At 49.0% G+C, this 51576-nt stretch overlaps 1 protein-coding gene and 6 non-coding genes across 7 annotated transcripts; all 7 read left to right on the top strand.

The window, feature by feature from the left end:
• Positions 1-3606: 3606 nt before the first annotated feature.
• On the top strand, positions 3607-4548 carry LOC135992630 (olfactory receptor 12D1-like). Its single transcript, XM_065641931.1, has one exon. It carries the CDS (start codon positions 3607-3609, stop codon positions 4546-4548), a length of 942 nt encoding a protein of 313 aa, XP_065498003.1.
• A 6123-nt stretch (positions 4549-10671) lies between these two features.
• Positions 10672-10743, top strand: TRNAG-UCC (transfer RNA glycine (anticodon UCC)). Its single transcript has one exon. It is a non-coding gene; the product is annotated as a tRNA-Gly (tRNA).
• Positions 10744-23422: 12679 nt separating this feature from the next.
• TRNAG-UCC (transfer RNA glycine (anticodon UCC)) lies at positions 23423-23494 on the top strand. Its single transcript has one exon. It is a non-coding gene; the product is annotated as a tRNA-Gly (tRNA).
• Positions 23495-36672: 13178 nt separating this feature from the next.
• TRNAS-AGA (transfer RNA serine (anticodon AGA)) lies at positions 36673-36754 on the top strand. The gene has a single exon. It is a non-coding gene; the product is annotated as a tRNA-Ser (tRNA).
• Positions 36755-38742: 1988 nt separating this feature from the next.
• TRNAM-CAU (transfer RNA methionine (anticodon CAU)) lies at positions 38743-38814 on the top strand. Its single transcript has one exon. It is a non-coding gene; the product is annotated as a tRNA-Met (tRNA).
• Positions 38815-39788: 974 nt separating this feature from the next.
• Positions 39789-39860, top strand: TRNAQ-CUG (transfer RNA glutamine (anticodon CUG)). The gene has a single exon. It is a non-coding gene; the product is annotated as a tRNA-Gln (tRNA).
• Positions 39861-50972: 11112 nt separating this feature from the next.
• On the top strand, positions 50973-51054 carry TRNAS-AGA (transfer RNA serine (anticodon AGA)). Its single transcript has one exon. It is a non-coding gene; the product is annotated as a tRNA-Ser (tRNA).
• The last annotated feature ends 522 nt before the right edge of the window (positions 51055-51576 follow it).

Genomic DNA, 51576 nt, shown 5'->3' with positions numbered 1-51576 from the left:
TATCTATATCTATATCTATATACACATATATATCTATATGTATCTCTCTCTCTATAAAATCTTAACAGTCTAATGTAAGAATCATTATTATTCCAGATCTAATTATTACAGAAAAGGAAATTATCTATGCAGAAAAGGTTTCCATAATATGATACCATACCACACCACACCACACCACACCACACCACACCATACCATACCATACCATATCATACCATATAATACAATACAATACAATACAATACAATATAATATAATACAATATAATAATAATATACCCACACTTCTTAGTGTTTGATCCTTTTTCTGGGGCTATGGTCACCTTCACACTGTCCTGCTGGGTCCTCACGTCAGTGGTGTAACTCTGCTGTTGTGGGTGAGGGTGTTACAGCACGTGGTCAGCATCTGGAATCCTTCTCCAGGAGGAGTGATATTGATACTATTAGTTCCTTCCTCCCTGTAGGATGCACCTGGAGCAATTTCTGCATGTTTGGAAACATGCTTTTAAGTGTTGCTCTTTCTTCACTCATCTGCAGCTCCATGTTACATCTAGATCTTGTATGTGTTCTGCTTTATTTGTCCAGCTAGGTCTGAGTTTCTTTATCTGACCATTGGTGAGAAATTTATTGCTGTCTGGTCTTACACGTCAAACCTGTACCTGATGTCTTATCATCCCATGCCTGTGTTTTCCTCTACCCTTTAATGAGTCTATGTACTCTCTGGATCTCACACCCATACTCATGACTTGATGAGCATGGTCACTTCATAAACAGGGACACAGACAAGCAGAGATGTCATGCTTTCTTCACCTGGGTCTACAACACCAAAGACAGGCTCTGGGGGACCCAGAGAACCGTGCATTGGGCAAGAAATGGGCTGACAGGTCGGGCTCAAAGGGTTCTAGTAAACAGGAGTTTGTCGGGCTGGTGAGCAGCTACTAGAGGGTTCTGCGGGGATTCATCTTAGGGCCTGATGTCTTCATAAACAACTTAAATGCAGGACTTAATGGAACGTTAAGTAAGTTCACCAATGACACAAAATTGGGAGAAGATGATTATTTGGTTTTTTTGGAGGCAGGGCTGAGGCTGGGTTGGTTGGCTTGGTTAGTTTTGGGAAGGTTTTGTTATTATCTGGTCCCTGTGGGCTGCTTTATTTCCACTCTTCTGCTTTTCAGGTGCTCATCTACACATTATGTTGCTGTGCAATTCACCATTGAATCAGAAATCTCAGGAGACTGATCAAAGCAATCAGAAATTTAATTCCCACATGATGTTGCTGATATTTTGCACGTTCTGGACATGAGAAAAAGACTTTCTCCTTTTTTCCTCCTCTAACTAGGTCATCAGAGATTTCTGGTAGCATTTGCAAAGTTTCCTCCTTGCAGCCTACCCAGATAACTACAAGCCCCTGAGAACTCATACGAGTCATTGTCATCACAGCTGCAGTAGTGATCTCTCAGCTACAAGAATGCCAAGGAGTTACCACAGAAATAAGGAGAGTAGAAATACTCTTAACTCCACAAAATACATTATTTTATCCTCAGCTTTGCTTTCTGGCTCTCAATCAGAGGGCCCTACTGCAATGAGAAAAGTGCTGATTGACAGTGAGGTGAGGTTTGTGCAGAATTATCTTTTTCTATATTATGCAATTTATATAGCTGGAAAAATAGGAAAACTTCAGCATGAAAAATCTTGTCTTTGCATTTGTGTTTCAGTTAGAGTAAAAATAAAATAAGAATAACAAGAAAATTGTAAATAAAAAAGAAGACGTTTGGGAGAACTATTTTCTTTTGACTGGATGTGTTCATCAGTTAATCAGAGAAAATATTAGTCAGCATCTGCGAAACAGAAGTGTTAGAAAGAGAAGACAGAAATGTTTAGAAAGAAGAGAGGAAAGGGATTAGACCAGCTGTGGTTGACTGAGAAAAACAGGCAGGACCAGAGGAGGTTGTGGAGCACACCATAATGAAGTGTTGTTTTCTGTAGATGCATTTCAATGAGGAGGGCTTTGGTGTCTAAAGGTGACAAATCACATGTAAGAAACTGAAGCATTGGTATTGCACAGAGAATGGCATCTCTAACTCTTCCAGTGCAGGTGACAGACTAAAATGTTGAAAAGGCTGTGATATTATCAAATCTAAAGTTTCCAACAGAGCTTGTTCAAAGATCAGACTAAAACTATTTTCAGAGAAATATGGTCAGTGGCCGCGTATGTGTATAAATTACTTTTAGGTTACGTGCTCATGTTCTTTTATTGTGAAATCAGTTTAGAAGTTCTCAGTTTGTTTCCTGTTTTCGTGCTGAAAAACTAAGCTAAGGAAGTATGAGAAAAAGAGTGATTGGGTTGGAGACCTCTCATAATGGCTTTCAAAAATCACCTATTTTGAATAGATGTATATAGCACGACAGAACGGACAAGAAAGACGGTGAGGTATATCTATATATGTGTTCTAACCTCTTTACAAGACATATTTTGCAAGTAATTATTTTTTCATTAGTTGGATTCATCAATCTTAATCATCACTGCATTGAATGTACAGAGAAAACTACTCATCTTGTAAGATTTGCAGTCTCTATTGTAAGCTAGAAATAGCTGTGCCTGCCTGCTCTAGTAAAATAATGTCGGGAGTTTGTTCTTTGTTCTGTATGGTTGGGAATTACCGAGAGCCACAAACAAACTTACCTGAAAGAGAGAAAAAGTGAAAGCAAGTGTGTACTCATTTGCATTTCAGAAGACTAACGATGCTGACGGAACTGACCGTGTGGTCTCAGTATGGCAGTATGACCGGCTTTCAGTGGTATGAGCCCATTTCTCTGGAACTTGCACCAGGTAACTCGTCTCCTGCAAGTCAAGTCTTGCTCCATCACAGTGTTGCGGGAGATGAGATGTTGCCTTTTGTCCCATTCGTCTGCTACTGAGCAACCAAGAGACATTCTTTAGCAAAACCAGTTTGTGATCACAAGCTCAGGCAGCCTCTTCCTTTATTCTCATCAGCAGCCAGAAGAAATGCTGATGATTGTATGGTACCTTGGAGCACCTTCTGCTGGCTGTTGATACAAAATTGGCAATTGTGCAATTTTTCAGATCTCAGAAGTCTCTGGGAGAGATGGTAAGCATTACAAATGTGAAAATTGAGATTGGCTTAATGAAATGTAGGCACAATAGTGGAAAGAAAGCATCAGAAGTGATTCACATGATGAGTTAGAAGCTTTATTGATGAGATCACGAGTTGTAGCAGGAAGTTACAGATGAGGACAATTGAAATATGAATGTGGCTGAAGGTGAGGATGCAGTCCTGTTTTACATCTTACATATTCTGCTGTTATGTATAGGTGGAAGGCTTTATTTTAGTATTTTCTCCTCTGTAATATTTTACTCTTCTCTTGGTTCTAGATAGAAAGTAGAACTACATGAAAGTTACTTTTGTCCATGTTAATTTTTGAAGTTTGTATGCACCTTTTGTGTTTGGTTACATGTGTTTCGTTTTCCTCTTTTCTGCATTTGTCTGTATTAAAATTGCAGACAAACAAATCAGTTTTTTAATGCTCTTGCTGCTCACAACTGTGGAACCTTGACATTTTGCTTTTGCTTCATAGTGTTCTAGCAATGCTGAACAAGACTGAGCTCAGCGAGTTCATCCTCTTGGGTCTCACTGATATCCAGGGGCTGCAGTACTTTTTCTTCGTCTTCCTCCTGTTGCTCTACTTAACCAGTCTTCTGGGAAATGGTGCCATTGTGACTATGGTGGTAGCTGAGGCCCGGCTTCACACACCAATGTACTTCTTCCTGGGGAACCTGTCCTGCCTGGACATTGTCTACTCCACAGTCACTGGTCCCAAGATGTTGAGTGGCCTTCTCTTTGGGCATCAGCCCATCTCTTTAGGTGCGTGCTTGGCCCAGCTCCACTTCTTCCACTTCCTGGGCAGTACTGAGGCTATGCTCCTGGCCACCATGGCCTACGATCGTTATGTGGCCATCTGCAATCCTTTGCGCTACACCCTTGTCATGAGCCCCCGGACTTGTCTGCTGCTGGCCGCAGCCAGCTGGTCCATTGGTTTTGTGCATGCCATGGTACACTCAGTCATGACCTCTCAACTGAGTTTCTGTGGCCACAACCACATTCATCACTTCTTCTGTGACATCAAGCCACTGTTGAATTTGGCTTGCAGTAGTACCAGCCTCAACATGACCCTCCTCAATGTCATTACCACATCTGTTGCTCTAGGCTCCTTTGCCCTCATCGTCCTCTCCTACCTCTACATCATCTGCTTCATCTTCCATAAAGTCCAGTCCCAGGAAGGAAGATGGAAGCCCTTCTCCACCTGTGCCTCCCACCTCACTGTTGTGGCACTGTTTTACATACCCGTGCTCTTCAATTATACACCACCCTCCTCAGGAAGCTCCCTTAAAAGGGATGTGCAAGTGTCTCTCCTGTACAGTGCTGTCACCCCAGCTCTGAACCCCTTGATCTACACTCTTAGAAACCGCGAGATGAGATCTGCCCTGAAAAAAATGCTAGGGAAAAAACTCATTCCTGGAGGAAGGTGACTAAAACAAGGACAAGGCTCAGAATGTGGTTACTCCACCTCTCCTATTTCTAAGGAGAGAGCTCAGAAGGACACTGTATTGCACGAGACATGAAAACGACTGATTATCTCATGTAGTTTAACACATTAAGAAGTTAATCGTGTAGATCTAAATGAAAGGGGAGATATTCAAGGGCTTGATGCTTCTTCCATCATATTTAGATGCCATATATATGGTAGCCCATGTGGTCTCCGGCTTCCAATACAGACGCATTTGTGTCTCTTGCCGGACTGGAGGCAGAACTGACAGCCCCATGCAGGTGTCCTGGATGATCTAAGATAAGGCATGATTACTTGTTGGCTCTGTTTAGGCGGCTGAATGACCCCCTGGTCATTCAGAGCTCCCGTAGAGCTGAAGAGAGTTGGCATGTGTTATGTTTTGGGTGGGCATAACTTGAGCATGATATTGTCAACATTTGACTTGAGTCAGCCTTCTGGAGGGATCTGTTTCTTTCCATTAAGTAGAAGGGGAACCTCACTAATGAACCTAGATGTAAATTTAAACATAAAAATGGATGGGACCTTCACCTCCATGAGCTTTAGCAGCGTGGCTTATCTTGCCTGGATTTACATATTTACACGTTTTTATGTGCCTGGCTACTTTTCCAGATCCAGATTTTATGGTGAATCATGAAACAACTGGTATTTACATGGACTACTACAGACATGTTAAATGTCCTTGAGTATCCTATCCCGACTTTGCCTGTGGATCCAGAACTGAACACATTTGTTGCGGGTCCTTTGTCATACTTCATGCCTGTGAATTAAGGACAATTCTAATAGTACTAGATACCTACTTATACTTGGACACCAAATCCCAACCTTAATGTGCAGTGCAGTGGTTTATAAGTGCTTCTTTTTGAGGCGCTGTGGTTCTTTACACAGCCATTCACCACCTTCAGTCTTAGCCTGGACTGCAGTTCCATATGGAGTTTGATGTAAAGAACTGCTGCGTCTGCCTTTTGGATTAATGAGAACAGAATAAAGGGGTACTCTGACCTGTCTGCAGAATGGCCTACATGCAGAGAACAGAGTCGAACTCCTGACTACAGATGCAATTTCTACAGGTAATACTATGCACTGGCATTCTAGAGATTTTAGGAAGATTTTATCCTTTCCAGCATGAAAATTCAGATCCACGCAACAGCATTAAGCATGGGATAGTGAGGCATTTAAAACAATAGTAGCTGTAAGAGCACAAATGTGACTTGGCTGCCTATGAAAAGGCATCTCTAGGCATCATATGAGAGACTTGTGTGTTCTCCACTCGATGTTCTAGAAAGATGCAGGAATCCTGTTTCATATGTTGCGGTCCTGTGGAACATGCAAGGCAGCAATGGAAGACGTGAACAGACCCCTGAATGTTGGCAACAGACCCTGAAGAGACCCACGATTATATCTAGCTAAGCATCTAATTTCCATTAGGATACAAATACCACAATGTAAGAGCTTGCTGCCACTTCAAAGGCAGCACATAGGAGATGGAAACAAAGCAGGGATTTAGAAATTACGTAGCAGGGATTTAGAAGCACTTTCCAGGAATGTAGTCATTGAGTTAGGAAAGCCAAAGCTCAGGTAGAGTTCAGAGCAACGAAGGACATCGAGGGCAACAAGAGCTTCTACTGCTTCCTTATTAGCCCTGGAGGTGAAAGTGAAAAATGTTGGTGCCCAAGTCATCTTTTCCTCCATTCTACCAGTTGAATGAAAGAGAGAATCCAGAAATAGACCCACAATGCACATTAAATTCTGGCTTCGAGGCTGGTGCCATCGGGAGGGTTTTGGCTTTTATGTCAATGGGACATTCTTTTATGACTAGAATCTACTAGGGAGGGACGGAATCCACCTGTCTAGAAGAGGCAAGGGAATCTTTGACAGTAGGCTGGCCAAGTTGGTGAAGCAGGCTTTAAACTGAAGGGCTTGGGGGGCGGGGTCCAAAGTGTCGATGCTCACACCATCGCATCCAACTGGGGAATAAGCCAGGCCAACCAGAGCAGTGACAAATATTCCTTAGCTGCCTCCCAAGATGAGAACCAGGCGGCCAACCACCTCAAGGGTATATATGGCTATTGTGGATCCTTCTGCACCCCTCATGGGAAAACTGCATGCTCGGGTACTTGTCTGAAGTGTCTGTGCACCAACGTGCATAGCATGGGGAATAAACAGGAAGAATTAGAGATCTGTGTGCCATTGCAGGGTGTCCTGGTTTTGTTAAAAACAAGTTTCTCTTTTAGTGAATTTCCCTGTCAGCTAAAGTCTTCTTACTAACTGCAGTTTTCCTGAAAGTTAGATACATGTTTTAGTAGACGTAGCAATGGAATGCAAGTTCATTGATAATGATGCATCTCGTGAGATGTGCAAGCAGGAGGTGAACTGAAAATTGACCAACTAAAGTATTCCATCCCATTCACGTGATACTTCATATAAAAGTGGGGGATCACGAGGATCTCGTCTCTTTTCCTTATGGCTGACATTGGGAGAGGACCTCGTGAGATGTCCCTGCGAACTGAGGCCCAGTGACAGACTGAATCCAGTTCCGGTTGGCTGCAGAGTCCAGTCCAGGACTTTGGGTGCCAGCCCCACATCTGCCGGAGCCATTGCTGGGACTTTCAAGATTGGTTTTGTATATTTTGTATTATTTTCTCTATTTTTATTGGTAGCATTAGTAAAACATTTTTAATTTTTCCAACTCTCTTCTCTCTGTCCTTCTTTCCCTCCCAATTGCCTCTCCTTAGTAGGAAGGGGAGAGGGAGAGGCTGAAGGCGAAAGCGGGGGGAGAGGATGTTAACAATACATCCGCCACGGTTTAATTGTCACCCCGCAATCAAACCACGACACATGGCCATGATCTCATTGCTATTACGGAGACATAGTGGGACAGCTCATACGACTGGAATGTTGTCATGGAAGGCTCTGTACTTTTTAGGAAAGACAGGCCAGAAGGTGAGGTGGAGGAGTTGCGGTTTATGTGAGAGAGCAACTACAATGTATTGAACTGTGCCTAGGGGGGGATGACGAATGAGTTGAGTCCTTATGGGTAAAAATTAAGAGAAAAGCTAACAAGCAGGAAAGTTAGGAGTGATTAGTGGAGCATCAGGACCCTGTAAAGTCCAAGATTTCTAGAGAAATGTATTTGACACTTAAATCTCAATAAAAAAATTTGCCGTTGAATTTTGAAACTTGTTTCACCACCACATTAACATTAACAGTAATGGTTTGCTCTTTGCAGTTCACTGTTTTGCTCAAATACAAATGTAGTATAAACTTATTTATCAAAATGTAATTTAAATATCAAAAAAAAAAAAAAGAAAAAGGATTTAGCATCTCTGTGTAAAAATAATCACCAATCCAACCTGTCTCCTCGTTTATGTCTGGTATGAACATGTGCAATGCATCTCTCCAAAAAAAAATCATAGACATTGGGTGCAAGAACTTACAAGACTGAGACCTGAGGGAGTTCACAAGCAAGGCTGAAGGGCACCAACATTTGAGCTTTGTCACATGAAAATAAGACAATCAGTTACTTATTTGTCTCATCTTATGAGACACCTCCAGATTTTTGTGGGGTTTTTTTACCCTTGAAGCCATATGCGGAGCGGAAATCAGAAATGTCTTTAAGTAGTTTAAGTACTTTTATGTTCCACAGACTTTGGTGAATGTCTGATTGTTTAGAGCAGGCTGTGACTGCTTATTTTACAGAGGAGCATAATTCTACACATAGACCTTGTCAGCAAGACTTCAGACTGCTCCCTGAAGTATCTGGTCTCTGGAGAGATGATTGCAGGACTGCATTGCTTTTTTTTTTTTTTTTTCTTTTCCCTCCCTTGCCATGTTAAACACTCCTGTCATGTTTTAACATAATTCTAAGAGTTCTGTGGCCTGGTAGTTTCAGCACTAGAAAACAAAGTAAATGTAATCATATTATCAGAGTTGCAGATAAGTAACAAAGGCTTCTTATGTGTTTGTCGTGCCATTTTGAGGGAAGCAGTATAGGCCAGAACGATGGTATCCATCCAGCAATAATATTAATAATCTCTCTTACAAGCCCTGCATAGATTTTGTGCATGGGGCAGGAGCAGGGTGGCTGCTGTGAATCCAGCCCAGTAGAAGGTCCAACAATTGCTATTGCTTTTTTTCTTGTATCTAATAAAGGAGATAAGGAGGGGGAACAAAGACAGGAGCAAGCCGGATCCTACAGAAGGAGACTTGGGTGCCTGAATTCACGGCCTGTAGAATCAAGAACTAATATGGTGAAAGTGGTTCTGCATGCACTTTAGCTGGCCAAAGCTGCAGGTGTCATTGAGCTGTTGATGCCATCGTGACCTAAAGGGTTACCTGGACTGTGGCTGTGTACAGATTGTGACTCTGCTTGTAGGCTTCCATAATACACAAGGACATGGGGGCCTCATCCTCAAAATTTCTCTGCTTTATTATAGATTACCAAAAACACTACAAAAATCACCACTAGCAAGTATACCCATGATTAATAAAGCAAATACATACACCTCAAGCTAGTACAAATTATTATCAGCAATCAATAGTATAGCAGCAATCAGTAATAATGCAACAATAACAGCAACAATCAATAACAACAAAAATAATAGCAGCAGTAAATGTATAGACAATATTGTATAATAATATTAGAAACTTATTGCTAATAAAGCAAAATTCTCAATAATATAACAGCATAAATGCTTTCAACAGATCACTTATAGGGTACCAAGAGTATTAAACCAATCCCAGAGGAGGGCCAAACTATCCCAGGGGGTAGGACAAAACAGTCTTAGAAGGGGATTCAACCATCTCAGAGGTAGGAGGACAAACCACATTGACCCCAGAATTTAATTGTGCCCAGAGCAGGACCAAATAGTGTAACAGAGTCTCACTTCAAATGTGACCCACATCAGGGAGTTTAGAGTGAGCCAGATGTCCCTGGCAAAGGCCCAAAATCTTGTAGAACATTAATGCAGAGCTCAATCTGTTGGAAAAGTGTATGCAGAGTAGAGGCAGGAGGAAGGGCAGGAGGTCTGAGCAGCAGCGCTGGTGCTGGCAGGGCCAGGCAGCGTCAGGCAGGGCTGGGAGGTCCCTGCAGAGCTGCTGTGGGGGAGCAGAGTGGCGCAGCGGGAGCGTGCTGGGCCCATAACCCAGAGATCGATGAATCAAAACCATCCTCTGCTGCTTGCTTTTGGCTTCGCCTCGCTCCAGCCCCAACAGACACTGCTTCTCCCTTGCAGCAGGCACAGCACAGCACAGAGCTCCCCCAGCAGGCAGGGGATGTCCTGGGGACACTGCTGTTTCTCCCTTCCCACCAGGCAGCTCAGTCCCCAGCTTCCAAGATGCAAGAGGGGACCTTCAGGGCTCTGCAGCTGGGGAGGAGGACAAGCCTGCTTTCCCCTAGTCTGGGAAGCACCAATGCAATTGCCTCCAGAACCTGCGGCTTTCTCTGTCCCAGTCTGTTTGCTGCTGTGCCCACCTGTAGGTCCATCCAGGAGCAGGGCTGAGCAGCTCTTCCCAATGGGCACTGTGTTGGTTCTGTGTGGTTGGGGGTTGGTTGTGGAGGGGAGAGGGGCTGCTGCGGGGTGGCCCCTGAGAGAAGACATAAGATGCTGCACACAGCTGGTTCCATTTCCACAGCTAACCTATCAGGACATTGCTGAGCCATCATCAAAGTTTGTGGCCTCTACAAAAACATAATCCAGAAAGGGTAGAAAATGTTACACAGAGAGAGAAGGAACAAAAAAAAAAGTGTCAGAAAGAGCAGAGGGAAAATGCATACCCCTGGTGCCCTTTGGGTGAGTAGAGGAGTCTGGAGTGAAGGAGTGAAGTCGAGCCTGCGTAGAGGGGAGGAAAGGTGCTGGTTGATGTTTGTGTTTTTGTTAATTTCCCCCAAGTCGAGTCTGGTTTTCCCACAGCGGTTTTTGCTGAGCTGTGTCCCCGCGTTTACCATCAGTTGGAAGCTTTCCCGTCCCATATCTGTTACTGGTATCACATGTGTGTGGTGAGATTCTTCCCCTCTGACCTGCTCGGGATGTTAGGAGCAGGAGGAGGACAGTGGTGAAATGCAGCAGCAGTAGACACAATTGCAGCTGCGTTGGTGGTATAGTGGTGAGCATAGCTGCCTTCCAAGCAGTTGACCCGGGTTCGATTCCAGGCCAACGCAAAGAGGTTTTTCTTTCGCTGGGATCCAGAGTGCTTGGCAGCTGCTCCTTGTCAAAGCCACAGAGCCCGGCTCCTCCTGCTGCCCACAGCAGCTCTGGCTCCACACCTCCCTGTCCCCCAATCCAGGCAGCAACGGGCAAAGGAAAGTCTCAGCCCTGCTGCTGCTGCATCCCAGCAGAACAGCCCTGTGTCCTGGAAGCTCCCCTCTGCAACCCGGGCAGGGGGTGATCAGAGCAGCACAGAAGCAGGTGCTGTCGTGTCTCTGTAATGCAGGGTCACAGGTAACAGCCTCTACTCTGGTCCTTTGTTCCCTGCCATCACACAGCTGCTTTTCCTGGGAAGACTCTCCCTCCCTGCTGCTCCTCACTTTCTGTCTGAGAGATCCCAGATGAGGGCTAGTGAGAAATGCTGGTACAGCATCAGGGTCCATATGACTTGGACAACACCCACTGAGACCAGCGTATTCTTCCTGCTGAGATGGCTCCAGGCTGGGCTCAGGAGCTAGGAGATGGGGATTTTTGGACTGACCCAGGGCTGGACCTGCTGCTGCTGGTTGCACCCGGCGAGAAAAGCACGATGTTATGTCAGAGTAAAGATGAGGATCGGGAATGACAAGGTGTGGACCAAGGCATACGTTGTATTTCATGAAACCAGGTTTGCAATTTGAGGGCACAGTGGGAGGATGCCTGTTCTTTACATAATGTCTCAAAGTCACACTAGAGTGAATTTGTCCTCCATCCTTCTTTATCTTTTCCGTCTCTCCAGTGCTGTCAGGTCAGGTGTGGGGTTGCATTCCCTTCAGAGGGACTGCTGCTATGTACAAGGCCTGTGTTCAGAGCACAGTGTTATTTCATCTACAGCACATTTTCTGACAAGAGATCCTGGTATGCATGGTAACTTGGTTTGAAATACTCTGTTTAACAATCAAGACTGCATATCTTGGAGACCTTATGTCCCCAGCCCACGTGCAGAGCCACTGACCTAGCTTGTCCAGACTTTGCATTGAAGAGACGTTCTGAAGTTTACTAGAATTGGCTGTAACAATGTTCTTGTTAGTTAAAAACTGAGACATCCTCATTTCTCTTGCAACTTATAGCCAAGGGAAACACAAGGAGCCTCTCACAACTAGACTCCTCACCTCAAGGATGTGAAGCTCCTCAAGTCTATGCTTCCAGGGTTGCTCAAAGAAAAAAAAAAATGTATAGAGGATTTGGCACAGTGTTTGCAGACTCCCACTATGCCATCCCCTCCAACTCAGGACATTCTATAGTTCTGTGATGAGCAGTGCTACAAGAAGAGGCAGTTACAGAGAGCAGGATCATGATGGCCAGCACTTTCCCCCTTTCCAGTCCATACCCATCCCCTGGAGTTTATTCCCACAACACCAATGAGAGAGAGAATCACAATGGCTCTTCTTCATATGAAGTTTGCAAAAAAAGCAGAGAGGACCTGTCACAAGGCCTGTATTGACATTCACATGTGGTCACTTGGAACACTCGTCTTTGAAAACCTCCACAGGAAAACAGAGTTTGTGTGCGTGACATTTCCTTTATTTCCACCTCTGTCCATTGCTTCTTGCCGTCTTACTGCGTATGTTTGATAAGAGCTCATTCTTATTACTCTGCCTCTCCATCCTCCCACGCCAAGTGTTTGGAGAAAAACATAAGGTCCCCCCTCAGCCTTCCCTTCCCCAGGCTACCCAACCCCAGCTCTCCCAGCCTGTCCTTGTATGGCAAATGAGCAGAGCCCTTAATCACCTCAGTGTCCTTGTGGCAGGGCTGGCAGATCCTCTAGCTGTGTAGAAATGGGACTCAGACACATGATGACATCTGTGGAGTCCCTGTAAGGGCACCTGGCATGCAGACATCAGGGTCTCCTCCTGCAGAGGAAGGACACCTTGCAGAAAGATTTCCACTTGCTGCTGGGAGCAGGTAGGACCAAAAGAGAGAGCAGAAGCAACTGCATTCAGTCAGGGGAAGACGTGCACCTGCCCCAATACTCATGCACCTGGAGAAGCAATGACTGCTGAGGGGGATTGCTGGAGCAGCACTGAGGAGAGAAATGCATCATCTGGAAGACTAAACAGAGACACTGGATAATCCTTTGTTCTTGGCTACCTGCTTGTGTGTAGGAGGACTGAGGTGCCACTTCCATCCAAAACACCAATGACTAGCAAAGTGCATCAGCAAAAGGAAAGGAGGGATAAACCTGACTTCCAAATGTCAGGAGTTGGGCTGAGATTCAGGCTTAGAAAGGCAACTTCTCCCCGCCTGATTCTGAAGATGCCCTCCACAACTCAGCTAAGCACACATGTCCATTTTTTCAGGTCACCTCAGGAAGCGTTGTCATCTCAGCCCAGTTCATCAAGGGGCTTCTGTCTTCTGCCAGGAGGTACTCAAGCCAGGCAGTGAGAAGTCGCTGCTTCCTGAGCACACCTGCATGATGCTCTGGGTACACTGGCAGAAGACATGAGATCAGCTCCTGGATGCTTTCAGTGGCTGGAGTCAAGACTGACCCTGCGAGAGATCACACGGCTTGATAAGGAGGTTAAAGACTCACATTCCATTTCTGCAGTGCTTCTCAATTTTTCTCTTGCCTGCTTGCTTATTTGAGTGCTCTGGTATCAGTCCAGGGATCTCTTTTCACAACTAGTGGTAAGAACAAGAGAGAAGCCAATGCTCTTCCTTGCAGAGCAGATGACTACATGAGGGAGGAAGAGAACAAACCACCATGATTCTCCACGAATACTGCTCAAATTCTTTAATGAGAAGGAGCAAAAGCAGTGGCACAGAAGAGAGATCAAGAAACATGTCTGCAGGATTCAGGGAGACACAGAGAACAGCCCATTTCCCAAGGACAAGCTCCACACCAAGCGCTTGCCTTTCCCCATTCTGCTCTACCTGCTGGCAATTCCAGCCCAGCAAGAGCAGTCCCTAACTCCAGCACCCTCCCCCCAGCAGCAGCAGGTTCAGCAAAACAGAAGAGAATGAGCCCTTTCTCGAGGAGCTCAGAGCAGAGCAGAGCCAGAGGAGGCACGGCGAGGCCTGATGTGCAGCCAGGAGCCGTGGGCACAGGTCCCTCCTGCCAGGCGGCATGAGGACACCCAGCCCATCTGCAAGCCCTGGCCACACTCCTGCTGTGCAGTCCCCGTCATTCTTCCTGCTCCAGAAGGGATGATGCACTAGGTTCAGCAGTTCAGACGGCAGCGAGGGGGAGGCAGGCACAGCCCTGACCCCCCCAGACCAAGGGAGCCCCCAGAAGAGATGGGAACACCCCCGGTGCTGAGGGTGCTCCCAACAGCAGCTGACAGAGAGGATCCCACGACTGTGTTCTGAGGGAAAGAGGTGAGGATGGGGCCCGGCAGGGTCACCACCACCGGGGAGGCCTCGATGGCCACCGTCGAGTCACCACAGTGGGCGACACAGGGCTCACTGCAGCTGCTTGCAAGGGGGGTTGGGCCACTAGAACCACAAGGTGGTGGGATACAGGGTCTGAAGCAAGACATCTCTCAGTGAGGGAGGCAAAGCTGAAACACAGTGCAGAGACGGAATCCCAACTTCAGTCTGTCGTTCTTGTCTTCTGTTCTCTCTGCGAAAACACTTTACTGCCCTCCGTCTGCATTTGGTGGTCCATGTCTAGAAAGTGACATTGCTGACATGTACTACAGGCGTGACATCTCAGCTTAGGGCTAGATTTGAACGCCTAGGACCAAAGAAGTGCCTAACTGCTTGCTGATTCCACAAGGACCTCCTCAAGCATTACCCAGTGCATAAGCACAGATGAAAGTTGATGCAACTATTACAGCACAAATAGGCTGCGTGGAACAACTGTCTCAGAAATCAGCTCTTGAAAACACACAGTGTGCATAGAGCTGCCATGGCCCTCACCGTGCTCTCTGAGTTGCATGGTGCAGAAGGGATGAACGGCTTTTGGGACAGGACCCATCTCAGTGGATTTAAAGCCCCTGTGGAGAGCCTAATCAAACCCCATCTCCGGAACAACCAGTGCTGCACTGAAGGAGTCACTGGGTGCACTTGGCCATTTGGCTAGAGACCATCTGTCTAAAGCAGAAATTCTGCTGAGCAGACCTCCCTGCAGCTGAGCCCCATTCATCCCCTTGTGCTCAAAACAAACCCCCTCTTTCATGCCCTCCCCAGCCAACCCCATCAAAAGGGAAAGAAGTGACAGCCCTTGAACAGTTCTATTGCAGGGCCAAGCTGAGGCAGCCCAAGGATCCACCTGAGTAGCCTCCATGACAGCAGTTCAGCCCACAGGGAGAGATGGAGCACACAGAGGCTTACCTCGTTCCTCGAGGAAAGGGAGGCAAGAGAGGAGGATGCAGAGCCTGGAGCAGCACAGGCTTTTATGCTGTGTCCTAGAGCCCTGTGTGGCTGCAAGCATTCCTTACTCATGAAGCATCTCAACTTATAGTAGCTGTCACTTGATGAGTCCTCGCTGGTGGTTAATTATTTGCTCCTTTCATCCCAAATGTTGTGTTCCTGTTTCATACTGCTGGACACCAAAGTAATTAATCTGTGTCCCAGCTTCATAAGGCAATTTACGTCCGAGGTCTAAAGCTAGTACTCAGGTAGATGTTATGTGGTTTTTTGTGATATGGATTGTCACATTGCCTTCTTGATAGTGAGCACAACCACCAGTCATGGTGAAGTTCAGCTTTAAAGGACACCTCAGTTTAATTCTCCAGTGTTTTCTGTGCCGACACACCATCTAACCCTGAGAGACATTTCTCCCCACAGGTCATTGTAGACGCAATGGACACTGTGGCTAAGTTGAAGCAGAACGTCAAGACTATGCAATCTCATACAGGAGAAGAGATGCACCTCTACAGGGATGTGGCAAAGCTGAATAGCAAGGAAAGACTGTTGTGGGCTGGCGGGAAGTCCCTTGTGGGCTGGAGTGACAGCCACGAGGACCTTGTTCACACTCATCAGGCTCTACCACATCCAGGTTTTGTGATCAAAGAGATGCCCTTGTCCTTTCCTGAAAGAGACCCACAACCAAAGGGACCTGTTTTGCTCCGCAAGGAAACCCCAGAGCCCAGAGGCTTGCATGGCCTGCTTATGAGGAGAGGTACAGGGCAGGGAGCCAAATGCTCATGGCCATTTTTCTTGGGTCAGGAATGGCATGGCCCATTCTGTGCATTTCAGACTACAAAGGGACATTGGATCAGCCTCCCAGAGCACCTGGGAAAAACCCTGAACTCCCGGCAAACATGAGTCACCCTGCTGTGAATTTCAGTGGACATGTTGTCCTGGCCTCAGGTGCACCAGCGATACCAGAAACCAGATACCTCTGGAAACCACCGGTGCTTCTACGTGATCTTGAACTGTTGCTGTCTTCCAAGGCATGGCCTTTTGCTGGCTGCTCAAGGACTCATGTGACAGTGTTAGGTTAACAGCTGGACTTGATTATCCTGAGACTCTCTTCCAATCAAAATGATTCTTTGATTCAGCATACCTGAGAATTACAACAATTGGAATGGATGTCTGGAGGTCCTCTGCTCCAACCTACTGCTCTGAGCAGACCAAATTCCCTGATAACAGCTTCTGACCTCCTGCTTTCTTGCAGTTACATCCATCTCCTGCTCCCCACCTTCTCATCTTTACTAGGCTCCACAACCCTAGTGCCGTCAGCCTTACCGTATGCATCATGTGCTCCAGTCCTCACGTTCTGCCTGGTCCTCTGCCACTACCTCTCTCCAGGAGATCCCAGGGTTATGGGGTGAGGTCTGGAGGTGGATGGGAAGTAGATACCAGGATTAGGAGTAAAGGCTCCTTCCAGGATTTACAGTGAAACTTCTGCTTGTACAGACTTTCCCTCTTCTTCCTGTCAGACCTTCTGCCCAGAAGGGGCTTCTAGTCAATGGCATGAAAGTCAAATGTGGACGAGGCGGCATTCACACATCCAGCCCCCGTGGTCTTCATGGAGCACATTCAGGTCTCTCGGCTCATTCCGATCAAACCTCGATATGGGTGGGTTTTAAAAGTGGGATGAAACAACCGGACTGAGAATGAGAAAGAGAAGTGGGCATCCCTGAGATGTCATTGTACTGACCGCATGAAGAAATCTATTCATCTCATCTCCCCAGACCTTACTCGGTAACTGCTATACAGTGCTCACGGCCATCTCCTGGTGGCCCACGAGAGGCACAGTGCAGCCCTGGATGTGCTGTCGTAGAGACAGTGATCTTTCCAACAGTGGCAGAGTTCAGAAGTCAACAGGACAAGGCCCAGAGCTTCCTGAGCTAAGTGGGAAGCTTTGTCTGCTCAGAGCAGAGGATCGCCCCAGAGGACCTCCAGCAGTCCCTTCTAACCATCATTATTCGAAAGAGCATGGTGTCTCAAGAGCCCTTGAACAGCAATCGAATGGCAATGCCTTGGAATTTGGCAGCAGCACAAGACTGTTTTCCTATTTCTAAGGAGAGAGCTCAGAAGGACACTGTATTGCACGAGACATGAAAACGACTGATTATCTCATGTAGTTTAACACATTAAGAAGTTAATCGTGTCGATCTAAATGAAAGGGGAGATATTCAAGGGCTTGATGCTTCTTCCATCATATTTAGATGCCATATATATGGTAGCCCATGTGGTCTCCGGCTTCCAATACAGACGCATTTGTGTCTCTTGCCGGACTGGAGGCAGAACTGACAGCCCCATGCAGGTGTCCTGGATGATCTAAGATAAGGCATGATTACTTGTTGGCTCTGTTTAGGCAGCTGAATGACCCCCTGGTCATTCAGAGCTCCCGTAGAGCTGAAGAGAGTTGGCATGTGTTATGTTTTGGGTGGGCATAACTTGAGCATGATATTGTCAACATTTGACTTGAGTCAGCCTTCTGGAGGGATCTGTTTCTTTCCATTAAGTAGAAGGGGAACCTCACTAATGAACCTAGATGTAAATTTAAACATAAAAATGGATGGGACCTTCACCTCCATGAGCTTTAGCAGCGTGGCTTATCTTGCCTGGATTTACGTATTTACACGTTTTTATGTGCCTGGCTACTTTTCCAGATCCAGATTTTATGGTGAATCATGAAACAACTGGTATTTACATGGACTACTACAGACATGTTAAATGTCCTTGAGTATCCTATCCCAACTTTGCCTGTGGATCCAGAACTGAACACATTTGTTGCGGGTCCTTTGTCATACTTCATGCCTGTGAATTAAGGACAATTCTAATAGTACTAGATACCTACTTATACTTGGACACCAAATCCCAACCTTAATGTGCAGTGCAGTGGTTTATAAGTGCTTCTTTTTGAGGCGCTGTGTTTCTTTACACAGCCATTCACCACCTTCAGTCTTAGCCTGGACTGCAGTTCCATATGGAGTTTGATGCAAAGAACTGCTGCGTCTGCCTTTTGGATTAATGAGAACAGAATAAAGGGGTACTCTGACCTGTCTGCAGAATGGCCTACATGCAGAGAACAGAGTCGAACTCCTGGCTACAGATGCAATTTCTACAGGTAATACTATGCACTGGCATTCTAGAGATTTTAGGAAGATTTTATCCTTTCCAGCATGAAAATTCAGATCCACGCAACAGCATTAAGCATGGGATAGTGAGGCATTTAAAACAATAGTAGCTGTAAGAGCACAAATGTGACTTGGCTGCCTATGAAAAGGCATCTCTAGGCATCATATGAGAGACTTGTGTGTTCTCCACTTGATGTTCTAGAAAGATGCAGGAATCCTGTTTCATATGTTGCGGTCCTGTGGAACATGCAAGGCAGCAATGGAAGACGTGAACAGACCCCTGAATGTTGGCAACAGACCCTGAAGAGACCCACGATTATATCTAGCTAAGCATCTAATTTCCATTAGGATACAAATACCACAATGTAAGAGCTTGCTGCCACTTCAAAGGCAGCACATAGGAGATGGAAACAAAGCAGGGATTTAGAAATTACGTAGCAGGGATTTAGAAGCACTTTCCAGGAATGTAGTCATTGAGTTAGGAAAGCCAAAGCTCAGGTAGAGTTCAGAGCAACGAAGGACATCGAGGGCAACAAGAGCTTCTACTGCTTCCTTATTAGCCCTGGAGGTGAAAGTGAAAAATGTTGGTGCCCAAGTCATCTTTTCCTCCATTCTACCAGTTGAATGAAAGAGAGAATCCAGAAATAGACCCACAATGCACATTAAATTCTGGCTTCGAGGCTGGTGCCATCGGGAGGGTTTTGGCTTTTATGTCAATGGGACATTCTTTTATGACTAGAATCTACTAGGGAGGGACGGAATCCACCTGTCTAGAAGAGGCAAGGGAATCTTTGACAGTAGGCTGGCCAAGTTGGTGAAGCAGGCTTTAAACTGAAGGGCTTGGGGGGCGGGGTCCAAAGTGTCGATGCTCACACCATCGCATCCAACTGGGGAATAAGCCAGGCCAACCAGAGCAGTGACAAATATTCCTTAGCTGCCTCCCAAGATGAGAACCAGGCGGCCAACCACCTCAAGGGTATATATGGCTATTGTGGATCCTTCTGCACCCCTCATGGGAAAACCGCATGCTCGGGTACTTGTCTGAAGTGTCTGTGCACCAACGTGCATAGCATGGGGAATAAACAGGAAGAATTAGAGATCTGTGTGCCGTTGCAGGGTGTCCTGGTTTTGTTAAAAACAAGTTTCTCTTTTAGTGAATTTCCCCGTCAGCTAAAGTCTTCTTACTAACTGCAGTTTTCCTGAAAGTTAGATACATGTTTTAGTAGACGTAGCAATGGAATGCAAGTTCATTGATAATGATGCATCTCGTGAGATGTGCAAGCAGGAGGTGAACTGAAAATTGACCAACTAAAGTATTCCATCCCATTCACGTGATACTTCATATAAAAGTGGGGGATCACGAGGATCTCGTCTCTTTTCCTTATGGCTGACATTGGGAGAGGACCTCGTGAGATGTCCCTGCGAACTGAGGCCCAGTGACAGACTGAATCCAGTTCCGGTTGGCTGCAGAGTCCAGTCCAGGACTTTGGGTGCCAGCCCCACATCTGCCGGAGCCATTGCTGGGACTTTCAAGATTGGTTTTGTATATTTTGTATTATTTTCTCTATTTTTATTGGTAGCATTAGTAAAACATTTTTAATTTTTCCAACTCTCTTCTCTCTGTCCTTCTTTCCCTCCCAATTGCCTCTCCTTAGTAGGAAGGGGAGAGGGAGAGGCTGAAGGCGAAAGCGGGGGGAGAGGATGTTAACAATACATCCGCCACGGTTTAATTGTCACCCCGCAATCAAACCACGACACATGGCCATGATCTCATTGCTATTACGGAGACATAGTGGGACAGCTCATACGACTGGAATGTTGTCATGGAAGGCTCTGTACTTTTTAGGAAAGACAGGCCAGAAGGTGAGGTGGAGGAGTTGCGGTTTATGTGAGAGAGCAACTACAATGTATTGAACTGTGCCTAGGGGGGGATGACGAATGAGTTGAGTCCTTATGGGTAAAAATTAAGAGAAAAGCTAACAAGCAGGAAAGTTAGGAGTGATTAGTGGAGCATCAGGACCCTGTAAAGTCCAAAATTTCTAGAGAAATGTATTTGACACTTAAATCTCAATAAAAAAATTTACCGTTGAATTTTGAAACTTGTTTCACCACCACATTAACATTAACAGTAATGGTTTGCTCTTTGCAGTTCACTGTTTTGCTCAAATACAAATGTAGTATAAACTTATTTATCAAAATGTAATTGAAATATCAAAAAAAAAAAAAAAAGAAAAAGGATTTAGCATCTCTGTGTAAAAATAATCACCAATCCAACCTGTCTCCTCGTTTATGTCTGGTATGAACATGTGCAATGCATCTCTCCAAAAAAAAATCATAGACATTGGGTGCAAGAACTTACAAGACTGAGACCTGAGGGAGTTCACAAGCAAGGCTGAAGGGCACCAACATTTGAGCTTTGTCACATGAAAATAAGACAATCAGTTACTTATTTGTCTCATCTTATGAGACACCTCCAGATTTTTGTGGGGTTTTTTTACCCTTGAAGCCATATGCGGAGCGGAAATCAGAAATGTCTTTAAGTAGTTTAAGTACTTTTATGTTCCACAGACTTTGGTGAATGTCTGATTGTTTAGAGCAGGCTGTGACTGCTTATTTTACAGAGGAGCATAATTCTACACATAGACCTTGTCAGCAAGACTTCAGACTGCTCCCTGAAGTATCTGGTCTCTGGAGAGATGATTGCAGGACTGCATTGCTTTTTTTTTTTTTTTTTCTTTTCCCTCCCTTGCCATGTTAAACACTCCTGTCATGTTTTAACATAATTCTAAGAGTTCTGTGGCCTGGTAGTTTCAGCACTAGAAAACAAAGTAAATGTAATCATATTATCAGAGTTGCAGATAAGTAACAAAGGCTTCCTATGTGTTTGTTGTGCCATTTTGAGGGAGGCAGTATAGGCCAGAATGATGGTATCCATCCAGCAATAATATTAATAGTCTCTCTTACAAGCCCTGCATAGATTTTGTGCATGGGGCAGGAGCAGGGTGGGTGCTGTGAATCCAGCCCAGTAGAAGGTCCAACAATTGCTATTGCTTTTTTTCTTGTATCTAATAAAGGAGATAAGGAGGGGGAACAAAGACAGGAGCAAGCCGGATCCTACAGAAGGAGACTTGGGTGCCTGAATTCACGGCCTGTAGAATCAAGAACTAATATGGTGAAAGTGGTTCTGCATGCACTTTAGCTGGCCAAAGCTGCAGGTGTCATTGAGCTGTTGATGGCATCATGACCTAAAGGGTTACCTGGCCTGTGGCTGTGTACAGATTGTGACTCCGCTTGTAGGCTTCCATAATACACAAGGACATGGGGGCTTCATCCTCAAAATTTCTCTGCTTTATTATAGATTACGACAAACACTACAAAAATCACCACTAGCAAGCATACCCATGATTAATAAAGCAAATACATACACCTCAAGCTAGTACAAATTATTATCAGCAATCAATAGTATAGCAGTAATCAGTAATAATGCAACAATAACAGCAACAATCAATAACAGCAAAAATAATAGCAGCAATAAATGTATAGACAATATTGTATAATAATATTAGAAACTTATTGCTAACGAAGCAAAATTCTCAGTAATATAACAGCATAAATGCTTTCAACAGATCACTTATAGGGTACCAAGAGTATTAAACCAATCCCAGAGGAGGGCCAAACTATCCCAGGGGGTAGGACGAAACAGTCTTAGAAGGGGATTCAACCATCTCAGAGGTAGGAGGACAAACCACATTGACCCCAGAATTTAATTGTGCCCAGAGCAGGACCAAATAGTGTAACAGAGTCTCACTTCAAATGTGACCCACATCAGGGAGTTCAGAGTGAGCCAGATGTCCCTGGCAAAGGCCCAAAATCTTGTAGAACATTAATGCAGAGCTCAATCTGTTGGAAAAGTGTATGCAGAGTAGAGGCAGGAGGAAGGGCAGGAGGTCTGAGCAGCAGCGCTGGTGCTGGCAGGGCCAGGCAGCATCAGGCAGGGCTGGGAGGTCCCTGCAGAGCTGCTGTGGGGGAGCAGAGTGGCGCAGCGGGAGCGTGCTGGGCCCATAACCCAGAGATCGATGAATCAAAACCATCCTCTGCTGCTTGCTTTTGGCTTCGCCTCGCTCCAGCCCCAACAGACACTGCTTCTCCCTTGCAGCCTTCACCAGGTTCTCCCTGCCCTCCTGCCCTCTGGACACCCGGGGCTGCCCAGGGCTGTCCCACACCCTCAGCCCCCTCTCTCTGCCACTCACACCTTCTCCTTTGCTTTCTCAGCTGACACCACTCCCAAAGTGCCCCTCAGCAAGGCAGAGGGGGCTGTGGAGCAGCAGGCACAGCACAGCACAGAGCTCCCCCAGCAGGCAGGGGATGTCCTGGGGACACTGCTGTTTCTCCCTTCCCACCAGGCAGCTCAGTCCCCAGCTTCCAAGATGCAAGAGGGGACCTTCAGGGCTCTGCAGCTGGGGAGGAGGACAAGCCTGCTTTCCCCTAGTCTGGGAAGCACCAATGCAATTGCCTCCAGAACCTGCGGCTTTCTCTGTCCCAGTCTGTTTGCTGCTGTGCCCACCTGTAGGTCCATCCAGGAGCAGAGCTGAGCAGCTCTTCCCAATGGGCGCTGTGTTGGTTCTGTGTGGTTGGGGGTTGGTGGTGGAGGGGAGAGGGGCTGCTGCAGGGTGGCCCCTGAGAGAAGACATAAGATGCTGCACACAGCTGGTTCCATTTCCACAGCTAACCTATCAGGACATTGCTGAGCCATCATCAAAGTTTGTGGCCTCTACAAAAACATAATCCAGAAAGGGTAGAAAATGTTACACAGAGAGAGAAGGAACAAAAAAAAAAGTGTCAGAAAGAGCAGAGGGAAAATGCATACCCCCGGTGCCCTTTGGGTGAGTAGAGGAGTCTGGAGTGAAGGAGTGAAGTTGAGCCTGTGTAGAGGGGAGGAAAGGTGCTGGTTGATGTTTGTGTTTTTGTTAATTTCCCCCAAGTCGAGTCTGTTTTTCCCACAGCAGTTTTTGCTGAGCCGTGTCCCCGCGTTTACCATCAGTTGGAAGCTTTCCCGTCCCATATCTGTTACTGGTATCACATGTGTGTGGTGAGATTCTTCCCCTCTGACCTGCTCGGGATGTTAGGAGCAGGAGGAGGACAGTGGTGAAATGCAGCAGCAGTAGACACTATTGCAGCTGCGTTGGTGGTATAGTGGTGAGCATAGCTGCCTTCCAAGCAGTTGACCCGGGTTCGATTCCCGGCCAACGCAAGGAGGTTTTTCTTTCGCTGGGATCCAGAGTGCTTGGCAGCTGCTCCTTCTCAAAGCCACAGAGCCCGGCTCCTCCTGCTGCCCACAGCAGCTCTGGCTCCACACCTCCCTGTCCCCCAATCCAGGCAGCAACGGGCAAAGGAAAGTCTCAGCCCTGCTGCTGCTGCATCCCAGCAGAACAGCCCTGTGTCCTGGAAGCTCCCCTCTGCAACCCGGGCAGGGGGTGATCAGAGCAGCACAGAGGCAGGTGCTGTCGTGTCTCTGTAATGCAGGGTCACAGGTAACAGCCTCTACTCTGGTCCTTTGTTCCCTGCTATGACACAGCTGCTTTTCCTGGGAAGACTCTCCCTCCCTGCTGCTCTTCACTTTCTGTCCGAGAGATCCCAGATGAGGGCTAGTGAGAAATTCTGGTACAGCATCAGGGCCCATATGACTTGGACAACACCCACTGAGACCAGTGTATTCTTCCTGCTGAGATGGCTCCAGGCTGGGCTCAGGAGCTAGGAGATGGGGATTTTTGGACTGACCCAGGGCTGGACCTGCTGCTGCTGGTTGCACCCGGCGAGAAAAGCACGATGTTATGTCAGAGTAAAGATGAGGATCGGGAATGACAAGGTGTGGACCAAGGCATACGTTGTATTTCATGAAACCAGGTTTGCAATTTGAGGGCACAGTGGGAGGATGCCTGTTCTTTACATAATGTCTCAAAGTCACACTAGAGTGAATTTGTCCTCCATCCTTCTTTATCTTTTCCGTCTCTCCAGTGCTGTCAGGTCAGGTGTGGGGTTGCATTCCCTTCAGAGGGACTGCTGCTATGTACAAGGCCTGTGTTCAGAGCACAGTGTTATTTCATCTACAGCACATTTTCTGAGAAGAGATCCTGGTATGCATGGTAACTTGGTTTGAAATACTCTGTTTAACAATCAAGACTGCATATCTTGGAGACCTTATGTCCCCAGCCCACGTGCAGAGCCACTGACCTAGCTTGTCCAGGCTCTGCATTGAAGAGACGTTCTGAAGTTTACTAGAATTGGCTGTAACAATGTTCTTGTTAGTTAAAAACTGAGACATCCTCATTTCTCTTGCAACTTATAGCCAAGGGAAACACAAGGAGCCTCTCACAACTAGACTCCTCACCTCAAGGATGTGAAGCTCCTCAAGTCTATGCTTCCAGGGTTGCTCAAAGAAAAAAAAAAATGTATAGAGGGTTTGGCACAGTGTTTGCAGACTCCCACTCTGTCATCCCCTCCAACTCAGGACATTCTATAGTTCTGTGATGAGCAGTGCTACAAGAAGAGGCAGTTACAGAGAGCAGGATCATGATGGCCAGCACTTTCCCCCTTTCCAGTCCATACCCATCCCCTGGAGTTTATTCCCACAACACCAATGAGAGAGAGAATCACAATGGCTCTTCTTCATATGAAGTTTGCAAAAAAAGCGGAGAGGACCTGTCACAAGGCCTGTATTGACATTCACATGTGGTTACTTGGAACACTCGTCTTTGAAAACCTCCACAGGAAAACAGAGTTTGTGTGCGTGACATTTCCTTTATTTCCACCTCTGTCCATTGCTTCTTGCCCTCTTACTGCGTATGTTTGATAAGAGCTCATTCTTATTACTCTGCCTCTCCATCCTCCCACGCCAAGTGTTTGGAGAAAAACATAAGGTGCCCCCTCAGCCTTCCCTTCCCCAGGCTACCCAACCCCAGCTCTCCCAGCCTGTCCTTGTATGGCAAATGAGCAGAGCCCTTAATCACCTCAGTGTCCTTGTGGCAGGGCTGATAGATCCTCTAGCTGTGCAGAAATGGGACTCAGACACATGATGACATCTGTGGAGTCCCTGTAAGGGCACCTGGAATGCAGACATCAGGGTCTCCTCCTGCAGAGGAAGGACACCTTGCAGAAAGATTTCCACTTGCTGCTGGGAGCAGGTAGGACCAAAAGAGAGAGCAGAAGCAACTGCATTCAGTCAGGGGAAGACGTGCACCTGCCCCAATACTCATGCACCTGGAGAAGCAATGACTGCTGAGGGGGATTGCTGGAGCAGCACTGAGGAGAGAAATGCATCATCTGGAAGACTAAACAGAGACACTGGATAATCCTTTGTTCTTGGCTACCTGCTTGTGTGTAGGAGGACTGAGGTGCCACTTCCATCCAAAACACCAATGACTAGCAAAGTGCATCAGCAAAAGGAAAGGAGGGATAAACCTGACTTCCAAATGTCAGGAGTTGGGCTGAGATTCAGGCTTAGAAAGGCAACTTCTCCCTGCCTGATTCTGAAGATGCCCTCCACAACTCAGCTAAGCACACATGTCCATTTTTTCCTGTCACCTCAGGAAGCGTTGTCATCTCAGCCCAGTTCATCAAGGGGCTTCTGTCTTCTGCCAGGAGGTACTCAAGCCAGGCAGTGAGAAGTCGCTGCTTCCTGAGCACACCGGCATGATGCTCTGGATACACTGGCAGAAGACATGAGATCAGCTCCTGGATGCTTTCAGTGGCCGGAGTCAAGACTGACCCTGCGAGAGATCACACGGCTTGATAAGGAGGTTAAAGACTCACATTCCATTTCTGCAGTGCTTCTCGATTTTTCTCTTGCCTGCTTGCTTATTTGAGTGCTCTGGTATCAGTCCAGGGATCTCTTTTCACAACTAGTGGTAAGAACAAGAGAGAAGCCAATGCTCTTCCTTGCAGAGCAGATGACTACATGAGGGAGGAAGAGAACAAACCACCATGATTCTCCACGAATACTGCTCAAATTCTTTAATGAGAAGGAGCAAAAGCAGTGGCACAGAAGAGAGATCAAGAAACATGTCTGCAGGATTCAGGGAGACACAGAGAACAGCCCATTTCCCAAGGACAAGCTCCACACCAAGCGCTTGCCTTTCCCCATTCTGCTCTACCTGCTGACAATCCCAGCCCAGCAAGAGCAGTCCCTAACTCCAGCACCCTCCCCCCAGCAGCAGCAGGTTCAGCAAAACAGAAGAGAATGAGCCCTTTCTCGAGGAGCTCGGAGCAAAGCGGAGCCAGAGGAGGCACGGCGATGTGCAGCCAGGAGCCGTGGGCACAGGTCTGTCCTGCTAGGCGGCATGAGGACACCCAGCCCATCTGCAAGCCCTGGCCACACTCCTGCTGTGCAGTCCGTGTCATTCTTCGTGCTCCAGAAGGAATGGTTTACCAGGTTCAGCAGTTCAGACGGCAGCGAGGGGGAGGCAGGCACAGCCCTGACCCCCCCAGACCAAGGGAGCCCCCAGAAGAGATGGGAACCCCCCCGGTGCTGAGGGTGCTCCCAACAGCAGCCGACAGAGAGGATCCCACGACTGTGTTCTGAGGGAAAGAGGTGAGGATGGGGCCCGGCAGGGTCACCACCACCGGGGAGGCCTCGATGGCCACCGTCGAGTCACCACAGTGGGCGACACAGGGCTCACTGCAGCTGCTTGCAAGGGGGGTTGGGCCACGAGAACCACAAGGTGGTGGGATACATGGTCTGAAGCAAGACATCTCTCGGTGAGGGAGGCAAAGCTGAAACACAGTGCAGAGAGGGAACACGGAATCCCAACTTCAGTCTGTCGTTCTTGTCTTCTGTTCTCTCTGCGAAAACATTTTACTGCCCTCCGTCTGCATTTGGTGGTCCATGTCTAGAAACTGACCTTGCTGACATGTACTACAGGCGTGACATCTCAGCTTAGCGCTAGATTTGAACGCCTAGGACCAAATAAGTGCCTAACTGCTTGCCGATTCCACAAGGACCTCCTCAAGCATTACCCACTGCAAAAGCACAGATGAAGGTTGGTGCAACTATTCCAGCACAAATAGGCTGCGTGGAACAAGTGTCTCAGAAATAAGCTCTTGAAAACACACAATGTGCATAGAGCTGCCATGGCCCTCACCGTGCTCTCTGAGTTGCATGGTCCAGAAGGGATGAACGGCTTTTGGGACAGGACCCAGCTCAGTGGATTTAAAGCCCCTGTGGAGAGCCTAATCAAACCCCATCTCCAGAACAACCAGTGCTGCACTGGAGGAGTCACTGGGTGCACTTGGCCATTTGGCTAGAGACCATCTGTCTAAAGCAGAAATTCTGCTGAGCAGACCTCCCTGCAGCTGAGCCCCATTCATCCCCTTGTGCTCAAAACAAACCGCCTCTTTCATGCCCTCCCCAGCAAACGCCATCAAAAGGGAAAGAAGTGACAGCCCTTGAACAGTTCTATTGCAGGGCCAAGCTGAGGCAGCCCAAGGATCCACCTGAGTAGCCTCCATGACAGCAGTTCAGCCCACAGGGAGAGATGGAGCACACAGAGGCTTACCTCGTTCCTCGAGGAAAGGGAGGCAAGAGAGGAGGATGCAGAGCCTGGAGCAGCACAGGCTTTTATGCTGTGTCCTAGAGCCCTGTGTGGCTGCAAGCATTCCTTACTCATGAAGCATCTCAACTTATAGTAGCTGTCACTTGATGAGTCCTCGCTGGTGGTTAATTACTTGCTCCTTTCATCCCAAATGTTGTGCTCCTGTTTCATACTGCTGGACACCAAAGTAATTAATCTGTGTCCCAGCTTCATAAGGCAAATTACGTCCGAGGTCTAAGGCTAGTACTCAGGTAGATGTTATGTGGACTTTTGTGATATGGATTGTCACATTGCCTTCTTGATAGTGAGCACTACCACCAGTCATGGTGAAGTTCAGCTTTAAAGGACACCTCAGTTTAATTCTCCAGTGTTTTCTGTGCCGACACATCATCTAACACTGAGAGACATTTCTCCCCACAGGTCATTGTAGACGCAATGGACACTGTGGCTAAGTTGAAGCAGAACGTCAAGACTGTGCAATCTCATACAGGAGAAGAGATGCACCTCTACAGGGATGTGGCAAAGCTGAACAGCAAGGAAAGACTGTTGTGGGCTGGCGGAAGTCCCTTGTGGGCTGGAGTGACAGCCACAAGGACCTTGTTCACACTCATCAGGCTCTACCACATCCAGGTTTTGTGATCAAAGAGATGCCCTTGTCCTTTCCTGAAAGAGACCCACACCCAAATGGACCTGTTTTGCTCCGCAAGGGAACCCCAGAGCCCAGAGGCTTGCATGGGCTGCTTATGAGGAGAGGTGCAGGGTAGGGAGCCAAATGCTCATGGCCATTTTTCTTGGTTTAGGAATGGCATGGCCCATTCTGTGCATTTCAGACTACAAAGGGACATTGGATCAGCCTCCCAGAGCACCTGGGAAAAACCCTGAACTCCCGGCAAACATGAGTCACCCTGCTGTGAATTTCAGTGGACATGTTGTCCTGGCCTCAGGTGCACCAGCGATACCAGAAACCAGATACCTCTGGAAACCACCGGTGCTTCTACGTGATCTTGAACTGTTGCTGTCTTCCAAGGCATGGCCTTTTGCTGGCTGCTCAAGGACTCATGTGACAGTGTTAGGTTAACAGCTGGACTTGATTATCCTGAGACTCTCTTCCAATCAAAATGATTCTTTGATTCAGCATACCTGAGAGTTACAACAATTGGAATGGATGTCTGGAGGTCCTCTGCTCCAACCTACTGCTCTGAGCAGACCAAATTCCCTGATAACAGCTTCTGACCTCCTGCTTTCTTGCAGTTACATCCATCTCCTGCTCCCCACCTTGCTCATCTCCACTAGGCTCCACAACCCTAGCGCCGTCAGCCTTACTGTATGCATCATGTGCTCCAGTCCTCACGTTCTGCCTGGTCCTCTGCCACTACCTCTCTCCAGGAGATCCCAGGGTTATGGGGTGAGGTCTGGAGGTGGATGGCAAGTAGATACCAGGATTAGGAGTAAAGGCTCCTTCCAGGATTTACAGTGAAAGTTCTGCTTGTACAGACTTTCCCTCTTCTTCCTGTCAGACCTTCTGCCCAGAAGGGGCTTCTAGTCAATGGCATGAAAGTCAAATGTGGACGAGGCAGCATTCACACATCCAGCCCCCGTGGTCTTCATGGAGCACATTCAGGTCTCTTACCTCATTCCGATCAAACCACGATATGGGTGGGTTTTAAAAGTGGGATGAAACAACCGGACTGAGAATGAGAAAGAGAAGTGGGCATCCCTGAGACGTCATTGTACTGACCGCATGAAGAAATCTATTCATCTCATCTCCCCAGACCTTACTCGGTAACTGCTATACAGTGCTCACGGCCATCTCCTGGTGGCCCACGAGGGGCACAGTGCAGGCCTGGACGTGCTGTCCTAGAGACAGTGACCTTTCCAACGGTGGCAGAGTTCAGAAGTCAACAGGACAAGGCTCAGAGCTTCCTGAGCTAAGTGGGAAGCTTTGTCTGCTCAGAGCCCGAGATCTCCCCAGAGGTCCTCCAGCAGTCCCTTCTAACCATCATTATTCGAAAGAGCATGGTGTCTCAAGAGCCCTTGAACAGCAACCAAATGGCAATACCTTGGAAGGTGGCAGCAGCACAAGACTGCATAGAAGCAGCAGTTGATTCAGGAACGATGCTAAAAGGTGTGGAAATGCCTTTGATGAAAGCAGAACTTTTGGAAGAATGAGGCTATGACTGGTATCTCTGAGATGCTTGAGACTGGGGCACTTTGTCCACTGGACTCCACAGCATGATGACTCACGTTTGCCTGGAGCTCGGGGTTTTTCCCAACTCTTCCACATCATGATGAGTCCCAGGTGCTGTGCGAGTCTGATCCAATGTCCCTTTGTAGTCTGTAATGTATGGAATGGGACACCCCATGTGTGACCAAGAAAAAAGGCCATGAGCTTTTGGCTCCTTGCCCTTCGTCTCTCCTCAAAATCAGGCCATGCAGGCCTTGGGCCTCTGGGATGAAACTACTGAGCAAAACAGGTCAATTTGGGTGTGGGTCTCTTTCAGAGAAGGACGTGGGCGTCTTTGATCATCCTCTTACGTGCCCACTTGCTCGTTTCCCACAGGTTCTCCACTTTCCAAGCTGAACCCAGACCCCTGGCTGGAAGAAACACGAGGGCCTGGCCAAGTCATCAAGGGACATAGCTATGAAGATCCCATGGAGAGGTTACTTGAAAGAGACCTGCCTGACCCCTTTATTCCCTGGGCTCATGGGAAGAAAAAACCAGACTGTGGCAGAGCCTGATAAGCATATTTGAGGACCTTGTGGTCCTCAGTCCTGGTTGCAAGCAACTTCCCTCCAACCCACAATGACCCTTCTCTGCCACTGAGCTTTGCCACATCTCTGGAGAAGTGGCTTTATGCAGTCTTGAACCTTCCCACTCTCTTGTGTGTGTCTCTGGTGACCCACTGGAGAAAGTACCACACTCACAAAGCCCTGATGCTGATAGAGAACTTCAACCACCCAGACATCTGGTGCCAAAGCAGCACAGCAAACTGCAAGCCGTCCGGGAAACTACTCGAGTCTATTAAGGACAAGTTATTATTACGGGTGATGGAGAGTTCATCCAGAGGAGAGGCACTGCTTGGTCTGTTGTCTACTAATGTGGAAGAACTAATCTAAGGTGTCAAGACTGTGGGTAGGCCTGGCTGCAGCAATCATGGCCTGGAGGGATTCTCCATCTTGAGAGATACAGGACGAGTAAAAAGTAGGGTCAGGACCCTAAACCTCAGGAAGGAAAACTTTCAGTTGTTTGGGGCACTTGTGCATGGGATCTCTTGGGAAACTGCACTCAGAGATACACAAGTGAACAAGAGCTGGGAGATATTGAAAGACCTTTTTCTTAGACTGCTAGAACGCTCAGTCTTGGTGTGCAAGAAGTCGTACAGGGGAAGCAGGAGGCCAGCTTGCCAAATACCTCTTAGCCAAACTAAGAGGGAAAACTTAAATGCACAGGCAGTGGAGGCAGGGATACACATCCTGGGGGGATTATGGGGAAATAGCCCAGGAGTGCAAGGAGGGGATCAAGAAGCCAAGGAGCCGAACTTGGCGTGGGATGTGAAAAATTGCAAGATGGGTTTCTTCAGATACATAGGACAACAAGTGAAGAAACTCTACTTCCCTGATGAGTGAAATGGGACACCTGGCTACAACTGACATGGAGATGGTGGAGGCACTCAGCAACTACTTCCCTCCATCTTAACCACATGTGCCTAACCATGATACATAGTTCACAGAATGCAAAGGCATGGGCTGCGGGAATGATGTACCAGTAATAATAAAAATTAAAATTAAAAATTACGTATATAAAAAACCCCAAAACGACAAACCAAAAACAAAGAAACAAACCAAACTCAAAAAAACCACCACACCAAACCCACATTTCAACATCAGTGGATAACAGAGGAACGTTTAAGGTCGTCCACCTGTCTGGAGCATTTAGTATTGTCTCACACAACATCCTTGATTCCATAACAGAGAGGCATGCATTTGACAAGTCGACCACTCATTGTATAAGGAATTGTCTGGATGGTCACACTCAAAGAGTTGCCATCTTTGTCTTGAAGTCCAAGTGGAGACCCGTGATGAGTTGTGTCTCTCAGGGGTTTGTGTTGGGACTAGTATTGTTCAACATGTTTGTTGTGGACATGGACAGTGGGATCCACAGTGAGTTTCAGATGACACCAAGCTGAGTGATGTGCTTGGTAAACCAGAGAGAAGGGGTGCGATCCAGAGGGACCTTGACAGAATGGAGAGAAGGGTTGTGCAAATGACAGGAAGTTCAGCAAGGCGAAGTATAAGGTCCTGCACCTGGTTCAGTGGAATTCCAACCATGGGTACAACTGGGCCATGATGGGATTGAGAGCAGCCCTACGGAGTCGAAAATTTCAGATGGAAGAGGTGAGGGCATAATCACCACAAAGGCTTTGGAAAGCAGTAACTACTGGGTGATTAGATGCTTCATGAGTAAGGAATGTTTGTGGCCCCATGGGGCTCTGGGACACAGCATAAAAGCCTGTGCTGCTCCAGGCTCTGCATCCTCCTCTCTTGCCTCCCTTTCCTTGAGGAACGAGGTAAGCCTCTGTGTGCTCCGTCTCTCCTCGTGGGCTGAACTGCTGTCATGGAGGCTACTCAGGTGGATCCTTGGGCTGCCTCAGCTTGGCCCTGCAATAGAACTGTTCAAGGGCTGTCACTTCTTTCCCTTTTGATGGGGTTGGCTGGGGAGAGCTGGGAAGAGAGAGGTTCTCTGAAGCACAAGAGGATGAACGGGGCTCAGCTGCAGGGAGGTCTGCTCAGCAGAATTTCTGCTTTAGACAGATGGTCTCTAACCAAATGGCCAAGTACACCCAGTGCCTCCTTCTGTGCAGCACTGGTTGTTCTAGAGATGGGGTTTGATTAGGCTCTCCACAGGGGCTTTAAATCCACTGAGCTGGGTCCTGCCCAAAAGCAGTTCAACCCTTCTGGACCATGCAACTCAGAGAGCACGGTGAGGGCCATGGCAGCTCTATGCACATTGTGTGTTTTCAAGAGCTGATTTCTGAGACACTTGTTCCATGCAGCCTATTTGTGCTGGAATAGTTGCACCAGCCTTCATCTGTGCTATGGCACTAGGTAATGCATGAGGAGGTCCTTGTGGAATCAGCAAGCAGTTAGGCACTTCTTTGGTCCTAGGCATTCAAATCTAGCGCTAAGCTGAGATGTCATGCCTGTAGTACATGTCAGTAAGATCAATTTCCAGACATGGACCTCCAAATGGGGATGGAGGGCAGTAAAGTGTATCTGCAGAGAGAACTGAGGACAAGAACGACAGACTGAAGTTGGGGTTTCGTGTTCCCTCTTGCTCTGTGTTTCAGCTTTGCCTCCCTCACCGAGAGATGTCTTGCTTCAGACCCTGTATCCCACCACCTTGTGGTTCCTGTGGCCCAACCCCACTTGCAAGCAGCTGCAGTGAGCCCTGTGTCGCCCGCTGTGGTGACTCGACGGTGGCCATCGAGGTCTCCCCGGTGGTGGTGACCCTGCCGGGCCCCATCCTCACCTCTTTCCCTCAGAACACAGTCGTGGGATCCTCTCTGTCAGCTGCTGTTGGGAGCACCCTTAGCACCGGGGGGGTTCCCATCTCTTCTGGGGGCTCCCTTGGTCTGGGGGGGTCAGGGCTGTGCCTGCCTCCCCCTCGCTGCCGTCTGAACTGCTGAACCTGGTACACCATCCCTTCTGGAGCAGGAAGACTGACGGGGACTGCACAGCAGCAGTGTGGCCAGGGCTTGCAGATGGGCTGGGTGTCCTGTGCCCACGGCTCCTGGCTGCACATCAGGCCTCGGCGTGCCTCCTCTGGCTCCGCCTTGCTCCGAGCTCCTGGAGAAAGGGCTCGTTCTCTTCTGTTTTGCTGAACCTCCTGCTACTGGGGGGAGGGTGCTGGAGTTAGGGACTGCTCTTGCTGGGCTGGGATTGCCAGCAGGTAGAGCAGAATGGGGAAAGGCAAGCGCTTTGTGTGGAGCTTGTCCTTGGGAAATGGGCTGTTCTCTGTGTCTCCCTGAATCCTGCAGACGTGTTTCTTGATCTCTCTTCTGTGCCACTGCTTTTGCTCCTTCTCATTAAAGACTTTGAGCAGTATTCGTGGAGAATCTTGGTGGTTTGTTCTCCCTCTCTTTTCTCACACAGTCATCTGCTCTGCAAGGAAGAGCCTTGGCTTCTCTCCTAATCTTAACACTAATTGTGAATAGACATCCCTGGGATGATACTAGGACACCAAAATAAGCAAGCGGGCATGAGAAAAATGAAAAAGCCTCAGGGAAATGAAGTATGAGTCTTTAACCTCCTTATCAAGCCTTGTGATCTCTCGCAGGGTCAGTCTTGACTCCGGTCACTGAAAGCATCCAAGATCTGACCTCATGTCTTCTGCCAGTATACCCAGAGCATCATGCATGTGTGCTCAGGAAGCAGCGACTTCTCAGTGCCTGCCCTGAGTACCTCCTGGCAGAAGACAGAAGCCCCTTGATGAACTGGGCTGAGATGACAACGCTTCCTGAGGTGACAGGAAAAAATGGACATGTGTGCTTAGCTGAGCTGTGGAGGGCGTCTTCAGAATCAGGCGGGGAGAAGTTGCTTTTCTAAGCCTGAATCTCAGCCCGACTCCTGGCATTTGGTGGTCAGGGTTATCCCTCCTTTCCTTTTGCTGATGCACTTTGCTAGTCATTGATGTTTTGGTGGAAAAAGGCACATAAGGTGCTCAGCAGCAAGCCAAGGCCTCCTACACACAAGCAGGTAGCCAAGAACAAAGGAATATCCAGTGTCTCTGTTTAGTCTTCCAGATGATGCATTTCTCTCCTCAGTGCTGCTCAGCAGTCATTGCTTCTCCAGGTGCAGGAGTATTGGGGCAGGTGCACGTCTTCCCCTGACTGAATGCTGTGGCGAATCCTCCTGGAAACTAGGCTAAGGGACATGGAAAACAAAGAGGTGACTGGTAGTAGCCCACCTGGCTTCCCCAAGGGCAAATCATGCCAGACAAACTGAGTGACTCTGTATTGTGGGGTAGCAACATTGGTGGATAACGGAGGAGTGACGGATGTCATCTATTTGCGTGCAACATTTAATACTGCCCAACACAGCATCCTGGTCTCTGAAATGGGAAGACATGGATTAGAGATGTGGACCAGGCGTTGTATAAGGAATTGGCTGGATGGTCACACTCAAAGACTTGTGGTCAATGTCTTGAGGTCCAGGTGGAGACCAGTGATGAATGGTGTCCTCCGGGGTCCATGTTGGGATCAGTATATTTTAACATCTTTGCCAGACAAATGGACAGTGGGGTTGAGTGCACCTTCAAGGGAGATTGCAGGTGACGCCAAGCTGAGTGATGCCATCCAGAGGGACCTTGACAGGCTAGAGGGGTGGGGTGTGCAAAGCTCATTAAATTCAACAAGGCCAAGTGTGAGGTCCTGTGCCTGGGTCAGGGCAATCCCAAACATGGATACAGGCTGGGCCATGATGGGTTTGAGGCAGTCCTGCAGAGAAGGTCTTGGCAGTGTTGGCGGATGAAAAGTCTGAAACTAAGCTGGCACTGTGCGCTTGCAGTCCAGAAAGCTGGTTGTATCGTGGGCTGTGTCAGAAGCAGTGTGATCAGAAGGTCAGTGGAGGTCATTGTCCCCCTCTACTCCACTTTATTCTGCTTTTGTGAAACCCCACCTTGAGTACTGGATCTGCTTGAGTGGCTCCAGTGGAGAACACAAACATTATCAGGGGTGTGGAGTAGTTCTGCTATGAGTATAGGGTGAGAGATTAATGGCTGAGGAGAGGACATGAGGAGTCAGACGAGAGGAGAGGACAGGAGAAGACAGGAGAGGAGAGAAGAGGAGAGGAGAAGAGGGGAGAGGAGAGGAGAGGAGTTAAATTAGAGAAGGAAAGTGGGATCTAATATGCTACTCCACAACTACCTTCATCCCTGGTTGTCTCCACAAAGTTGCCTATCCTTCTTCCCTGGAAGCAGTCAAGATGCTATCTGGGGCATGAAATCAGCATCATCCTCATAGTGATACTGAAAACTCAGAAAAAATACTCCTTAACACTGTTTTGAAAGTGTTAAAAAGCAGGTACTTTGATTGCAGCGCACCAGACACTCCAAGGATCGTTCCTCTAATCGAGCACGTGTGCAGGACTCATGCTTCTTGGTATTTATTACACATACTAATTGCATATTCATTTGTTTCTACCACTTAGTTCATGCATTAAACGTAGATTATTTAAATAAACATGCCCTATGTTGGAAGTTCTTTTTTGGGATCCGAAGGTCTTCATCTGGGGTCTCTAGTGGCCCCCGGTGGTCTTCGCAGCATGGTACCCCTTGAATTACAAGTGTCCGCTCTTTGACCCTGTTTCTTGAGCACACACGTTGTCGTTTTGTTCTTCTACACAGAAAACATCACGTAGCTCTTCTTCATCTAGTGGAACATTCTGCTTGCTCACCTTGCAAACGAAGGACATCCTGCTTTGCCTCATGTCCAGTCTCTATATAGCTACTGTATTCTGTATTAAGTTTGTGTTACATTATACCTGGTCTTGTTACATTAGGCCTAGTGTTGCTACATTATGTCTAGTTGGGTTTCTAAATGGCTTTTGTTCCTTTTATCAATAGCAGGATATGGCAGGAGCCCATCTGAGGACAAGGCGCTGGGACCTGCAGCCATAGCCCCTGTGGTGACAGCTGTCGAGGCCTCTGGAAGCCTGCCACCTGTCCTGCTCAGTGGAGGTCCCCAATGCAGGGCTTGGAGTGAAGCCTGGCCCTGAAGCCCCCAGGGAGCCAGGTGTCATTGCACGGGGCATGTGAGGAGCAGGAGAGAGAGGCCTGGAGCAGGTAGTTGTGGCCGAGTGGTGAAGGTGATGGACTAGAAATCCATTGGGGTTTCCCCGCGCAGGTTCGAATCCTGCCAACTACGGCCTGCAGTTCCCTTTTGGGCTGCTGGCAACTGACCATTCTGCAGCTGTGGGACTCAGCTCCACACTGGACCTGCCGCCCAGGGAGAGAGTCATACCCCCTTGCCTACAGCACCTGTCCTCCTTCCCCACAGAACCTCTGGGATGAATGGGCAATCCTGCTCCCATTGCCAAGCTAGGCAAGCTGGGGGAAGGGAAAGGGCCAGTGCTGAGTAGGAGCCATGAAAAGGGCTCCACTGTTGTTGGTTCTTCACCAGAACTTCACAGCCTCATCTCACCTGACATCCCCAGCAGCACAGCCCCACCAGCTGTCTTCCCTACACCTGAAACTACAGCAGCTCATCTCCAAAGAGAGCCTGCATGCCATGGCCCTCATTGCTATCAAAGAAGGGAAGACACCTCATGGTTCTGAGATCATGCCAGCTTTCACAAAGTGCTCCTTGCTTTAGGTGTCATGACGACAGACTGGTGTGACAGGCCTTACCTGGCATCCTGGGGGAATTCTGCCTGACATATCCCAGCATTTGCACACAGAGACAGCTTCCCCAGGTTTCCATATTGGCCCAGGGATGAGATGGGGGGGTGGAGGTGGGTTTCTCCTCTCTCCTCCTTTACTGGGAAAGACATAGAAGTGCAAAAGAGGATGTGGTGTGACTGTGGCATCAGGGTACCCTCGCTTTCCATTACTAGACCCTGATGGGTGGATAGAAAAGAGCCGGAGGCTTCCCAGACGGCTACTTTCAGATGCGTGCAAGCTGCTCCCAACAGAACAGCAGTGGAGGAGGGCTGCAGGTAGCCTGCCTGGGTGGGTTTTTAAAAGGAAAGGGAAACCCTGAGGGGCCCATGCAGAGAGGGCCCAGAGAAGGAGAGAAAATCGCGTTGCTGGTGCGTGGTCTGTTCCACACAGCCATGACACTGAGGGTGCTGGAAGCAGCGCAAGCAAAAGGGAAGCTCAGGGAGGTTGGCAGCATTGATGAAGAAGGAAAGGGGCAGTAGAAGAGCAATCTGGATCTGAGCCAGGGACCTCTTGATCTGCAGTCATATACTCTCTCCTGAGCAACAGCTCCTGCAGCAGGCAGGCTGCAGCTGCTCTCTCCATGCTCCCATCCGCACCCACATGCCAACCCTCTCCATCCTGCTTTTGCTTTTGTCTCCTCTGCCTGCTTGCTGCGTGCTCTGGTCCATGCATGGAAGAGGCAATGAGCAAAAACATGCCGCGAGATGCAGGTCTCAGCACTGCCACCTTGTCCCTCGCCTTCACCAACAGGTTCTACCAGCTCAGCCTGCCCAGAGCCTTCCTGGGACACCTTGCAGCATCTAAGACTGGCTACCACCCCGTCTGGCTGGGCCAGCCCTGCCCTGGGGTGACTGGGAGCCACCTCCACAGCCAGCAGTCTTGGGCAGGACAAGCTGAAGGCGTGGAGAAGAAAGGTTCCTCTGACTCGCTGGCACCCTGCAGGGTGGCAGGGGCAGCCCTTGGCTGTCAGGGAGCAGCAAGGGCAGGGCTGCGTCAGAAGGAAGGACAAGGTGGGAGCTGTGGGGAAATGCAGCACAGCATGGGCTGGGCAAGGCCCTGCCAGCCAATGTGAAGACCATGGCCCCAACTGCTATACAACTTGCTTCCAGGAACCAACAGTGCCCAGGAGTAAGAGCTTTGACCTCAGGGTCAATGTGATCTGAAAAGCCAAACGCAAACTGCTCTCACTGGGTGAGAACATCCCACAAAGCGCCTGCAGAGCCAGGCTGGGTGGTCAAAAAGCAACTCCTCGAGAGGGGTTATAGGCAGGAGATGTGGGAGGAAAGGCAAAGCCAGGCCCTTGCACTTGTCAGCCCGGGTGCGGGGGCACTGAGGTTTCCAGGGAGAGCTTGTTCCTGCCTGGTGATGGGTGCAGGGAAGAGGAGGGCAGGAGGCCTGAGCAGCAGCGCTGGTGCTGGCAGGGCCAGGCAGCGTCAGGCAGGGCTGAGAGGTCGCTGCATAGCTGCTGGGGGGAGCAGAGTGGCGCAGCGGGAGCGTGCTGGGCCCATAACCCAGAGGTCGATGGATCGAAACCATCCTCTGCTACTTGCTTTTGGCCTCGCTCCAGCCCCAACAGACACTGCTTCTCCCTTGCAGCCTTCACCAGGTGCCCCCTGCACTGCTGCCCTCCTGCCCTCTGGACACCTAGGGCTGTCCTAAACTCTCAGCCCCCTCTCTCTGCCACTCACACCTTCTCCTTTGCTTTCTCAGCTGACACCACTCCCAAAGTGCCCCTCAGCAAGGCAGAGGGGGTTGTGGAGCAGCAGGCAGAGCACAGCACAGAGCTCCCTCAGCAGGCAGGGGATGTCCTGGGGACACTGCTGTTTCTCCCTTCCCACCAGGCAGCTCAATCCCCAGCTTCCCAGACACAAGAGGGGACCTCCAGGGCTCTGCAGCTGGGGAGGAGGACAAGCCTGGTAGTGTGGGAAACACCTCTAAGACAAGTGGTGAGGGGAAGGCCTGTGTTGGACGCCACCAGTTCCAGCCTTGCAGTGCACCTGCTGCATGATACAGCTGAGCCATCAGCATGTGTGTGGCCCCTCTGTGAAAACATATTCCAGAAAGGGCAGAAAAAGCTGGGCTGAGAGAGGAGGAAGGAACAAAAAGGGTCGGAAAGAGCAAGGGAAGATGCATCCAGCTTGCACAGATAAAGGAGCCTGATGTGAAGGAGTCTAGCTGGCCCTTGGACAGCGCAAAGGGAATGTGTTGTTTTATGCTTAATTTTTTGTTTTTCATGATGTGAATCCGTTTTAATTGGCAAAAAACCCAGGTCTTATGAGGAGAAAGCGAGATTCTCAGGGCTTAGCAGGCTGGGTCTTATAACAGAGGCCATGCCAGGCTTGTGCAAAGAGCTCTGGCATTCCCTTGCAAAGCCCTGTGAGTAGCGGGTGCCTGGTGGACCTGGAGGAAGGGAGCTTGTACTTGGTGATGGTCAGGGAGCTGGAGAGAGTGCCAGGCTCACCCAGAATAATATGGCTGCACCAGAGTGGCCACAGGAGAAAGACAACAGGTGTTCAGCAGGTCCCATGGTGTAATGGTGAGCACTCTGGACTCTGAATCCAGTGATCTGAGTTCAAATCTCAGTGGGACCTCAAGTTTTAGCTCTCTCAGAGCTTTCCTCAGCATGCACACACCTGAACAGCCTTGCTGTTGGCTCACTTCTTTCATGCATTCCCATCATCCCTCCTCTCCTGTGCTCCCAGCCCTGGGACTGACATCAGTGCCCCTTCTCCTGCCCTGTGCCCAACAAACCTTGGCAGCTTTTCCGAGGTCTGGCCCTGCCCCCTCTCCGCTCTCCTCTTCCTGATGGCTGCTTCTGGATGAGGAGATCCAGCAGCGGCTCAGCAAATCACACAAGAGCTGAGGTGCAGATCATGCAGGCCAAGCCTGGCTCAAAGCAGGGTCAAGGAGTGGAGGCTGTTGAGGGCCTTATCTGTTTGGATGTTGCACATCTTCTAAGATGGAGAATCTACAACCTTGCCGGGAACCTTTTCCCCATCTTGACCACCACTGTTGCTGGCATTAAGTTTATTTCCACTCCTGTCCATTGCTTCTTGTGAAATCAATTTCTCTGAGGCTTTCCTGCCTTTCTCTTGCCTGCTTGCTTATTTTTGGTGTTTGGGTGTCACGTCAGAAAATTCCAGCCACCCTGGTGCTGTTCCAGCATGAGGACACAGTCATTGTCATAGGAAAGAGCAGGTAATCCCTCTTTCTTGCAGGGTTGCTGAACAACTGGCAGAGGAGGAGAACAAGCCACCATGAGCCTCCAGCTATGCTGCACAAAGTCTTTAATGAGAAGGAGCAAATGCAGTGGCACAGAAGAGAGATCAAGAAACACGTCTGCAGGGTATGAGGGGACACAGAGAACAGCCCATTTCCCAAGGACAAGCTCCACACAAAGCGCTTGCCTTTCCCCATTCCGCTCTACCTGCTGGCAATTCCAGCCCAGCAAGAGCAGTCCCTAACTCCAGCACCCTCCCCCCAGTAGCTGGAGGTTCAGCAAAACAGAAGAGAACGAGCCCTTTCTCCAGGAGCTCAGAGCAGAGCAGAGCCAGAGGAGGCACGGCGAGGCCTGATGTGCAGCCAGGAGCCGTGGGCACAGGTCCCTCCTGCCAGGCGGCATGAGGACACCCAGCCCATCTGCAAGCCCTGGCCACACTCCTGCTGTGCAGTCCCCGTCATTCTTCCTGCTCCAGAAGGGATGATGCACTAGGATCAGCAGTTCAGACGGCAGCGAGGGGGAGGCAGGCACAGCCCTGACCCCCCCAGACCAAGGGAGCCCCCAGAAGAGATGGGAACCCCCCCGGTGCTGAGGGTGCTCCCAACAGCAGCTGACAGAGAGGATCCCACGACTGTGTTCTGAGGGAAAGAGGTGAGGATGGGGCCTGGCAGGGTCACCACCACCGGGGAGACCTCGATGGCCACCGTTGAGTCACCACAGCGGGCGACACAGGGCTCACTGCAGCTGCTTGCAAGTGGGGTTGGGCCACAGGAACCACAAGGTGGTGGGATACAGGGTCTGAAGCAAGACATCTCTCGGTGAGGGAGGCAAACCTGAAACACAGAGCAGAGAGGGAACACGGAATCCCAACTTCAGTCTGCCATTCTTGTCCTCAGTTCTCTCTGCAGATACACTTTACTGCCCTCCGTCTCCATTTGGTGGTCCATGTCTAGAAACTGACCTTGCTGACATGTACTACAGGCGTGACATCTCAGCTTAGCGCTAGATTTGAATGCCTAGGACCAAAGAAGTGCCTAGCTGCTTGCCGATTCCACAAGGACCTCCTCAAGCATTACCCACTGCAAAAGCACAGATGAAGGTTGATGCAAGTATTCCAGCACAAATAGGCTGCGTGGAACAAGTGTCTCAGAAATCAGCTCTTGAAAACACACAATGTGCATAGAGCTGCCATGGCCCTCACCGTGCTCTCTGAGTTGCATGGTCCAGAAGGGCTGAATGGCTTTTGGGACAGGACCCAGCTCAGTGGATTTAAAGCCCCTGTGGAGAGCCTAATCAAACCCCCTCTCCAGAACAACCAGTGCTGCACTGAAGGAGGCACTGGGTGCACTTGGCCATTTGGTTAGAGACCATCTGTCTAAAGCAGAAATTCTGCTGAGCAGACCTCCCTGCAGCTGAGCCCCATTCATCCCCTTGTGCTCAAAACAAACCCCCTCTTCCAAGCCCTCCCCAGCCAACCCCATCAAAAGGGAAAGAAGTGACAGCCCTTGAACAGTTCTATTGCAGGGCCAAGCTGAGGCAGCCCAAGGATCCACCTGAGTAGCCTCCATGACAGCAGTTCAGCCCACGAGGAGAGATGTAGCACACAAAGGCTTACCTCGTTCCTCGAGGAAAGGGAGGCAAGAGAGGAGGATGCAGAGCCTGGAGCAGCGCAGCCTTTTATGCTGTGTCCTAGAGCCCTGTGTGGCTGCAAGCATTCCTTACTCATGAAGCATCTCAACTTATAGTAGCTGTCACTTGATGAGTCCTCGCTGGTGGTTAATTACTTGCTCCTTTCATCCCAAATGTTGTGCTCCTGTTTCATACTGCTGGACACCAAAGTAATTAATCTGTGTCCCAGCTTCATAAGGCAAATTACGTCCGAGGTCTAAGGCTAGTACTCAGGTAGATGTTATGTGGACTTTTGTGATATGGATTGTCACATTGCCTTCTTGATAGTGAGCACTACCACCAGTCACGGTGAAGTTCAGCTTTAAAGGACACCTCAATTCAATTCTCCAGTGTTTTCTGTGCCGACACACCATCGTGAGACATTTCTCCCCACAGGTCATTGTAGACGCAATGGACACTGTGGCTAAGTTGAAGCAGAACGTCAAGACTGTGCAATCTCATACAGGAGAAGAGATGCACCTCTACAGGAATGTGGCAAAGCTGAACAGCAAGGAAAGACTGTAGTGGGCTGGCGGGAAGTCCCTTGTGGGCTGGAGTGACAGCCACAAGGACCTTGTTCACACTCATCAGGCTCTACCACATTCAGGTTTTGTGATCAAAGAGACGCCCTTGTCCTTTCCTGAAAGAGACCCACACCCAAAGGGACCTGTTTTGCTCGGCAAGGAAACCCCAGAGCCCAGAGTCTTGCATGGGCTGCTTATGAGGAGAGGTGCAGGGCAAGGAGCCAAATGCTCATGGCCATTTTTCTTGGGTCAGGAATGGCATGGCCCATTCTGTGCATTTCAGACTACAAAGGGACATTGGATCAGCCTCCCAGAGCACCTGGGAAAAACCCTGAACTCCCGGCAAACATGAGTCACCCTGCTGTGAATTTCAGTGGACATGTTGTCCTGGCCTCAGGTGCACCAGCGATACCAGAAACCACCAGATACCTCTGGAAACCACTGGTGCTTCTATGTGATCTTGAACTGTTGCTGTCTTCCAAGGCATGGCCTTTTGCTGGCTGCTCAAGGACTCATGTGACAGTGTTAGGTTAACAGCTGGACTTGATTATCCTGAGACTCTCTTCCAATCAAAATGATTCTTTGATTCAGCATACCTGAGAATTACAACAATTGGAATGGATGTCTGGAGGTCCTCTGCTCCAACCTACTGCTCTGAGCAGACCAAATTCCCTGATAACAGCTTCTGACCTCCTGCTTTCTTGCAGTTACATCCATCTCCTGCTCCCCACCTTCTCATCTTTACTAGGCTCCACCACCCTAGTGCCGTCAGCCTTACCGTATGCATCATGTGCTCCAGTCCTCACGTTCTTCCTGGTCCTCTGCCACTACCTCTCTCCAGGAGATCCCAGGGTTATGGGGCGAGGTCTGGAGGTGGATGGGAAGTAGACACCAGGATTAGGAGTAAAGGCTCCTTCCAGGATTTACAGTGAAACTTCTGCTTGTACAGACTTTCCCTCTTCTTCCTGTCAGACCTTCTGCCCAGAAGGGGCTTCTAGTCAATGGCATGAAAGTCAAATGTGGACGAGGTGGCATTCACACATCCAGCCCTCATCGTCTTCATGGAGCACATTCAGGTCTCTCAGCTCATTCCGATCAAACCTCGATATGGGTGGGTTTTAAAAGTGGGATGAAACAACTGGACTGAGAATGAGAAAGAGAAGTGGGCATCCCTGAGATGTCATTGTACTGACCGCATGAAGAAATCTATTCATCTCATCTCCCCAGACCTTACTCGGTAACTGCTAAACAGTGCTCACGGCCGTCTCCTGGTGGCCCACGAGAGGCACAGTGCAGCCCTGGATGTGCTGTCGTAGAGACAGTGATCTTTCCAACGGTGGCAGAGTTCAGAAGTCAACAGGACAAGGCTCAGAGCTTCCTGAGCTAAGTGGGAAGCTTTGTCTGCTCAGAGCAGAAGATCTCCCCAGAGGTCCTCCAGCAGTCCCTTCTAACCATCATTATTCGAAAGAGCATGGTGTCTCAAGAGCCCTTGAACAGCAACCAAATGGCAATACCTTGGAAGGTGGCAGCAGCACAAGACTGCATAGAAGCAGCAGTTGATTCAGGAACGATGCTAAAAGGTGTGGAAATGCCTTTGATGAAAGCAGAACTTTTGGAAGAATGAGGCTATGACTCTGGTATCTCTGAGATGCCTGAGGCTGGGGCACTTTGTCCACTGGAGTCCACAGCATGATGACTCACGTTTGCCTGGAGCTCGGGGTTTTTCCCAACTCTTCCACATCATGATGAGTCCCAGGTGCTGTGCGAGTCTGATCCAATGTCCCTTTGTAGTGTGAAATGCATGGAATGGGTCACCCCATGTGTGACCAAGAAAAAAGGCCATGAGCTTTTGGCTCCTTGCCCTTCGTCTCTCCTCAAAATCAGGCCATGCAGGCCTCTGGCCTCTGGGATGAAATTACTGAGCAAAACAGGTCAATTTGGGTGTGGGTCTCTTTCAGAGACGGACATGGGCATGTCTTTGGTCATCCTCTTATGTGCTGACTTGCTCGTTTCCCCCAGGTTCTCCACTTCCCAAGCTGAACCCAGACCCCTGGCTGGAAGAAACACGAGGGCCTGGCCAAGTCATCAAGGGACATAGCTATGAAGATCCCATGGAGAGGTTACTTGAAAGAGACCTGCCTGTCCCCTTTGTTCTCTGGGCTCATGGGAAGAAAAAGACTGGCTGTGGCAGAGCCTGATAAGCATATTTGAGGACCTTGTGGTCCTCAGTCCTGGTTGCAAGCAACTTCCCTCCAACCCACAATGACCCTTCTCTGCCACTGAACTTTGCCACATCTCTGGAGAAGTGGCTTTATGCAGTCTTGAACCTTCCCACTCTCTTGTGTGTGTCTCTGGTGACCCACTGGAGAAAGTACCACACTCACAAAGCCCTGATGCTGATAGAGAACTTCAACCACCCAGACATCTGGTGCCAAAGCAGCACAGCAAACTGCAAGCAGTCCGGGAAACTACTCGAGTCTATTGAGGATAAGTTATTATTACGGGTGATGGAGAGTTCATCCAGAGGAGAGGCACTGCTTGGTCTGTTGTCTACTAATGTGGAAGAACTTATCTAAGGTGTCAAGACTGTGGGTAGGCCTGGCTGCAGCAATCATGGCCTGGAGGGATTCTCAATCTTGAGAGATACAGGACGAGTGAAAAGTAGAGTCAGGACCCTAAACCTCAGGAAGGAAAACTTTCAGTTGTTTGGGGCACTTGTGCATGGGATCTCTTGGGAAACTGCACTCAGAGATACACAAGTGAACAAGAGCTGGGAGATATTGAAAGACCTTTTTCTTAGACTGCTAGAACGCTCAGTCTTGGTGTGCAAGAAGTCGCACAGGGGAAGCAGGAGGCCAGCTTGCCAAATACCTCTTAGCCAAACTAAGAGGGAAAACTTAAATGCACAGGCAGTGGAGGCAGGGATACACATCCTGGGGGGATTATGGGGAAATAGCCCAGGAGTGCAAGGAGGGGATCAAGAAGCCAAGGAGCCGAACTTGGCGTGGGATGTGAAAAATTGCAAGATGGGTTTCTTCAGGTACATAGGACAACAAGTGAAGAAACTGTACTTCCCTGATGAGTGAAGTGGGACACCTGGCTACAACTGACATGGAGATGGTGGAGGCACTCAGCAACTACTTCCCTCCATCTTAACCACATGTGCCTAACCATGATACATAGTTCACAGAATGCAAAGGCATGGGCTGCGGGAATGATGTACCAGTAATAATAAAAATTAAAATTAAAAATTACGTATATAAAAAACCCCAAAACGACAAACCAAAACCAAAGAAACAAACCAAACTCAAAAAAACCACCACACCAAACCCACATTTCAACATCAGTGGATAACAGAGGAACGTTTAAGGTCGTCCACCTGTCTGGAGCATTTAGTATTGTCTCACACAACATCCTTGATTCCATAACAGAGAGGCATGCATTTGAAAGTCGACCACTCATTGTATAAGGAATTGTCTGGATGGTCACACTCAAAGAGTTGCCATCTATGTCTTGAAGTCCAAGTGGAGACCCGTGATGAGTCGTGTCTCTCAGGGGTTTGTGTTGGGACCAGTATTGTTCAACATGTTTGTTGTGGACATGGACAGTGGGATCCACAGTGAGTTTCAGATGACACCAAGCTGAGTGATGTGCTTGGTAAACCAGAGAGAAGGGGTGCGATCCAGAGGGACCTTGACAGAATGGAGAGAAGGGTTGTGCAAATGACAGGAAATTCAGCAAGGCGAAGTATAAGGTCCTGCACCTGGTTCAGTGGAATTCCAACCATGGGTACAACTGGGCCATGATGGGATTGAGAGCAGCCCTACGGAGTCGAAAATTTCAGATGGAAGAGGTGAGGGCATAATCACCACAAAGGCTTTGGAAAGCAGTAACTACTGGGTGATTAGATGCTTCATGAGTAAGGAATGTTTGTGGCCCCATGGGGCTCTGGGACACAGCATAAAAGCCTGTGCTGCTCCAGGCTCTGCATCCTCCTCTCTTGCCTCCCTTTCCTTGAGGAACGAGGTAAGCCTCTGTGTGCTCCGTCTCTCCTCGTGGGCTGAACTGCTGTCATGGAGGCTACTCAGGTGGATCCTTGGGCTGCCTCAGCTTGGCCCTGCAATAGAACTGTTCAAGGGCTGTCACTTCTTTCCCTTTTGATGGGGTTGGCTGGGGAGAGCTGGGAAGAGAGAGGTTCTCTGAAGCACAAGAGGATGAACGGGGCTCAGCTGCAGGGAGGTCTGCTCAGCAGAATTTCTGCTTTAGACAGATGGTCTCTAACCAAATGGCCAAGTACACCCAGTGCCTCCTTCTGTGCAGCACTGGTTGTTCTAGAGATGGGGTTTGATTAGGCTCTCCACAGGGGATTTAAATCCACTGAGCTGGGTCCTGCCCAAAAGCAGTTCAGCCCTTCTGGACCATGCAACTCAGAGAGCACGGTGAGGGCCATGGCAGCTCTATGCACATTGTGTGTTTTCAAGAGCTGATTTCTGAGACACTTGTTCCATGCAGCCTATTTGTGCTGGAATAGTTGCACCAGCCTTCATCTGTGCTATGGCACTAGGTAATGCATGAGGAGGTCCTTGTGGAATCAGCAAGCAGTTAGGCACTTCTTTGGTCCTAGGCATTCAAATCTAGCGCTAAGCTGAGATGTCATGCCTGTAGTACATGTCAGTAAGATCAATTTCTAGACATGGACCTCCAAATGGAGATGGAGGGCAGTAAAGTGTATCTGCAGAGAGAACTGAGGACAAGAACGACAGGCTGAAGTTGGGGTTTCGTGTTCCCTCTTGCTCTGTGTTTCAGCTTTGCCTCCCTCACCGAGAGATGTCTTGCTTCAGACCCTGTATCCCACCACCTTGTGGTTCCTGTGGCCCAACCCCACTTGCAAGCAGCTGCAGTGAGCCCTGTGTCGCCCGCTGTGGTGACTCGACGGTGGCCATCGAGGTCTCCCCGGTGGTGGTGACCCTGCCGGGCCCCATCCTCACCTCTTTCCCTCAGAACACAGTCGTGGGATCCTCTCTGTCAGCTGCTGTTGGGAGCACCCTTAGCACCGGGGGGGTTCCCATCTCTTCTGGGGGCTCCCTTGGTCTGGGGGGGTCAGGGCTGTGCCTGCCTCCCCCTCGCTGCCATCTGAACTGCTGAACCTGGTACACCATCCCTTCTGGAGCAGGAAGACTGACGGGGACTGCACAGCAGGAGTGTGGCCAGGGCTTGCAGATGGGCTGGGTGTCCTGTGCCCACGGCTCCTGGCTGCACATCAGGCCTCGCCGTGCCTCCTCTGGCTCCGCCTTGCTCCGAGCTCCTGGAGAAAGGGCTCGTTCTCTTCTGTTTTGCTGAACCTCCAGCTACTGGGGGGAGGGTGCTGGAGTTAGGGACTGCTCTTGCTGGGCTGGGATTGCCAGCAGGTAGAGCAGAATGGGGAAAGGCAAGCGCTTTGTGTGGAGCTTGTCCTTGGGAAATGGGCTGTTCTCTGTGTCTCCCTGAATCCTGCAGACGTGTTTCTTGATCTCTCTTCTGTGCCACTGCTTTTGCTCCTTCTCATTAAAGACTTTGAGCAGTATTCGTGGAGAATCTTGGTGGTTTGTTCTCCCTCTCTTTTCTCACACAGTCATCTGCTCTGCAAGGAAGAGCCTTGGCTTCTCTCCTAATCTTAACACTAATTGTGAATAGACATCCCTGGGATGATACTAGGACACCAAAATAAGCAAGCGGGCATGAGAAAAATGAAAAAGCCTCAGGGAAATGAAGTATGAGTCTTTAACCTCCTTATCAAGCCTTGTGATCTCTCTCAGGGTCAGTCTTGACTCCGGCCACTGAAAGCATCCAAGATCTGACCTCATGTCTTCTGCCAGTGTACCCAGAGCATCATGCATGTGTGCTCAGGAAGCAGCGACTTCTCAGTGCCTGCCCTGAGTACCTCCTGGCAGAAGACAGAAGCCCCTTGATGAACTGGGCTGAGATGACAACGCTTCCTGAGGTGACAGGAAAAAATGGACATGTGTGCTTAGCTGAGCTGTGGAGGGCGTCTTCAGAATCAGGCGGGGAGAAGTTGCTTTTCTAAGCCTGAATCTCAGCCCGACTCCTGGCATTTGGTGGTCAGGGTTATCCCTCCTTTCCTTTTGCTGATGCACTTTGCTAGTCATTGATGTTTTGGTGGAAAAAGGCACATAAGGTGCTCAGCAGTAAACTAAGGCCTCCTCCACACAAGCAGGTAGCCAAGAACAAAGGAATATCCAGTGTCTCTGTTTAGTCTTCCAGATGATGCATTTCTCTCCTCAGTGCTGCTCAGCAGTCATTGCTTCTCCAGGTGCATGAGTATTGGGGCAGGTGCAGGTCTTCCCCTGACTGAATGCTGTGGCGGATCCTCCTGGAAACTAGGCTAAGGGACATGGAAAACAAAGAGGTGACTGGTGATAGCCCACCTGGCTTCCCCAAGGGCAAATCATGCCAGACAAACTGAGTGACTCTGTATTGTGGGGTAGCAACATTGGTGGATAACGGAGGAGTGACGGATGTCATCTATTTGCGTGCAACATTTAATACTGCCCAACACAGCATCCTGGTCTCTGAAATGGGAAGACATGGATTAGAGATGTGGACCAGGCGTTGTATAAGGAATTGGCTGGATGGTCACACTCAAAGACTTGTGGTCAATGTCTTGAGGTCCAGGTGGAGACCAGTGATGAATGGTGTCCTCCGGGGTCCATATTGGGATCAGTATATTTTAACATCTTTGCCAGACAAATGGACAGTGGGGTTGAGTGCACCTTCAAGGGAGATTGCAGGTGACGCCAAGCTGAGTGATGCCATCCAGAGGGACCTTGACAGGCTAGAGGGGTGGGGTGTGCAAAGCTCATTAAATTCAACAAGGCCAAGTGTGAGGTCCTGTGCCTGGGTCAGGGCAATCCCAAACATGGATACAGGCTGGGCCATGATGGGTTTGAGGCAGTCCTGCAGAGAAGGTCTTGGCAGTGTTGGCGGATGAAAAATCTGAAACTAAGCTGGCACTGTGTGCTTGCAGTCCAGAAAGCTGGTTGTATCGTGGGCTGTGTCAGAAGCAGTGTGATCAGAAGGTCAGTGGAGGTCATTGTCCCCCTCTACTCCACTTTATTCTGCTTTTGTGAGACCCCACCTTGAGTACTGGATCTGCTTGAGTGGCTCCAGAGGAGAACACAAACATTATCAGGGGTGTGGAGTAGTTCAGCTATGAGTATAGGGTGAGAGATTAATGGCTGAGGAGAGGACATGAGGAGTCAGACGAGAGGAGAGGACAGGAGAAGACAGGAGAGGAGAGGAGAGGAGAGGAGAAGAGGGGAGAGGAGTTAAATTAGAGAAGGAAAGTGGGATCTAATATGCTACTCCACAACTACCTTCATCCCTGGTTGTCTCCACAAAGTTGCCTATCCTTCTTCCCTGGAAGCAGTCAAGATGCTATCTGGGGCATGAAATCAGCATCATCCTCATAGTGATACTGAAAACTCAGAAAAAAATACTCCTTAACACTGTTTTGAAAGTGTTAAAAAGCAGGTACTTTGATTGCAGCACACCAGACACTCCAAGGATCGTTCCTCTAATCGAGCACGTGTGCAGGACTCATGCTTCTTGGTATTTATTACACATACTAATTGCATATTCATTTGTTTCTACCACTTAGTTCATGCATTAAATGTAGATTATTTAAATAAACGTGCCCTATGTTGGAAGTTCTTTTTTGGGATCCGAAGGTCTTCATCTGGGGTCTCTAGTGGCCCCCGGTGGTCTTCGCAGCATGGTACCCTTTGAATTACAAGTGTCCGCTCTTTGACCCTGTTTCTTGAGCACACACGTTGTCGTTTTGTTCTTCTACACAGAAAACATCACGTAGCTCTTCTTCATCTAGTGGAGCATTCTGCTTGCTCACCTTGCAAACGAAGGACATCCTGCTTTGCCTCATGTCCAGTCTCTATATAGCTACTGTATTCTGTATTAAGTTCATGTTACATTATACCTGGTCTTGTTACATTAGGCCTAGTGTTGCTACATTATGTCTAGTTGGGTTTCTAAATGGCTTTTGTTCCTTTTATCAATAGCAGGATATGGCAGGAGCCCATCTGAGGACAAGGCGCTGGGATCTGCAGCCATAGCCCCTGTGGTGACAGCTGTCGAGGCCTCTGGAAGCCTGCCACCTGTCCTGCTCAGTGGAGGTCCCCAATGCAGGGCTTGGGGTGAAGCCTGGCCCTGAAGGCCCCAGGGAGCCAGGTGTCATTGCACGGGGCATTTCAGGAGCGGGACAGAGAGGCCTGTAGCAGGTAGTTGTGGCCGAGTGGTGAAGGCGATGGACTAGAAATCCATTGGGGTTTCCCCGCGCAGGTTCGAATCCTGCCAACTACGGCCTGCAGTTCCCTTTTGGGCTGCTGGCAACTGACCATTCTGCAGCTGTGGGACTCAGCTCCACACTGGACCTGCCGCCCAGGGAGAGAGTCATACCCCCTTGCCTACAGCACCTGTCCTCCTTCCCCACAGAACCTCTGGGATGAATGGGCAATCCTGCTCCCATTGCCAAGCTAGGCAAGCTGGGGGAAGGGAAAGGGCCAGTGCTGAGTAGGAGCCATGAAAAGGGCTCCACTGTTGTTGGTTCTTCAACAGAACTTCACAGCCTCATCTCACCTGACATCCCCAGCAGCACAGCCCCACCAGCTGTCTTCCCTACATCTGAAACTACAGCAGCTCATCTCCAAAGAGAGCCTGCATGCCATGGCCCTCATTGCTATCAAAGAAGGAAAGACACCTCATGGTTCTGAGATCATGCCAGCACTCAGAAAGTGCTCCTTGCTTTAGGTGTCATGACGACAGACTGGTGTGACAGGCCTTACCTGGCATCCTGGGGGAATTCTGCCTGACACATCCCCAGCC

This window comes from Caloenas nicobarica, chromosome 10, assembly GCF_036013445.1.
Source record: "Caloenas nicobarica isolate bCalNic1 chromosome 10, bCalNic1.hap1, whole genome shotgun sequence".
Taxonomy (NCBI): domain Eukaryota; kingdom Metazoa; phylum Chordata; class Aves; order Columbiformes; family Columbidae; genus Caloenas; species Caloenas nicobarica.
The sequence above is the reverse complement of the archived record's forward strand: the minus strand, read 5'-3'. Positions and strand labels throughout refer to the sequence as shown.

Bases quoted from the DNA above. Each gene is read 5' to 3' on its own strand.
- LOC135992630 (XM_065641931.1), top strand. From the start codon at position 3,607: ATGCTGAACAAGACTGAGCTCAGCGAGTTCATCCTCTTGGGTCTCACT.